At 34.4% G+C, this 72089-nt stretch overlaps 1 protein-coding gene, 1 long non-coding RNA gene and 1 pseudogene across 3 annotated transcripts; all 3 read left to right on the top strand.

The window, feature by feature from the left end:
• Window positions 1-37463: 37463 nt before the first annotated feature.
• LOC146954228 (uncharacterized) lies at window positions 37464-39391 on the top strand. 2 transcript variants are annotated; one of them, XR_015012437.1, is made up of 4 exons: window positions 37464-37576; window positions 37849-38376; window positions 38550-38911; window positions 39130-39391. It is a non-coding gene; the product is annotated as an uncharacterized LOC146954228 (long non-coding RNA). The 2 variants fall into 2 exon arrangements; XR_015012436.1 differs by having other exon boundaries at window positions 37494-37616.
• A 3718-nt stretch (window positions 39392-43109) lies between these two features.
• Window positions 43110-45025, top strand: LOC146954227 (uncharacterized; annotated as a pseudogene).
• Window positions 45026-55175: 10150 nt separating this feature from the next.
• LOC146954226 (uncharacterized) lies at window positions 55176-55826 on the top strand. The gene has a single exon (XM_085743987.1). It carries the CDS (start codon window positions 55176-55178, stop codon window positions 55824-55826), a length of 651 nt encoding a protein of 216 aa, XP_085600113.1.
• The last annotated feature ends 16263 nt before the right edge of the window (window positions 55827-72089 follow it).

Below are 72089 nucleotides of genomic sequence, written 5' to 3'. Positions count from 1 at the left end.
ACGGTTATGATGACACCTCGGGAACACAAGCCGAGAACACTCTACGGACTATATGTACTCAAGTACTACAATAGCCTTTACACGTGTCATACAGAAACCAAAGGTCATGTCCCTTCAATTTTTCCCTCGAAACGAAAGCATTAATTGCGGAATGACATTCGACCAAACTCTCTAGCGAGGGAATCTTTCCATCCGATCCTCCGTTCCGAACATCAGGATGCCGAGCACGACTCATCAAAACTGGCAAACTACTTCAAGCACAATGTGAACAAGGCTAGGGAAGAACGAATCTACTGGTCTCGCCCTACTAACGCTCTGGACCGCCCGCACAAACTACATTCTGAATCAAAAGACTCCAGGTCTGGTGAGCAAGACTCTCTTTACCCTTCAACGGGAAAGATGCTCGACAAGATAATATCCTCTACTGGTCGGTCACCAATGATTAAACGTCCGCACTTAAGTCACACTCTTAGTCAAGAGCGACGACTTGGGGGGCTACTGTTCTGGACCGACCCAAAAGATCTTTGGCCCATTAACTTAGGCCCAATACAATCCAAAGCCCAAACTTCACGTTTGGCAGCATTGTTTGCAACATACCCCCTCTCCATGAGGGGGGTGCACGAAGCAAACGAGATCGGTTCAAACAATCCTCAACGTCCTTTTGCACATTCTGCACGTTCCCGCAATAAACTCTCTGGCGGTTACACTTCCTACGATTTCGTAACCACCAGAGCCAGGTGTGCCTCCTCAACGGCTCTGCAGCCCTTCCGCCTCTATAAGTAGGGGACTCAACGCAGTCCCCAAGGTAGAACTCTTTCTTCCTCTCAAACCCTGACTCTCTGAATCTCTACTGACTTGAGCATCGGAGTGCCTGCATGTACACACCCCCCATCCGCTCCAACAAGCATTCCAACACATTCTACCACCGTAGCAACCACCACATCCAGAGCACCGGCAGTCACCTTCTGGTCAGGCACGATCAATATGTATGTATGTATGTATGTGTGTATGTATGTATGTGTGTATGTATGTGTGTATGTATGTATGTATGTATGTATGTATGTATGTATGTATGTATGTATGTATGTATGTATGTATGTATGTATGTATGTATGTATGTAATAGATTTTTTAACAAAAACAAAACGATATTCATTATTCAAACTGATAGACATCAAATACAAACATCACTAAAAAGGTGAATCTGCGAACAAACTCACAACACCCAAGTTAATAGCATACAACGACAAAATGCCTACAAATAATAAGATAAAATCTAAGTCATCGAAATACACATGCTTCTGGATCTGCAACGTTGACGCCCAAATCATTGATTGAATTTGTAATTAAGTGATGTCGATCTTTAAATAGGAACTAAACGAACAACAGGACAAGACACAAAATCAAACGCCGCACATGACGACGAACAACACAACACCGCACTTAAACGACGAAATTACAAAAAACATAAAAGGAAAACTTGATATATGTGAAAACCACTTATTTATATTGAAAGAAAAGGGAAAAAGATGTAGATGTGTGATTTTATGTCAAAAAATGACGTAAAACCACCCTTTCTCGATGAATGAAGGAGAAAGAAACCTAAAACCACCATTCCTTGATGAATGAAGGATAAAGAAAGTTTAGAGAGAAGTTGAAATTTCTCTCACTAGAAAACTATGGCCGGCTGTTTCCACAATTTTTTATATTTGGGAAATGTTTTTTTTTTTTTTTTTTTAAGAATATTTGGGAAATGTTTTTTTTTTTTTTTTGAAGGAATATTTGGGAAATGTTAGACACCTCTGTATTGTTAATAGATTGCTAATGTGTTAATACCGCTCAAGTTATTTGTGGAAGTTTCTTATAAAAGAAAAAAAAGTTAATTGTCGAAGCAAAGCCCACAAATTTTGGTTCACCTGGTCTTCCAGTCTAGTCAAGTCTAGTCAATATTCCCTTCCAACTCGTTAGGGTTCCAATGGCAGTGAATCTGACGAAAGGAGCGATAGAAAGAATATTGAGCGAGAATGGCATTGAAAGTGATAAAGAGTTTAAGCCTGTGCTGCAAGTGACTTACCTGGAAACTCGTTCTCTTTGGCTTTCTGATGGTACGAATCATTGTGTTGGAGTGCTCACATTGTCTCCTAAATTTGAAGCTTTTGTTCGTTCCAGAATGCTGCAGAAAGGTTCTGTTGTTAAACTCACTCACTTCCTCGTATTCGAATTTCAAGAGAATCAAAACCACACGTGAGTTTCCTTTGTTTTATTTATTTATTTATTTCACAAACTAGTTGAATTGCTCATATCATTTGTTATTTATAACACAGGTTAATTGCTATCCTTGACCTTGATATTCTGCTAGAGACATGTGATATAATCGGACAACCTGTTCCACTACTCGAAAACAACACTCCTTCGCCACAAAACGTCCAGTTTTCTTACTCGTTTCCTGATTGTAAGATTTTGTGTGCTTTATTTCTCATCCTTGGTTGCACCGACACTTTTGATTGAAGGCTTGTGCCGACACTTATAATTATGTGTTTTCTTACTTGCTCTCTATCTGCAGTGTTGAAAGAGAGAATGCATGCGAATCAGACTCAGTGGAGGAAACAGAGAATGCCTATGCATCTGAGTGTTCTGACTCAAGGGGCCATAATGAGAATGTGCAGTCCCGATTTCTCTTGTGATCAAGAGTTTAAGCCGGTGCTGCAAGTCATCCACGCGATAAACAGCCGTATTTATCTGTCTGATGGCACCCATTATACTGTTGGAATCCTATTCAATGATTTCAAATCCCGCATGACATACCCCTATGTTAAACCCACTCACCTCGCCATTTGTGTACTTAAAAACAATTTAAAGTGAGTTTGTTTTTTCTCCTCTCAGTATGTTTATTTATTTTTGTTATTATTGAAATGAAAGATTCAATGATCGTTAGTCTTCAACTATGTTTTTTTGAAAAAGGCAAACTAGCTCACCGAAATTGGCAACGGGGTTAATCGAATCTGAGATCTTGATAGACTCTAGAACTATGTTAAGGTGTTGGTTTCTGGATTTTTTTCTTTCACAAAACAAAATTGCGTCTTTTTCTTAATTTTTTAATTAAAATTATGAACAAACTAGTTGAATTGTTCATTTGATTGTCTTATTTGTTACTGCAAACAGGATTATTGTCATCATTGGCCTTGAATTTCTACGGGAACATTGTAATCCGCTTGGAGAACCTGTCCCACTACTCGAAAATGCTCCTACGCCACCAAAGCTGTCTGACCTCCGGTTTGCTTACTGGCTTCCTGACTGTAAGATTTAGTGTGCTTTATTCCCTCCCTATCCTTTTATTTTCTTTCTTTCTTTCCATTCTTCAAGTTTTAGGTTCAAATCTTTGCTCTCTATCTGCAGTGCCTGAAGATAGAATGCCTGTGAATCTGACTCAAGGGGCGATAGAGAGAATGAGCACCCAAGATTTCTCTTGTGATAAGGGGGAGTTTCACCCCGAGCTGCAGGTTATAGGCTTGGAAAACTCCCGTATTTGGCTGTCTGATAGCACCCATTATAATGTTGGACTCCTATTCAAGAATTTGGATGAGATGGGCTGTTCCGACAGGTTGCAGATAGGCTCTACTGTTAAACTCACTCACTTCGGCGTTTGTGCAGCTGAAAACTACAAGTGAGATTGTTTTGTCTTTCTGTCTGTATGTTTGTTTTAGTCAATGAAAAGTAAGATGAAATGATTACTAGTTTTCAACCATGTTAAGGTTGAGATTTCTTGATTTTATTGATATTTTAACATTCTGAACAAACTAGTTGAATTGCTCATTTGATTATCTGATTTGTTCTTATAAACAGGATTATTATCATCATCGACCTTGATGTTCTGCGGAACAAATGTGACCTCATCGGAGAACCTGTCCCACTACACAAAAATGCTCCTTCACCGCCAAATGTGGCTGACATCTAGTTTTCTGACAGTAAGATTTAGTATGCTTTATTCCCCCTTCTATCCTATCCTATTTTTTCCTTTTTTCATTCACCGAATGAGTGTAAGGAAATCAAATACAAATTACTTTAGCTCCTCAGTTGAGAGAAAACTATTCTCTCTACACAATGGTTCTAACAGAATGGTCACTGCACGAATGTGCCAAATCTCATGCTCACTATCTTTATTGGAAAATTCGAATGAATGTTATATAAAAACCTGCAGCACTTGTTTTCTCTTCTTTTTGGAAAGTTGTCAAATAGAGATTATTACTCTTTAATGGACTAGATGTCCTACTGCTTTACACTATAGCTGATACCACATACACGCGTGGAGATCCTCTCTATTTTACAAGTGAATGTTGCATTATATTTACGCTGTATGTGTATGTCTGACTTTGTTCTGGTCTATGTTATTGGCCGGTACTATAACTGACAAGTATTTTTGCCAAGAATATGAGCCTTTGTTATCTATTCTTTTGATATATGGTTTTATAGATGGATATGTTAGTTTAATAGTTAATTCAAGTTAATTTAGTGATAATCACACTTAGTGGTTAATCACATTTTTGTTTTTAGTTTGTTATGAATTTTGTTACAAGTTTGTTAGAGATTAGCAAATAGAGTTAGGGTTTGTTACATAGCTTGTGCTTCAAGCAACCTAACTAGATAGTGTATATAAGCTAAACTCTTGTACATTTGTTCATATCTCAATAATACAATTTCACATTCTCGATTTCTTATCATCTATTCTTTCTTCTCATTCTCTCTAATCCACAAACTTCGCAAAACCAGAAAACCCTAGAACATTGCTTGTGTAACAAGCTTCTAAGCTGCGCTATTAGGATATGCCATGATTTTATGTACACTATTTTAATTTTGCAACATTTGATTGGTTAATTCTTACTGCAGATATGCAGTAAAAAACTTTGTAGTGGCCAATAGCTCTGTATATCAAGAGACAGATTCAGAAGCAACAATCGTGCAACTTAGCTTTGGGGATCGATCGCTTTGGAGCTGGTTCTTGACATGGTGATGTGGTTATTGGGAATTTGATTATGCTCAATCTATATTTCATTTCATTCCAATTGAATCTATTGGTCTATTTTTTTTGTCACATGCTTGGATGATAATTTTTTTATTTGTTGAAGAATTGGGGAATCATTTTGATATTAAGCGATGTCATATTTTTTCTTGTCAATTGGTACATAGAGGTTGTTCCAAGTCCTTATAAAATGGCTTTGTGTTTTAGTTGTTGGCCGCAAAAAAAGAAAAAGAAAAAACAACTTAAAATTTTTGACACTGGATGAGTGTTTGGTAAAAAATAACAGATAGTAGATCAGCTTATAACCGATGATGATTTATAAGCTAACTTGCAGTGGATGACTTATAATTAGTTTATAACTACTAGTCGATAAGCTAATTGATTGAATTTATAATATATGGTAAAATTAACAGTTGAGTTAGATTATAATATGAAATTACATAAAAAATGTGTATTTAATTAATTTTTTTTTTTCAATTAAGATTGCAAGGGTAAAATTGAGATAAAGTGATAAGTTATAAGCTGCTTTAATAATCTTGTAAAAAAGAAGTCATAAGTTATAAGTTTAAAACTTCTATAATCATCTTATCAAAAAAAAAGTTGTAAGCTCATAAAAATAAGGTATTAGCATTCGAGAACATGCCAGTTATCGAACACGTCTTTTTTAGTTATATATATATATATATATATATATATATATATATATATATATATATATATATGACATACCAAATGAGAGGACTCTTTATTATTGGAGGATGAGAGGGTTAAATATCAACCGTTCGATTTAATCAAACGGTTATAGTTATATGTCTTTTCTGTACTTATCTTTTTCTACATTCTCTCCCTTTCTTGTATCCCATGGTGCTTCTATCTTTATGCTTCGTCCAATTCTTTAAAATTCCATCCCTCTTCACATATGAATCACCCAACCTTATATTTAGGGCAATTAATTCACCATAGAATCCAACTAATTTTCTTGTACGAATCTACCCTTTTACTTTTTATTTTGCAATTGTTTCATTTTATCCCAAATTAATTCATCATTAAAGGAATTATGGCGAGATTCAAAAGTTTGCTGAGTTTCATAGTTAAAAGATTCTATAAGAGTCCTATTGAACTCTCACCCTCCTCCTCAGGGTTCGAACTACCTGGAGCATTCCCCGGCTCCGTGAACTCTTGGCTTGGACGACCCTCGTCAATGGTGGAGTCAGGAATTTTATCGAGTCTGGGCAAAACTTTGACCGCAAATTCACATGTGACATAATATATAAATAGTCATAGGTCGAAATAAAATAGGCTCGTTATTTTGTCGATAAAAGTACAATTTGAAATAAGAGAGATGAAACATAATCTGTCAATAGTGTGCTAAATAAAATTAGGAGGTAAATGTCCTTTCCGAGACTTCTTTGCGGCGAATGTTCGAATAATATCAATATCAAGTGACTTGAATATCTCCCGCTCGGTGTAACATATCATCAAGTAACTTGATATTATGTCTTTTTGTCTAATAAGCTATTTTGAATAGTGATTCAAATTTTGTTACCATAAATTAAATGAGCAATGCGTATATATAAATTTTAATTTCTGTGAGTATTGAATATTGGTTTAGGTAAATGGTATAATAGTTCATAGTTAGGGAGAATTATTCTAGTTAAGTCACTTTAAAAATTTATTCTAAAAATTGATTATAGTAATCAATTTCAAATTCCAATGATATTGATTATATTATTTTATTATATTGATTAAACTAATTTTAGTGGTAATTTTATGAATTATTCATTTTTAGAATTTATAGTAGAATAGAAACTATAAAAAATAAAATAAAATAATGATAACTTTTAGTGACAGGCACAACCGTAGGTAGAGGTCCATAATGTTTTTAAAATAGTCTCCTTATAGAATTACCTACGTTTTGTCCGTAGGTAAAGGTGGAAAGTGTAACGCCCGTCTTAATTATTTACTTAATTTAATGAGGATTTATATATTTATATATATATATATATATATATATATATATATATATATTTATATGATTTAAGAATTTAAATAGTTTGCATGATTTATAGATAAATTATGTGATTTTATAGATTGATGTGAAGTATATTGATGTTGTGAAGTTGTTATGTTGGTGTGACTTATTTTATTATTAAATAAAATAAGATATGATAAATAAAATAAAAATATTAAAAAAAAATTGGGCTGTGTTGTGAGATGAGCAATTAGAGGTGAGAAGAGTAATACGAAAAGATAAATAGGGCAAACATAAGTTAGAAACGTTTTTACGTGAAACGCTTTTGGAGAAAAGGGAGAAAAGTTAGAAAAGAGGAGAACTAGAGGGAGAGCTGCGATTTCATCATAACCAGGTAAGGGTGAGACTAATTTTCAATATTATTAAGAGTATGATTCTATAGGATGAATTTAGCATGATTAGCTTAAGTTTTGGTGAGAATTGGGAATTAGGTTTAAGACCGAATTTGATGATTGAATCATGAAAAGATGTTAGGTTGATGCTAAATTAGTGTACAGAACTTAGATATACCATAAGATGATAATTAGATGTTGAATTGAGGTTAGAATTAGGAGATTAAGTGAAAAGTTGGAATTTTTAGGTTTCTGGCCATACTGACATTCATCGCTCGCACCTGCGAGCAAGAACACTCGCAACTGCGAGCTACCCCAAGACACTCGCAACTGCGAGTAACATCGCTCGCAACTGCGAGCCAGACCTTTGAGCTCGCCACTGCGAGTAGAATCACTCGCCACTGCGAGTTAGGCTGTCAGTTGCCCAAAATTGTCCCGATGCGATCCTTTCGCACGTATAGTCTTGAGCTGACCTTAGAAGTAAGAATGAGGGAGGTTTAGGATGTTTCCAGAAGTTACAGAAGTCTGTTTATATGACTGATATGATTAGTAATGTTGCATGAATAATGTTATGATGTTTTATGATATTTATGTTGATGTAATCCATTCCTTAAATGATGTTGCGATATTCCAACACTGTTATATGTTGCAATTCTGTTGCTGTTCATTGCTGCTGACCTTTAAAGTCTTGAAATTGCATGAGTCGGTCTATGTTGCAACAGTTTAAGATTTTTCATGATGTTGAATTTGAAGGATAATTATTATTATCTGTTTTGAGATGTTAAAGTAGTGTGTGGCATTCCGTTATGAATTAAATACTCTGATTTTAAATGAAATTTTTATGTTGGGAAAACGGGGTGTTACAATTGGTATCAGAGCAGGTCGGTCCGTCCGGCCAAGTAGCGAGTCGAGTTGTGTCTTTAGCAGTTGGGATACCATTATTATGTTATTCTAATTGTTGTGTGTTGTGCAGAGAAGAGACCTGGAGGCTTCGAATTTTATCTGCTATAAGAGGACAAGAATGGCTGGAAGAAATGATGCTGCGATTGCTGCTGCTTTGGAAGCTGTAGCCCAAGCTGTGGGACAACATCCAAATGCTGGTGCTGGTGCGAATGCGGATGTGAGAATGTTAGAGACCTTTCTGAGAAATCATCCTCCTACTTTCAAAGGAAGGTACGACCCTGATGGAGCACAGACGTGGCTCAAGGAGGTTGAAAGAATTTTTAGAGTTATGCAATGTACTGAGGATCAAAAGGTGCGTTTTGGAACGCATATGCTGGCTGAGGAAGCTGATGACTGGTGGGTGAGCCTCCAACCTACCCTAGAGCAGGATGATGCAGTTATTACTTGGGCTGTGTTTAAGAGAGAGTTCCTAAACAGATATTTTCCTGAGGATGTTAGCGGAAGAAAAGAGATCGAGTTCCTTGAGCTGAAGCAAGGAAACATGTCAGTGACAGAGTATGCAACAAAGTTTGTGGAGCTGGCTCAGTTCTATCCACACTACACTGGGGACAATGCTGAGTTCTCTAAGTGTATCAAGTTTGAGAATGGTTTGCGTGCTGATATTAAGCGAGCCATTGGTTACCAACAGATCCGTGACTTTTCTGCTTTGGTGAGCAGATGCAGAATCTATGAAGATGACAGCAAAGCTCATTATAAGATTATGAGTGAGAAGAGGGGTAAGGGCCAACAAAGTCGCCCAAAGCCTTACAGTGCTCCTGCTGACAAAGGAAAAGGAAGAGCTAATGATGAGAGGAGGTCAAATAAGAAGGATGCTGGTGCTGAGATTGTTTGTTACGCTTGTGGCGAGAAAGGCCATAAGAGTAATGCTTGTACTAAGGATATTAAACGGTGCTTTCGTTGTGGCAGTAAAGGACATACACTTGCAGAGTGTAAGCATGGGGACATTGTGTGTTTTAACTGCAAAGAAGAGGGTCATATTGGGTCTCAGTGTACGAATCCGAAGAAGACTCAGACTAGAGGGAAGGTGTTTGCTTTGACTGGTACTCAGACTGAAAATGAGGATCGATTGATCAGAGGTACTTGTTATATTAACAATACTCCTTTAATTGCTATTATTGATACTGGTGCTACACATTGTTTTGTTGCTTTTGATTGTGCTTCTAAGTTGGGTCTTGCTGTGTCTGATATGAGTGGAGAAATGGTCGTCGAAACTCCAGCTAAGGGTTCGGTGACTACTTCTCTTGTTTGTTTACGATGTCCTTTGTCTATGTTTAATCGTGATTTTGAGATTGATTTAGTTTGTCTGCCTCTGAGTGGAATGGATGTAATTCTTGGTATGAACTGGTTAGAGTACAACCATGTTCTCATTAATTGTTTTAGTAAGTCAGTGCGTTTCTCTTCTGCTGAAGAGGAAAGTGGAGCATAATTTTTGCCTACTAAGCAGCTGAAACAATTAGAACGCGATGGGATCTTGATGTTTTCCCTGATGGCATCCTTATCTTTGGAGAATCAAGCAGTGATTGATAAGTTGCAAGTGGTGTGTGATTTTCCTGAAGTTTTCCCTGATGAAATTCCTGATGTACCACCGGAGAGAGAAGTTGAATTTTCTATTGATCTTGTTCCGGGAACGAAGCCTGTGTCTATGACATCTTATCGTATGTCAGCTTCTGAGTTGGCTGAGTTGAAGAAACAGTTGGAAGGTTTGCTAGATAAGAAGTTCATAAGACCGAGTGTTTCACCTTGGGGAGCGCCGGTATTGTTGGTTAAGAAGAAAGATGGAAGTATGAGGTTGTGCATTGATTATCGACAACTGAATAAAGTAACTATAAAGAATAGATATCCACTTCCTAGAATTGATGATTTGATGGACCAGCTGGTGGGTGCACGTGTGTTCAGCAAGATTGATTTAAGGTCGGGTTATCATCAGATTAAAGTAAAAGATGAGGATATGCAGAAGACGGCCTTTAGGACGCGATATGGTCATTATGAATATAAGGTGATGCCTTTCGGTGTGAGTAATGCGCCTGGCGTGTTTATGGAGTATATGAATCGCATTTTCCATGCATTTTTGGATCGCTTTGTGGTTGTGTTCATCAATGATATTTTGATTTACTCTAAGACAGAAGAAGAACATGCGGAACATTTGAAAATCGTTTTGCAAGTGCTGAAAGAGAAGAAGTTGTATGCTAAATTGTCTAAGTGTGAATTCTGGTTGAACGAGGTAAGTTTTCTGGGCCATGTTATTTCTGGTAGTGGTATTGCAGTCGATCCATCTAAAGTTGAAGCAGTATCACAATGGGAGACTCCTAAGTCAGTTACAGAGATTAGAAGCTTTTTGGGTTTGGCAGGATACTACCGAAGATTTATAGAAGGATTTTCTAAGTTAGCACTTCCGTTAACACAGCTGACGTGTAAAGGTAAAACCTTTGTGTGGGATGTTCATTGTGAGAACAGTTTTAATGAATTGAAGAAGCGTTTAACGACGGCTCCAGTTTTGATTTTGCCAAAACCTGATGAACCTTTTGCGGTGTATTGTGATGCGTCCAAATTGGGCTTAGGCGGTGTGCTTATGCAAGATGGTAAAGTTGTTGCTTATGCATCAAGACAGTTGAGAACTCATGAACGAAACTATCCTACTCATGACCTTGAATTAGCTGCAGTCGTATTTGTCCTTAAGATTTGGAGACATTACTTGTATGGTTCGAGATTTGAGGTGTTTAGTGATCACAAGAGCTTGAAGTATTTGTTTGATCAGAAAGAATTGAATATGCGACAGCGGCGGTGGCTCGAACTGTTGAAGGATTATGACTTTAGTTTGAATTACCATCCGGGTAAAGCTAATGTTGTTGCGGATGCCTTAAGTAGGAAGAGTTTACATATGTCTGCTATGATGGTGAAGGAATTTGAATTGCTTGAACAGTTTAGAGATATGAGCTTAGTTTGTGAATTGTCGTCTCAGAGCGTTAAGTTAGGAATGCTGAAAATTGATAATGACTTCTTAAAAGATATTAAGGATGCGCAGAAAGCTGATGTTAAGTTTGTGGACTTGTTGGTTGCTAGTAATCAAACTGAAGATAGTGACTTTAAGGTCGATGATCAGGGTGTGTTGAGGTTTCGAGGTAGGATTTGTATTCCAGACAATGACGAGATAAAGAAGATGATTCTTGAAGAGAGTCATAGGAGTAGCTTAAGTATTCATCCCGGAGCTACAAAGATGTATCATGACTTAAAGAAGTTGTTTTGGTGGTCTGGATTGAAACGTGATGTAGCGCAATTTGTGTACTCTTGTCTGATTTGTCAGAAGTCGAAGGTAGAGCATCAGAAACCTGCTGGATTGATGACACCGTTAGATGTACCAGAATGGAAATGGGATAGTATATCCATGGATTTTGTGACGAGTTTGCCGAATACTCCTAAGGGAAATGACGATATTTGGGTGATTGTTGATAGATTGACGAAGTCGGCACATTTCCTTCCGATTAATATTAGTTTTCCTGTGGCTCAGTTAGCAGAGATTTATATTCGAGACATAGTGAAATTGCATGGTGTTCCTTCAAGCATCGTGTCAGATAGAGATCCAAGATTTACTTCTAGATTTTGGAAGAGTTTGCAAGAGGCTTTAGGCTCTAAGTTGAGATTGAGTTCGGCTTATCATCCTCAGACAGATGGTCAGTCGGAAAGAACGATTCAGTCACTTGAGGACTTGCAGAGAGTTTGTGTACTTGAGCAAGGTGGGACTTGGGATAGACATCTCCCGTTAATAGAATTCACTTATAATAACAGCTATCATTCAAGTATTGGGATGGCACCTTTCGATGCTTTGTATGGTCGGAGGTGTAGGACTCCGTTATGTTGGTTTGAGACAGGTGAAAGTGTGGTTCTAGGACCAGAAATTGTTCAACAGACTACTGAGAAGGTGAAAATGATTCAAGAGAAGATGAAAGCGTCGCAGAGTCGACAGAAGAGTTACCATGATAAGCGTAAGAAAGACCTTGAGTTTCAAGAGGGAGACCATGTGTTCTTGAGAGTTACTCCAACGACCGGTGTTGGTCGTGCATTGAAGTCAAAGAAGTTGACTCCAAAGTTTATTGGTCCTTATCAGATATCTGAGAGAATTGGCACGGTGACTTATAGAGTTGGCTTACCACCGCATTTATCGAATTTGCATGATGTGTTCCATGTGTCGCAGTTGAGGAAGTATGTCCCAGACCCGTCCCACGTGATTCAGAGTGATGATGTGCAAGTTAGAGATAACCTTACGGTGGAGACCTTACCCTTGAGGATTGATGATCGCAAGATGAAGACGTTGAGAGGCAAGGAGATACCTCTAGTGAGAGTTGTTTGGAGTGGAACGACTGGTGAAAGCTTGACATGGGAGCTGGAGAGTAAGATGATGGAGTCTTACCCAGAATTGTTTGCTTGAGGTAAATTTTCGAGGACGAAAATTCTATAAGTTGGGGAGAGTTGTAACGCCCGTCTTAATTATTTACTTAATTTAATGAGGATTTATATATTTATATATGGGTTATGATAGAAGACACCTTTTGTGAAGGTGTCTTTTATCAAGTTACTCTATGAGCATTTGTTAAAAGACACCAACTACTTTTTATGAAGGTGTCTTTTATCAAAGTTATAACTAAAAAAGTGAAAATCACACCTTGAGGTATATATATTACAAAATTCATGTAGGGTTTCGTTAATCCAAAGGATGCTAGAAAGGTATATATATTACAAAATTCATGTATGAATTGGAGCAAGCTTCTTGAAGTTGAATTATTTGTTTTATTAGTGAAGTTTTATGAAAAACTTTGATTAATAAAAATCTTGTGCACACAAGGAGAATAGTGGGAGCATTGATATTAGTTTGGTGGAGTATGTGGATGACATACTAGTCACCAAAACAATTTATCTACACATGTGAGACATGGTTAGAAAATTATTTTCAATATGTACCAAAATTGATTGTAGTGTTCGACACTAGAATACTTTCAAGAATATCCATGGATGTCTTAAAGGACTAAGGATTGTTTCTTGAACACGGATTAAAGGAACATTGTAAAGAAGTTACAATGATGCTGACTTTAATATCGGTGTACAGTATATCCAAATCGCAATTTGGAATAAATGCTATGCTTGGATATCAACTATGAAATTTGTAAAAGTACAAGCTTCAAATAGTTGTTGTTTCTATTACAGATGTCAAATATATATGATTTGGATTGTTTAGCTCATAACTGAGCGAAACCATGTGTCTCTTGCGTTGCGGATTCCATTGATCCCGTCTGAGGTGAAATTGGTTTAATCTTGCGAGCAATGAATACTTGATCTCACCAATAATCCAAATGTATACTTTGACACTTCAATTTCTTTTCGATGGAAGATCGAAAGTGGAAATTGAAAGAAGTGTAACATACCAACATAGGAAAAAGTTCCTTATCTACTAGAATAGTATCATGCCCAGGGTGTGCTTGATGCTAACACTTGATCAATATATATTGAGTTAATATTTGATTGGCTTTTAGTGCTAGTGGGAGATTGTTGGAGTAAGCCCTAATATCCAATCAATATTGATTGGGTTTGGCTTTGTATCATGATATTGATATAAATATATATTGTGAATATATATAATAATAAGGCATTTCTTTATTGAATATTGTGAATATATATAATAATAAGGCATTTCTTTATTGATTTTGTTATGTTTCAAAATAATAAAGTCCCTAGAATAGATAGTTCATGTAATGGAATATTAAGTGTGACTTAATCATGAGATTACATTACGTAAAGAACGCTATTCTTAAACATATCCATAGTCAAGCTTTAATATGAATTGGGATAATAATAAAGCATAAAGACTATTATGTATGTAGACTGATGACCGCATCTCATGGGTCATTGATATTGAGATATTAAGTCTATACATAGGTATAAATATTAGGAGTAATATTTATACTGGATTGACCCACAGTGAGAATACTACATAGTATGTTATGAAAATGTCATAAGATATTCTCACAATGATAATAATGTATATCGCTCTTAGACCTGAAACCACTATGATCCCTAGATGTGGACTCAAGTGCTTTGTTGTCATTCTAACGTTGTCTGTAAAAGGATAACCATAACGTTGGTTGATGGGTACTTGATGAATCATGCTGAGGGACATGAGTGTCCTAGATGGGATTTGTCCCTCCTCATAAACAGGAGATATATCTTTAGGCCTCTTGATGAAATATGACTGTAAAATTGCATGGCCATGCCGAACTAAGTCAATATAAGATATTGGACTTATTCGTTATTCAGTATATTTCGGAATCAAGGAATATAAACATTGATCTATACAAGGGTGACAATATCTATGCCTTGGGATCAATAAAGATATCGAGACAAAGGAGTAAGTGTACACATGAGTATTATCATGGAAAGGTTTCGTCAGATCACTTGACATTCTTGTCACTTGGGTAGCAATGATGTGTTGCTAGATACCGCTCATTGTTTATAATATTAAATATTAGATTTAATATTATTGCCAACGTGACTAGAACCTATAGGGTCACACACAAAGAACAGTCAAAAGAGAAATATATAAGTATGACTTATATAAGGGGTGTGTTTAGTAAATAACGCTAATTAGTTAGCAAAATTACTAAACTCGTTGTTGGGCTTACTGAAGCCCAATAGTGACTTATGACTTGCAGAGCACACGAGAAGTTCTATAAATAGAACTCTGGTGCTGAAGTTTTTGGTTACACGTTTTGAAGCAACCCCTTTCTTCTCTGCACTTCCAATTCATTGGCTAGCACCAAGTTTTGGAGGAGCACTGTTCGTGTGGACTTGCTAGAGGCTTTGCTGCTTGCTGCTTGCTTGGCTGTGATCGAGATTCCAGTTTCCAGTTCCAGCTTTCAGATTCCACAGTTCAAGGTAACAATCGAATCACTGATTCATGTTTGAATTTCGTAATGATCCAAGGAATGAAAATCGAAATTCTTCTTCTTCTTCTTCTTCCGCTGTGTATGATATCTTTCGATTTTCCTTCAGTGGTATCAGAGCCAATTACGAAACCATGAATCGGATTGCTTTGTTACTGCTTTATGTTTTAATATGATTAAACATTTTGAATCGGAATTAAATAATAAAGAGAATTAAAATTGGCATCGTATCATGTTTTCTGTGCATGGCTTTTCGATTTGTTTGATGTTTCAGAAACCGTTTCTGGTGAAGTATCGACATATCGATTATACATATCGACGGGAACATGATTGGAAACAAATCAAATTAGATTATCTTTTAAAATTGTTTTAAGAGATAATAATATTTTCGCAAATATTTGATTTGCTAATATTTTGATATTCTATAAGGAATTAATTTGGAATGCAAATCCGTTAATAAAATAGAATATTAAGTGTTAATATTTTATTATTTAAATTTAAATATTAATTAAAATTGATTTATCAATATCATATATGTGATATATGATTTTAATACAACATCATTATATGTGATATATTGATGATATCATTCGTTCAATAGGTTTTATATAATTGATTGTGAATTTGTAGTCAACTCGTGAGATTGAGCTTCGAATACCGATTCTGGTGAAGCATCAAAGATCCGGTTGTCCATACTGAACAAACAATTGTTAAAACTATTGATGTTTGATTGTTGTATTAGGATACCTAACTATACAAGCGTTGTATTATTATGGTTGTATCATTCGATCAATTGTTTTCAAAGAGATTGTTGTGAATTTGAACAATTCGTGAGAGTGAGCTTCAATATCCGAATCTGGTGAAGCATCATAGATCCGGTTGTTCATGCTAAACAAACAATCCTTGAAAATATTTATGTTTAATTAATTTATTTAATTGGAGAAATGTAATAAATTTAAAAGATCATGATTTTGAAAGAGTTTCAATATCAGATATGATTTTTGAATTTGGTAATAAAATATTTGCTTAATTTTAGCCCTGTAATTTGTTTTGGAAACAAATTGATTGCCTAAATAAAGCAGATTTAATTATAATAATTATTGAGTGTCAATATTACTATAATTAAGTAAATAAAAAAATTCTACCTTTTGGATTGTTTTTCAAAAGTTGTTTGAAAGGTAATAAACGATCCTAAATTGATAGTTAATTTAAAAGATCATGATTTGAAATAGTTTCAATGTCATATATGATCTTTTGAAATTATTTAATCGATTTGCATGACTTTAACTTGATTTGTTTATAATTTAAAAGAATCATGATTTGAAAGAGTTTCAATATCATATATGATCTTTTGGATTTGATCATAATATTTGCCGAAACGATTTGGGTGTTCATAAACGTGTCAAGTGTTGATGCGAAATACGCAATCTAGAATATTTTGGAACACAATCTGAGATATTTTGGTATGCAATCTAATATATTTTGGTACTCAATAAAATATATTTTGGTACATAATATGAGATATTTTTGTACTTAATATAATATATTTTTGTACTCAATATAATATATTTTGGTACTCAATTAAACCCCCAACTAATCTGTGTAGTGTGATCATATGTCAAATTTTAATTTAATTTATTTTAATTATAAGACCTTAATAATAATAAAAGTGTGTTTGTTATTATTATCATGTGAATGATTATGGCCTTAGTCCTTTTATTTTATTTCTTTTGGATATTAAAATACGGCCTGCGTGTCGTGCCTCTCTCTTATATCTCTATTGTACATTCTCTTCTCATCCACTCCCTCGTATGTAAAACGAGTTTCTTTCATATGTAATGTAAATAGAATGCAAAGAAGTAATAGGGCTCATGACGTTAGGATAGTCCTGGAGGTCAAGCTTGGAGAAGCAAGGTCGTTTCTAGGATTAGTTTAGATTCTCTCATTGGCTTGAGAGAGTCATAGCGTTAGGATGGCCATAATCATGTCACTTTTATTATTGTATAATCGTTATGCATGTTATGATTGGAGTGCGAATATATATGATATATAAGCCGTGGTGAGGTGAGATCAAACTTAATAAAAATCCTTCAATTCAAAATATTAAGTTTAATGCTTTCCAAAAGTTTAACACCCTTCAAGACTAATATCGAAATGTGTAGGTTTCGCCTCCGCGAGGTGCACTTTCTATACTAGTAAGTTGCGGTGCGGTAATCCAATTTACCCAAGTGTTATTCTTTTGGGTTTAACTTAACTAAATTAATTTTAATAAGATTAAAATAAATTTAGAAGCAATGTTTGGGAACATCTATATGATAGATTAGAGTAAGGAGTTATTCACTCAAATGATTTGAAAGTTGTATGAGATACAATTGGAAGGAGTTCCTACCTAAATAACTGAGTTTTGAGTACAGCCCCCGTTGACTTAAAGCAAGGTGAAATATGGATTTCAACCCACTAGAAAATCTTCCAACGGGATTTTCCGAATCAAGTGTTTTGAAGGTCATTTGATTTGAGTAAAATAGTGGGAGCGTATTTAATTAAAGACCTATTTAAATATGTTTTAAATCATGATACATTTATTTTATTTATTTTCTGTATTTAGAATTTCTTTAGCATATAAATTTTATTATACTGTTAAAAGTTCTTATGAAGAACAAAATTTTCAGAAAAGAGTTTCTGAATTGGTACAAAATTTAAGAATTGTTCTTAAGAATGAGAAAAACTGTATATTCTCGAGCAGTTATTTTCTAGCAACTTTCTATGTCTATATTTGAAAAACAACGCTTATTAGAAGCATTGGGTCAAATGAGTAGATATAGGATATCTCATAGTGGTAACGACGATGGAGAATGATATGATCATTCAACCTCAATGTTATAAGATGAATAGTTTAAGCCTATCAAGTAGATGTACATGGATAAGAATAAAATTCAAATTCTGTTTTTCTACCTTTGAAAGGTTAAACACGGTTGCAAAAAGGGGAAGCAATTATTTCAAAAGTTGAAAAACAAAAATTGCTCGTAGTTTTGAAAGGGTCAAAATATAAGAAAGAAGTAAGACTTCTTATTTACCCATATAGTTATAGAAAGTTAAATTTCTACTTCTTCATCATAAGTATTTGATACTTGATGATTAATCTCATATTTGTTGAAATATAGAGAGTTTTAAAGAAGCAGAACATTAACTATAAGTGAAGTTCACCTACGTCTGGAATGGAACAAATTGTTTCATTGACTATAAGAGCTTATGCTTGGACTTAAACTTAACTTGATATGGAACCAAATAATTGTTATTAAATTCCATATAAAATAGAAACATTAAATCATAAATCTTGTATTGACAAGAGAAGGATTATGTAGTTGAATGATAGACAAATTTTGTCCTATTGTCCTAATAATGTTTTCTATACAATGTGCTGATCAAGTAATGGATTTGAGTTCCATGATCTTGATAAGCTAGTCTATAACATATGAGAAAAGGATCAAATGAGATTTGAACCTTTTGTATATCATTGGCATCACTGTTTAGTACAAACAAGTGTGATTCACATTTCCAAAATCCATGGATATGGACTATTGGACTCATTTGGTTTTATATCATTTGAAGGATGTGAGTTCCACCTTTCAAAATAGATTAGTATACCGGTAAAGGTGAAAAGGACACATAATCTATTTGAGTTGATATACATATGAGATGTATATGGAACACTAAACATATTTGTTGGATATTTTATTTCTCTTACTTCATCTAACATTACTAATTAATAGTATATGAGAAAAGTGTATTTGACACAATTCAAGGAATCTTTGAAATTGTTCAAAGAGTTTAACAATGAAGTAAAAGAAATAGGTTTGAAAAGTATAAAGACCATATGAGTAAGTCGTGATGGTAAATGCTTGATTAATGAGTATAATTATTATTTATATCGCTTCATGTTTGACATGAATCGATCTAAAATACTTTGGTTATAACTCATTGACTCTTGATGTTAAATTAAATTACAGTTATTCTTCACCCACTACAAGTTCCAATAGAGTAATCATAAAGACACCATATTAGATATGGAGGTAAGAGTACCTAGTTTTTGACTTTATGATAATTTGAGGTTATATGGTTTATTAGATAAACTAAACTACAAATTAAATGAATGTACATTTGTGGAGGTACCCTAAGGAAACTAAGGGATACTGATTATACATCACCTTCCATGACAATAGTCGTTTGTCTCTAGATCTGGAGTATTCCTATTAAAGGAGTATGTCTTTGCAGGAGCCAGTGGGAGTGTTGTAGAACTTGAATTAAGTCAAGTACCACAAAATACATGTATCTTTAAGAATGGAACATGAACTAATTCAACAAAGGGTTGTTGTTAAATCACCAGTTTGAGTAGCACAAGATCTAGATGAGTTTGATATGTCATATCACTACAATGAGTAACATGATTTTGTCATGGCTCAACAAGGTGTTATGATTTTCATGGTAGATGAGCCCCAAACTTACTAGAAGGTCGTAAATGGCCTGAACTTTGAGAAATGGCTAAATGCCATGGGATCTTATAAAGAATCCATGTACACAAACCATATATGGATATTGGTTAAATCATCCAAATGAGTATGACTCATGAGATGAATGTGAGTTTTCTTGTAGAAAGCTGACATGGATGGTATTATGAATACATTTAAGATGTGATTGATTGTAGAAGGTTTCATACAACTCGTGATGCAAATCATGACGAAACTATTACATCATCATAATGCTTAAATCTAACGATCCCACTTGTCATTATTGTATAATGCAAATTCTAGGAGATGGACAACGATGTTGCATTCTTTAATTAGAATGACCTTGTATATGTATTTGACATATATGTAGGGTTTCGTTAATCCAAAGGATGCTAGAAAGGTATATATATTACAAAATTCATGTATGAATTGGAGCAAGCTTCTTGAAGTTGAATTATTTGTTTTATTAGTGAAGTTTTATGAAAAACTTTGATTAATAAAAATCTTGTGCACACAAGGAGAATAGTGGGAGCATTGATATTAGTTTGGTGGAGTATGTGGATGACATACTAGTCACCAAAACAATTTATCTACACATGTGAGACATGGTTAGAAAATTATTTTCAATATGTACCAAAATTGATTGTAGTGTTCGACACTAGAATACTTTCAAGAATATCCATGGATGTCTTAAAGGACTAAGGATTGTTTCTTGAACACGGATTAAAGGAACATTGTAAAGAAGTTACAATGATGCTGACTTTAATATCGGTGTACAGTATATCCAAATCGCAATTTGGAATAAATGCTATGCTTGGATATCAACTATGAAATTTGTAAAAGTACAAGCTTCAAATAGTTGTTGTTTCTATTACAGATGTCAAATATATATGATTTGGATTGTTTAGCTCATAACTGAGCGAAACCATGTGTCTCTTGCGTTGCGGATTCCATTGATCCCGTCTGAGGTGAAATTGGTTTAATCTTGCGAGCAATGAATACTTGATCTCACCAATAATCCAAATGTATACTTTGACACTTCAATTTCTTTTCGATGGAAGATCGAAAGTGGAAATTGAAAGAAGTGTAACCTACCAACATAGGAAAGAGTTCCTTATCTACTAGAATAGTATCATGCCCAGGGTGTGCTTGATGCTAACACTTGATCAATATATATTGAGTTAATATTTGATTGGCTTTTAGTGCTAGTGGGAGATTGTTGGAGTAAGCCCTAATATCCAATCAATATTGATTGGGGTTTGGCTTTGTATCATGATATTGATATAAATATATATTGTGAATATATATAATAATAAGACATTTCTTTATTGAATATTGTGAATATATATAATAATAAGGCATTTCTTTATTGATTTTGTTATGTTTCAAAATAATAAAGTCCCTAGAATAGATAGTTCATGTAATGGAATATTAAGTGTGACTTAATCATGAGATTACATTACGTAAAGAACGCTATTCTTAAACATATCCATAGTCAAGCTTTAATATGAATTGGGATAATAATAAAGCATAAAGACTATTATGTATGTAGACTGATGACCGCATCTCATGGGTCATTGATATTGAGATATTAAGTCTATACATAGGTATAAATATTAGGAGTAATATTTATACTGGATTGACCCACCGTGAGAATACTACATAGTATGTTATGAAAATGTCATAAGATATTCTCACAATGATAATAATGTATATCGCTCTTAGACCTGAAACCACTATGATCCCTAGATGTGGACTCAAGTGCTTTGTTGCCATTCTAACGTTGTCTGTAAAAGGATAACCATAACGTTGGTTGATGGGTACTTGATGAATCATGCTGAGGGACATGAGTGTCCTAGATGGGATTTGTCCCTCCTCATAAACAGGAGATATATCTTTAGGCCTCTTGATGAAATATGACTGTAAAATTGCATGGCCATGCCGAACTAAGTCAATATAAGATATTGGACTTATTCGTTATTCAGTATATTTCGGAATCAAGGAATATAAACATTGATCTATACAAGGGTGACAATATCTATGCCTTGGGATCAATAAAGATATCGAGACAAAGGAGTAAGTGTACACATGAGTATTATCATGGAAAGGTTTCGTCAGATCACTTGACATTCTTGTCACTTGGGTAGCAATGATGTGTTGCTAGATACCGCTCATTGTTTATAATATTAAATATTAGATTTAATATTATTGCCAACGTGACTAGAACCTATAGGGTCACACACAAAGAACAGTCAAAAGAGAAATATATAAGTATGACTTATATAAGGGGTGTGTTTAGTAAATAACGCTAATTTGTTAGCAAAATTACTAAACTCGTTGTTGGGCTTACTGAAGCCCAATAGTGACTTATGACTTGCAGAGCACACGAGAAGTTCTATAAATAGAACTCTGGTGCTGAAGTTTTTGGTTACACGTTTTGAAGCAACCCCTTTCTTCTCTGCACTTCCAATTCATTGGCTAGCACCGAGTTTTGGAGGAGCACTGTTCGTGTGGACTTGCTAGAGGCTTTGCTGCTTGCTGCTTGCTTGGCTGTGATCGAGATTCCAGTTTCCAGTTCCAGCTTTCAGATTCCACAGTTCAAGGTAACAATCGAATCACTGATTCATGTTTGAATTTCGTAATGATCCAAGGAATGAAAATCGAAATTCTTCTTCTTCTTCTTCTTCCGCTGTGTATGATATCTTTCGATTTTCCTTCAGTGGTATCAGAGCCAATTACGAAACCATGAATCGGATTGCTTTGTTACTGCTTTATGTTTTAATATGATTAAACATTTTGAATCGGAATTAAATAATAAAGAGAATTAAAATTGGCATCGTATCATGTTTTCTGTGCATGGCTTTTCGATTTGTTTGATGTTTCAGAAACCGTTTCTGGTGAAGTATCGACATATCGATTATACATATCGACGGGAACATGATTGGAAACAAATCAAATTAGATTATCTTTTAAAATTGTTTTAAGAGATAATAATATTTTCGCAAATATTTGATTTGCTAATATTTTGATATTCTATAAGGAATTAATTTGGAATGCAAATCCGTTAATAAAATAGAATATTAAGTGTTAATATTTTATTATTTAAATTTAAATATTAATTAAAATTGATTGATCAATATCATATATGTGATATATGATTTTAATACAACATCATTATATGTGATATATTGATGATATCATTCGTTCAATAGGTTTTATATAATTGATTGTGAATTTGTAGTCAACTCGTAAGATTGAGCTTCGAATACCGATTCTGGTGAAGCATCAAAGATCCGGTTGTCCATACTGAACAAACAATTGTTAAAACTATTGATGTTTGATTGTTGTATTAGGATACCTAACTATATAAGCGTTGTATTATTATGGTTGTATCATTCGATCAATTGTTTTCAAAGAGATTGTTGTGAATTTGAACAATTCGTGAGAGTGAGCTTCAATATCCGAATCTGGTGAAGCATCATAGATCCGGTTGTTCATGCTAAACAAACAATCCTTGAAAATATTTATGTTTAATTAATTTATTTAATTGGAGAAATGTAATAAATTTAAAAGATCATGATTTTGAAAGAGTTTCAATATCAGATATGATTTTTGAATTTGGTAATAAAATATTTGCTTAATTTTAGCCCTGTAATTTGTTTTGGAAACAAATTGATTGCCTAAATAAAGCAGATTTAATTATAATAATTATTGAGTGTCAATATTACTATAATTAAGTAAATAAAAAAATTCTACCTTTTGGATTGTTTTTCAAAAGTTGTTTGAAAGGTAATAAACGATCCTAAATTGATAGTTAATTTAAAAGATCATGATTTGAAATAGTTTCAATGTCATATATGATCTTTTGAAATTATTTAATCAATTTGCATGACTTTAACTTGATTTGTTTATAATTTAAAAGAATCATGATTTGAAAGAGTTTCAATATCATATATGATCTTTTGGATTTGATCATAATATTTGCCGAAACGATTTGGGTGTTCATAAACGTGTCAAGTGTTGATGCGAAATACGCAATCTAGAATATTTTGGAACACAATCTGAGATATTTTGGTATGCAATCTAATATATTTTGGTACTCAATGAGATATTTTTGTACTTAATATAATATATTTTTGTACTCAATATAATATATTTTGGTACTCAATTAAACCCCCAGCTAATCTGTGAAGTGTGATCATATGTCAAATTTTAATTTAATTTATTTTAATTATAAGACCTTAATAATAATAAAAGTGTGTTTGTTATTATTATCATGTGAATGATTATGGCCTTAGTCCTTTTATTTTATTTCTTTTGGATATTAAAATACGGCCTGCGTGTCGTGCCTCTCTCTTATATCTCTATTGTACATTCTCTTCTCATCCACTCCCTCGTATGTAAAACGAGTTTCTTTCATATGTAATGTAAATAGAATGCAAAGAAGTAATAGGGCTCATGACGTTAGGATAGTCCTGGAGGTCAAGCTTGGAGAAGCAAGGTCGTTTCTAGGATTAGTTTAGATTCTCTCATTGGCTTGAGAGAGTCATAGCGTTAGGATGGCCATAATCATGTCACTTTTATTATTGTATAATCGTTATGCATGTTATGATTGGAGTGCGAATATATATGATATATAAGCCGTGGTGAGGTGAGATCAAACTTAATAAAAATCCTTCAATTCAAAATATTAAGTTTAATGCTTTCCAAAAGTTTAACACCCTTCAAGACTAATATCGAAATGTGTAGGTTTCGCCTCTGCGAGGTGCACTTTCTATACTAGTAAGTTGCGGTGCGGTAATCCAATTTACCCAAGTGTTATTCTTTTGGGTTTAACTTAACTAAATTAATTTTAATAAGATTAAAATAAATTTAGAAGCAATGTTTGGGAACATCTATATGATAGATTAGAGTAAGGAGTTATTCACTCAAATGATTTGAAAGTTGTATGAGATACAATTGGAAGGAGTTCCTACCTAAATATGGATTTCAACCCCCTAGAAAATCTTCTATATGATCTGAGTTTTGAGTACAGCCCCCGTTGACTTAAAGCAAGGTGAAATATGGATTTCAACCCACTAGAAAATCTTCCAACGGGATTTTCCGAATCAAGTGTTTTGAAGGTCATTTGATTTGAGTAAAATAGTGGGAGCGTATTTAATTAAAGACCTATTTAAATATGTTTTAAATCATGATACATTTATTTTATTTATTTTCTGTATTTAGGATTTCTTTAGCATATAAATTTTATTATACTGTTAAAAGTTCTTATGAAGAACAAAATTTTCAGAAAAGAGTTTCTGAATTGGTACAAAATTTAAGAATTGTTCTTAAGAATGAGAAAAACTGTATATTCTCGAGCAGTTATTTCCTAGCAACTTTCTATGTCTATATTTGAAAAACAACGCTTATTAGAAGCATTGGGTCAAATGAGTAGATATAGGATATCTCATAGTGGTAACGACGATGGAGAATGATATGATCATTCAACCTCAATGTTATAAGATGAATAGTTTAAGCCTATCAAGTAGATGTACATGGATAAGAATAAAATTCAAATTCTGTTTTTCTACCTTTGAAAGGTTAAACACGGTTGCAAAAAGGGGAAGCAATTATTTCAAAAGTTGAAAAACAAAAATTGCTCGTAGTTTTGAAAGGGTCAAAATATAAGAAAGAAGTAAGACTTCTTATTTACCCATATAGTTATAGAAAGTTAAATTTCTACTTCTTCATCATAAGTATTTGATACTTGATGATTAATCTCATATTTGTTGAAATATAGAGAGTTTTAAAGAAGCAGAACATTAACTATAAGTGAAGTTCACCTACGTCTGGAATGGAACAAATTGTTTCATTGACTATAAGAGCTTATGCTTGGACTTAAACTTAACTTGATATGGAACCAAATAATTGTTATTAAATTCCATATAAAATAGAAACATTAAATCATAAATCTTGTATTGACAAGAGAAGGATTATGTAGTTGAATGATAGACAAATTTTGTCCTATTGTCCTAATAATGTTTTCTATACAATGTGCTGATCAAGTAATGGATTTGAGTTCCATGATCTTGATAAGCTAGTCTATAACATATGAGAAAAGGATCAAATGAGATTTGAACCTTTTGTATATCATTGGCATCACTGTTTAGTACAAACAAGTGTGATTCACATTTCCAAAATCCATGGATATGGACTATTGGACTCATTTGGTTTTATATCATTTGAAGGATGTGAGTTCCACCTTTCAAAATAGATTAGTATACCGGTAAAGGTGAAAAGGACACATAATCTATTTGAGTTGATATACATATGAGATGTATATGGAACACTAAACATATTTGTTGGATATTTTATTTCTCTTACTTCATCTAACATTACTAATTAATAGTATATGAGAAAAGTGTATTTGACACAATTCAAGGAATCTTTGAAATTGTTCAAAGAGTTTAACAATGAAGTAAAAGAAATAGGTTTGAAAAGTATAAAGACCATATGAGTAAGTCGTGATGGTAAATGCTTGATTAATGAGTATAATTATTATTTATATCGCTTCATGTTTGACATGAATCGATCTAAAATACTTTGGTTATAACTCATTGACTCTTGATGTTAAATTAAATTACAGTTATTCTTCACCCACTACAAGTTCCAATAGAGTAATCATAAAGACACCATATTAGATATGGAGGTAAGAGTACCTAGTTTTTGACTTTATGATAATTTGAGGTTATATGGTTTATTAGATAAACTAAACTACAAATTAAATGAATGTACATTTGTGGAGGTACCCTAAGGAAACTAAGGGATACTGATTATACATCACCTTCCATGACAATAGTCGTTTGTCTCTAGATCTGGAGTATTCCTATTAAAGGAGTATGTCTTTGCAGGAGCCAGTGGGAGTGTTGTAGAACTTGAATTAAGTCAAGTACCACAAAATACATGTATCTTTAAGAATGGAACATGAACTAATTCAACAAAGGGTTGTTGTTAAATCACCAGTTTGAGTAGCACAAGATCTAGATGAGTTTGATATGTCATATCACTACAATGAGTAACATGATTTTGTCATGGCTCAACAAGGTGTTATGATTTTCATGGTAGATGAGCCCCAAACTTACTAGAAGGTCGTAAATGGCCTGAACTTTGAGAAATGGCTAAATGCCATGGGATCTTATAAAGAATCCATGTACACAAACCATATATGGATATTGGTTAAATCATCCAAATGAGTATGACTCATGAGATGAATGTGAGTTTTCTTGTAGAAAGCTGACATGGATGGTATTATGAATACATTTAAGATGTGATTGATTGTAGAAGGTTTCATACAACTCGTGATGCAAATCATGACGAAACTATTACATCATCATAATGCTTAAATCTAACGATCCCACTTGTCATTATTGTATAATGCAAATTCTAGGAGATGGACAACGATGTTGCATTCTTTAATTAGAATGACCTTGTATATGTATTTGACATATATGTAGGGTTTCGTTAATCCAAAGGATGCTAGAAAGGTATATATATTACAAAATTCATGTATGAATTGGAGCAAGCTTCTTGAAGTTGAATTATTTGTTTTATTAGTGAAGTTTTATGAAAAACTTTGATTAATAAAAATCTTGTGCACACAAGGAGAATAGTGGGAGCATTGATATTAGTTTGGTGGAGTATGTGGATGACATACTAGTCACCAAAACAATTTATCTACACATGTGAGACATGGTTAGAAAATTATTTTCAATATGTACCAAAATTGATTGTAGTGTTCGACACTAGAATACTTTCAAGAATATCCATGGATGTCTTAAAGGACTAAGGATTGTTTCTTGAACACGGATTAAAGGAACATTGTAAAGAAGTTACAATGATGCTGACTTTAATATCGGTGTACAGTATATCCAAATCGCAATTTGGAATAAATGCTATGCTTGGATATCAACTATGAAATTTGTAAAAGTACAAGCTTCAAATAGTTGTTGTTTCTATTACAGATGTCAAATATATATGATTTGGATTGTTTAGCTCATAACTGAGCGAAACCATGTGTCTCTTGCGTTGCGGATTCCATTGATCCCGTCTGAGGTGAAATTGGTTTAATCTTGCGAGCAATGAATACTTGATCTCACCAATAATCCAAATGTATACTTTGACACTTCAATTTCTTTTCGATGGAAGATCGAAAGTGGAAATTGAAAGAAGTGTAACCTACCAACATAGGAAAGAGTTCCTTATCTACTAGAATAGTATCATGCCCAGGGTGTGCTTGATGCTAACACTTGATCAATATATATTGAGTTAATATTTGATTGGCTTTTAGTGCTAGTGGGAGATTGTTGGAGTAAGCCCTAATATCCAATCAATATTGATTGGGGTTTGGCTTTGTATCATGATATTGATATAAATATATATTGTGAATATATATAATAATAAGGCATTTCTTTATTGAATATTGTGAATATATATAATAATAAGGCATTTCTTTATTGATTTTGTTATGTTTCAAAATAATAAAGTCCCTAGAATAGATAGTTCATGTAATGGAATATTAAGTGTGACTTAATCATGAGATTACATTACGTAAAGAACGCTATTCTTAAACATATCCATAGTCAAGCTTTAATATGAATTGGGATAATAATAAAGCATAAAGACTATTATGTATGTAGACTGATGACCGCATCTCATGGGTCATTGATATTGAGATATTAAGTCTATACATAGGTATAAATATTAGGAGTAATATTTATACTGGATTGACCCACCGTGAGAATACTACATAGTATGTTATGAAAATGTCATAAGATATTCTCACAATGATAATAATGTATATCGCTCTTAGACCTGAAACCACTATGATCCCTAGATGTGGACTCAAGTGCTTTGTTGCCATTCTAACGTTGTCTGTAAAAGGATAACCATAACGTTGGTTGATGGGTACTTGATGAATCATGCTGAGGGACATGAGTGTCCTAGATGGGATTTGTCCCTCCTCATAAACAGGAGATATATCTTTAGGCCTCTTGATGAAATATGACTGTAAAATTGCATGGCCATGCCGAACTAAGTCAATATAAGATATTGGACTTATTCGTTATTCAGTATATTTCGGAATCAAGGAATATAAACATTGATCTATACAAGGGTGACAATATCTATGCCTTGGGATCAATAAAGATATCGAGACAAAGGAGTAAGTGTACACATGAGTATTATCATGGAAAGGTTTCGTCAGATCACTTGACATTCTTGTCACTTGGGTAGCAATGATGTGTTGCTAGATACCGCTCATTGTTTATAATATTAAATATTAGATTTAATATTATTGCCAACGTGACTAGAACCTATAGGGTCACACACAAAGAACAGTCAAAAGAGAAATATATAAGTATGACTTATATAAGGGGTGTGTTTAGTAAATAACGCTAATTTGTTAGCAAAATTACTAAACTCGTTGTTGGGCTTACTGAAGCCCAATAGTGACTTATGACTTGCAGAGCACACGAGAAGTTCTATAAATAGAACTCTGGTGCTGAAGTTTTTGGTTACACGTTTTGAAGCAACCCCTTTCTTCTCTGCACTTCCAATTCATTGGCTAGCACCGAGTTTTGGAGGAGCACTGTTCGTGTGGACTTGCTAGAGGCTTTGCTGCTTGCTGCTTGCTTGGCTGTGATCGAGATTCCAGTTTCCAGTTCCAGCTTTCAGATTCCACAGTTCAAGGTAACAATCGAATCACTGATTCATGTTTGAATTTCGTAATGATCCAAGGAATGAAAATCAAAATTCTTCTTCTTCTTCTTCTTCCGCTGTGTATGATATCTTTCGATTTTCCTTCAGTGGTATCAGAGCCAATTACGAAACCATGAATCGGATTGCTTTGTTACTGCTTTATGTTTTAATATGATTAAACATTTTGAATCGGAATTAAATAATAAAGAGAATTAAAATTGGCATCGTATCATGTTTTCTGTGCATGGCTTTTCGATTTGTTTGATGTTTCAGAAACCGTTTCTGGTGAAGTATCGACATATCGATTATACATATCGACGGGAACATGATTGGAAACAAATCAAATTAGATTATCTTTTAAAATTGTTTTAAGAGATAATAATATTTTCGCAAATATTTGATTTGCTAATATTTTGATATTCTATAAGGAATTAATTTGGAATGCAAATCCGTTAATAAAATAGAATATTAAGTGTTAATATTTTATTATTTAAATTTAAATATTAATTAAAATTGATTGATCAATATCATATATGTGATATATGATTTTAATACAACATCATTATATGTGATATATTGATGATATCATTCGTTCAATAGGTTTTATATAATTGATTGTGAATTTGTAGTCAACTCGTAAGATTGAGCTTCGAATACCGATTCTGGTGAAGCATCAAAGATCCGGTTGTCCATACTGAACAAACAATTGTTAAAACTATTGATGTTTGATTGTTGTATTAGGATACCTAACTATATAAGCGTTGTATTATTATGGTTGTATCATTCGATCAATTGTTTTCAAAGAGATTGTTGTGAATTTGAACAATTCGTGAGAGTGAGCTTCAATATCCGAATCTGGTGAAGCATCATAGATCCGGTTGTTCATGCTAAACAAACAATCCTTGAAAATATTTATGTTTAATTAATTTATTTAATTGGAGAAATGTAATAAATTTAAAAGATCATGATTTTGAAAGAGTTTCAATATCAGATATGATTTTTGAATTTGGTAATAAAATATTTGCTTAATTTTAGCCCTGTAATTTGTTTTGGAAACAAATTGATTGCCTAAATAAAGCAGATTTAATTATAATAATTATTGAGTGTCAATATTACTATAATTAAGTAAATAAAAAAATTCTACCTTTTGGATTGTTTTTCAAAAGTTGTTTGAAAGGTAATAAACGATCCTAAATTGATAGTTAATTTAAAAGATCATGATTTGAAATAGTTTCAATGTCATATATGATCTTTTGAAATTATTTAATCAATTTGCATGACTTTAACTTGATTTGTTTATAATTTAAAAGAATCATGATTTGAAAGAGTTTCAATATCATATATGATCTTTTGGATTTGATCATAATATTTGCCGAAACGATTTGGGTGTTCATAAACGTGTCAAGTGTTGATGCGAAATACGCAATCTAGAATATTTTGGAACACAATCTGAGATATTTTGGTATGCAATCTAATATATTTTGGTACTCAATGAGATATTTTTGTACTTAATATAATATATTTTTGTACTCAATATAATATATTTTGGTACTCAATTAAACCCCCAGCTAATCTGTGAAGTGTGATCATATGTCAAATTTTAATTTAATTTATTTTAATTATAAGACCTTAATAATAATAAAAGTGTGTTTGTTATTATTATCATGTGAATGATTATGGCCTTAGTCCTTTTATTTTATTTCTTTTGGATATTAAAATACGGCCTGCGTGTCGTGCCTCTCTCTTATATCTCTATTGTACATTCTCTTCTCATCCACTCCCTCGTATGTAAAACGAGTTTCTTTCATATGTAATGTAAATAGAATGCAAAGAAGTAATAGGGCTCATGACGTTAGGATAGTCCTGGAGGTCAAGCTTGGAGAAGCAAGGTCGTTTCTAGGATTAGTTTAGATTCTCTCATTGGCTTGAGAGAGTCATAGCGTTAGGATGGCCATAATCATGTCACTTTTATTATTGTATAATCGTTATGCATGTTATGATTGGAGTGCGAATATATATGATATATAAGCCGTGGTGAGGTGAGATCAAACTTAATAAAAATCCTTCAATTCAAAATATTAAGTTTAATGCTTTCCAAAAGTTTAACACCCTTCAAGACTAATATCGAAATGTGTAGGTTTCGCCTCTGCGAGGTGCACTTTCTATACTAGTAAGTTGCGGTGCGGTAATCCAATTTACCCAAGTGTTATTCTTTTGGGTTTAACTTAACTAAATTAATTTTAATAAGATTAAAATAAATTTAGAAGCAATGTTTGGGAACATCTATATGATAGATTAGAGTAAGGAGTTATTCACTCAAATGATTTGAAAGTTGTATGAGATACAATTGGAAGGAGTTCCTACCTAAATATGGATTTCAACCCCCTAGAAAATCTTCTATATGATCTGAGTTTTGAGTACAGCCCCCGTTGACTTAAAGCAAGGTGAAATATGGATTTCAACCCACTAGAAAATCTTCCAACGGGATTTTCCGAATCAAGTGTTTTGAAGGTCATTTGATTTGAGTAAAATAGTGGGAGCGTATTTAATTAAAGACCTATTTAAATATGTTTTAAATCATGATACATTTATTTTATTTATTTTCTGTATTTAGGATTTCTTTAGCATATAAATTTTATTATACTGTTAAAAGTTCTTATGAAGAACAAAATTTTCAGAAAAGAGTTTCTGAATTGGTACAAAATTTAAGAATTGTTCTTAAGAATGAGAAAAACTGTATATTCTCGAGCAGTTATTTCCTAGCAACTTTCTATGTCTATATTTGAAAAACAACGCTTATTAGAAGCATTGGGTCAAATGAGTAGATATAGGATATCTCATAGTGGTAACGACGATGGAGAATGATATGATCATTCAACCTCAATGTTATAAGATGAATAGTTTAAGCCTATCAAGTAGATGTACATGGATAAGAATAAAATTCAAATTCTGTTTTTCTACCTTTGAAAGGTTAAACACGGTTGCAAAAAGTGGAAGCAATTATTTCAAAAGTTGAAAAACAAAAATTGCTCGTAGTTTTGAAAGGGTCAAAATATAAGAAAGAAGTAAGACTTCTTATTTACCCATATAGTTATAGAAAGTTAAATTTCTACTTCTTCATCATAAGTATTTGATACTTGATGATTAATCTCATATTTGTTGAAATATAGAGAGTTTTAAAGAAGCAGAACATTAACTATAAGTGAAGTTCACCTACGTCTGGAATGGAACAAATTGTTTCATTGACTATAAGAGCTTATGCTTGGACTTAAACTTAACTTGATATGGAACCAAATAATTGTTATTAAATTCTATATAAAATAGAAACATTAAATCATAAATCTTGTATTGACAAGAGAAGGATTATGTAGTTGAATGATAGACAAATTTTGTCCTATTGTCCTAATAATGTTTTCTATACAATGTGCTGATCAAGTAATGGATTTGAGTTCCATGATCTTGATAAGCTAGTCTATAACATATGAGAAAAGGATCAAATGAGATTTGAACCTTTTGTATATCATTGGCATCACTGTTTAGTACAAACAAGTGTGATTCACATTTCCAAAATCCATGGATATGGACTATTGGACTCATTTGGTTTTATATCATTTGAAGGATGTGAGTTCCACCTTTCAAAATAGATTAGTATACCGGTAAAGGTGAAAAGGACACATAATCTATTTGAGTTGATATACATATGACATGTGTTTTCTATAAGACCTTTGAGCTCGCCACTGCGAGTAGAATCACTCGCCACTGCGAGTTAGGCTGTCAGTTGCCCAAAATTGTCCCGATGCGATCCTTTCGCACGTATAGTCTTGAGCTGACCTTAGAAGTAAGAATGAGGGAGGTTTAGGATGTTTCCAGAAGTTACAGAAGTCTGTTTATATGACTGATATGATTAGTAATGTTGCATGAATAATGTTATGATGTTTTATGATATTTATGTTGATGTAATCCATTCCTTAAATGATGTTGCGATATTCCAACACTGTTATATGTTGCAATTCTGTTGCTGTTCATTGCTGCTAACCTTTAAAGTCTTGAAATTGCATGAGTCGGTCTATGTTGCAACAGTTTAAGATTTTTCATGATGTTGAATTTGAAGGATAATTATTATTATCTGTTTTGAGATGTTAAAGTAGTGTGTGGCATTCCGTTATGAATTAAATACTCTGATTTTAAATGAAATTTTTATGTTGGGAAAACAGGGTGTTACAGAAAGCATGCAGTGACAACCATTTGGCAATGATAGACAAATTTAGCTACATAAATTTGCCCTATAGTGATGGATTTTGGTTGTCACTACAAATCAAATTTCTTGTAAGCGATACAAAGAAAGTATGGGCAGTGGCCAGTGGCGGATCTTGAAATTTTTTGATGGGGGTGCCAAATATAGTTTAAAAAAATCACAAGTTTATGGACTGATGTAGTGGTTTACTTTCTTTAATCTATCACTGAGAACAACGATTTTTGAATAAAATGTCATTTATATAATTGAAAATATAAAAAAAATGAGGGTACCAAGGATCAAACTCACACCCTTTTTGCCCTATAGTGATGGATTTTGGTTGTCACTACAAATCAAATTTCTTGTAAGCGATACAAAGAAAGTATGGGCAGTGGCCAGTGGCGGATCTTGAAATTTTTTGATGGGGGTGCCAAATATAGTTTTAAAAAAATAACAAGTTTATGGACTGGTGCAGTGGTTTACTTTCTTTAATCTATCACTGAGAACAGCGGTTTTTGAATAAAATGTCATTTATATAATTGAAAATATAAAAAAAATGAGGGTACCAAGGATCAAACTCATACCCTTTGAGAGTTTGGGAGCGCATCAATCCACTGCGACACCAATGTTACATCTTATTTACTAAAGCTTAACCCGTAAAGCTAACCCTAAACCTAATTTTTTTCCCCCATTTTTTCCTCCACTTTTCTATGCCATTGGATCTTGCGCATTTAGGCGCCATTCAATTTTAGCCATTGATCATATTATATTTATCTCTTCTATTTTCCGAAACAACTATTTCGTATTTATCTCTTCTATTTTCCGAAACAACTATTTCATATTTATCTCTTCTATTTTCCAAAACAAATATTTCATATTTATCTCTACTTCCGAAACAAATTGGCCCTACAACTATTTCATATTTATCTATAGCCCTATTTTTCCGAAACAACTATTTCATATTTATCTCTTCTGTTTTCCGAAACTACTATTTCATATTTATTTATCTTTTATCTTATCTTATTTACTAAAGCTTAACCCCTGAAGCTAACCCTAACCCTAATATTCCCTCCCCCGCCCCCCCCATTTTTCGCTCCACTTTTCTGAGCCATTGGATCTTGCACATTTAGGCGCCATTCAATTTTAGCCATTGATCATATTTCATATTCATCTCTTCTATTTTCCGAAACAACTATTTCGTATTTATCTCTTCTATTTTCCTAAACAAATATTTCATATTTATCTCTACTTCCGAAATAAATTGGCCCTACAACTATTTCATATTTATCTATAACCCTATTTTTCCGAAACAACTATTTCATATTTATCTCTTCTGTTTTCCGAAACAACTATTTCATATTTATTTATGTTTTATCTTATCTTATTTACTAAAGCTTAACCCCTGAAGCTAACCCTAACCCTAATATTCCCCCCCCCCCCATTTTTTCCTCCACTTTTCTAAGCCATTAGATCTTGCGCATTTAGGCGCCATTCAATTTTAGCCATTGATCATATTATATTTATCTCTTCTATTTTCCGAAACAACTATTTCGTATTTATCTCATCTATTTTCCGAAACAACTATTTCATATTTATCTCTTCTATTTTCCGAAACAAATATTTCATATTTATCTCTACTTCCGAAACAAATTGGCCCTACAACTATTTCATATTTATCTATAGCCCTATTTTCCGAAACAACTATTTCATATTTATCTCTTCTGTTTTCCGAAACAACTATTTCATATTTATTTATCTTATCTTATTTACTAAAGCTTAACCCCTGAAGCTAACCCTAACCCTAATATTCCCCCCCCCCCCCCCCCCCCCCCCCCCCCCATTTTTCCCTCCACTTTTCTGAGCCATTGGATCATGCACACTTAGGCGCCGTTCAATTTTAGCCATTGATCATATTTCATATTCATCTCTTCTATTTTCCGAAACACCTATTTCCTATTTATCTCTTCTATTTTCCGAAACAAATATTTCATATTTATCTCTACTTCCGAAACAAATTGGCCCTACAACTATTTCATATTTATCTATAACCCTATTTTTCAGAAACAACTATTTCATATTTATCTCTTCTGTTTTCCGAAACAACTATTTCATATTTATTTATCTTTTATCTTATCTTATTTACTAAAGCTTAACCCCTGAAGCTAACCCTAACCCTAATATCCCCCCCCCCCCCCATTTTTCCCTCCACTTTTCTGAGCCATTGGATCTTGCACATTTAAGCGCCATTCAATTTTAGCCATTGATCATATTTCATATTTATCTCTTCTATTTTCCGAAACAACTATTTCGTATTTATCTCTTCTATTTTCCGAAACAACTATTTCCTATTTATCTCTTCTATTTTCCGAAACAAATATTTCATATTTATCTCTACTTCCGAAACAAATTGGCCCTACAACTATTTCATATTTATCTATAGCCCTATTTTTCTGAAACAACTATTTCATATTTATCTCTTCTGTTTTTCGAAACAACTATTTCATATTTATTTATCTTTTATCTTATCTTCTTTACTAAAGCTTAACCCCTGAAGCTAACCCTAACCCTAATATTCCCCCCCCCCCCCCCATTTTTCCCTCCACTTTTCTGAGCCATTGGATCTTGCACATTTAGGCGCCATTCAATTTTAGCCATTGATCATATTTCATATTTATTTCTTCTATTTTTCGAAACAACTATTTCATATTTATCTCTTCTATTTTCCGAAACAACTATTTCATATTTATCTCTTCTATTTTCCGAAACAACTATTTCAAATTTATCTCTACTTCCGAAACAAATTGGCCCTACAACTATTTCATATTTATCTATAGCCTTATTTTTCCGAAACAACTATTTCATATTTATCTCATCTGTTTTCAGAAACAACTATTTCATATTTATCTATCTATATCTATATATAAAAGTTAACCAATAAGCTAATGTTAGCCCTAATTTTAACCTAAAAACGTATGCTAACTTTACTGTATTACCCCTGACCTATTTAATTAATTAACAGATAAACTTCAAAATCCTATTACTATTTTGTTGCTCATGAAGCTGATAACAAAACAACACAACACACGCGTTTTCTCTTTCCCAAAACAAACACGTGTTTCTTCTTCTTCTATATATAAAAGTTTACCAATAAGCTAATGTTAGCCCTAATTTTAACCTAAAAACGTATGCTAACTTTACTGTATTACCCTTGACCTATTTAATTAATTAACCGATAAACTTCAAAATCCTATTACTATTTTGTTGCTCATGAAGCTGATAACAAAACAACACAACACACGTGTTTTCTCATTCCCAAAACAAACACGTGTTTCTTCTTCTTCCTTTTATCATCATCACCACCGCCAACCCTCTCCCTCTCTCTCTCTTTCCTTTGTTTCTTTTTTTTTTTTCATTATCTTTTCAAGAGTTGCTTTAAAAACCAATTGTGGTTGTGATTTTTTTGTAGCGGCTCACGGTGACGGTTTTGGTGGTGGTGATTTCCTATAATCAAATATCGAAATATCGCCGCCGTTCAACCTCATCAAGGCAATAAGCCTCTTCAAGTTTTCGTCAAAGAGAATGCTTCCATGCAACATCATTTTCAAGACCTTCGATCCCTCGGTATGCGTTTTTAGTTTCGTTACGTTTTGATCGATTTTGGTATCGCGATTAGGGTTTTTGTATCGCCGGTGTTGTTTTGATTGATTTTTTCGATTTGATAGGAAATGAGCTTGAAGAAGCTAGAATTCTTAGTGAAACGGCACGTTCGCGGAAGGATTTTTGGGGGAAATTGGAATTCGGCGAAATTGGAATTCTTAGTGAAACATGTTCTCTTTCTCTCAATTGAATCTTGAATTCCTCTTTTAGGTCATAATTTAGGGAATTAGTTCTATCAATTGAATCTGGATTTTTATCAATTTCAACTCTGTGTTTTTAGCTTACCCATTTGATAAAAAAAAAAGTTGTTGGGATATATATGTGGTGCTCATCGGATAACAAAAAAAATTTGCGTTTTGAATGTTATTGCCACTGTGTTTGTTGTTATGTTATTTTATTTTATTAGATTCTTTGGTTAATTGTTTCCTTCTATTTTTTATAGTTGGAAACTGCAATCTCTATTGGAGGGGTGGAACTGCACCATTACTGCTCACCTTGGATGTGTACGTTTTATTCTGGTCTAGGCTCCTTCAATTTGTGTTGGTTTTTCTGCTATCAATGTTGGTGATTATTTGCAACAAGTATCATGCAAGTGGTAAGTATTGATAGTGGTGAATGGATGTAGAATTTAGGTGTCTCATAATTTCTCAGTTTGTAGCAGCTGAGAAAGAATAAGACATGATGTTGGGATTAATTCATGCTTCAATACCAAGTAGAAGTTTGGCTCTTTTTTTCTACTGTGTGGCAGGCATATATGTGTATTGAAGTGCGTGGGATTGCGTGTTTAAATTATCATCATCTTTGTACAAGCGCTACAGACATTTTACTCTTGGATTTTTGTTGTTGTTGTTTATGGCATAAGTTTTAATATATGGTGTGGGGATTAAAGAGTTAAGTTGCCCTGTTGCCTTTGTTGTTATAACACTCTTAAGGAGGTAACCTCTTCCTTTTGCGAGATAAAGAACATGAGGTAACTTTATTTCCGATATTAGTTTTAACATTTGGTCTTTCAATTTGATTGTTATTATTTGTACCTTCTTTCAATTTGGTGTATAATTACTTTCATCAATAAGTAACAATATCATGTAAGAGATGAAGAACACCAATTTCTGTCATGAATTGATCTTTTTTTTTTTAATTCAGCATATATTCATAACAGCCCCGGCACAAGTGCCTAAGAGGGCAAGGAAGCATACAAAAAAGCTACAGGCAGCGCCAGCAGAAAATAGAAAACCCTAAAACAGAAGAAATGCCATAACAGCAGGACTTAGACCACTCCAAAGCTAGCCCATGCCAACACAAACTGCAGCAGCTACTGTCACAACCAGTAAGTGGCACCAGCCACAACCTCAGTTAGCAGCAGAAGAAGCAAGACAGCAGCCGAAAGCGCCCGAGCCAACCTGATCCAAAATTACCTCCTTAAACAATCTTGCGGGTTCCAACACTATCTAAAAAAGGCTTGCTGCAATTATGGACTTGATGACATTTACATCGATTGATTATTGGTAAATTGATCTTCCGTAGTTGTTTAGGTTTTAAATTTTATTTTATATCCTCCTTGCAGTTATTGTATTGGTGACATATAGTGTACCTTTTGTTTCATATTTCAACCACGAGTAACACTCAATCTTTTACAAGTGTTAATGGGACCCAAATAATTCTTTTGTGTGGTAGTGGATTTGTTTTATTTCTATTTGGCTGATGAGATTTTGTTGTTTGCAAGGACTGCTCTGCTCTTTTGCTGAGTTTTCTACATCTGTTTATTGGGGGTAGCAGAGTTTTAGATCAGTATTGGGGCTGTTTGGTGGTGTTACAAGGTTGGATAATTTGCAATTTGTCCAAATTTTTCCAGCAGCTGGCTTAGCTTTGGTTTTGGTTGTGAAGTTGAACATGTTCTTTAATGATAACCTCAAGGATATTGCTTTATAGTGTAATGTATCTGTTTGTGTAATTCTCGATATATATAATGCATTATTACTTTCTAATTCTTACTGTTCTAATGCATATGTTGCCTTAATTCTATTTTTTTAATTGAAAGGATTTTATTTTTATAGCATAAATCATTTGACTCTCAAATAGTTTATATCAAATGGTGTTTTCTCTCAAATAGTTTGATTAATTGAAGTTGCTTGCTGAATATGACAACTATATATCAAAACGAGAAAGATATCTATCGACTGGGAGATTATTTGGAGCAAGTTCTCAACCGGTTTAGTTGTTTGAGCAGCAGGTTTTGCTTCTGCCGTAATAGGTACTTACCGAGCAAGATCCTCTTATTGCGGATGGTCTAAATACACTTTTTCAGTGTAAAAAACGCTACTCAACTACTTACAAATTGAACCATGGATCTCTTTTTTAAATTATTTAACGTCTCAACCCTTTAAATATTGGAATACATCTTATATGATAGAAAGTTAATTTAATATAGGTTGATTTATAAATAATTATTTACTCAAATGTTAAATAGCACGTTAGACCCGTGCGGCGCACGGGTCATAGTCTAGTTTATAATAATATGCATAATATGATAATTATAGACCCCCGCGGTGCCCTTTCTTTATTCGGGAAGACTCCTAAATAAGTCCACTTTGCTTTCTTTTTCCTATGACCTGTTGTAATGTAATGAACTAATGTATGTGGTTGTTTAGTTGTATTAAACAATCTTTTAAATTAAAAAATTATATATATATATATATATATATATATATATATATATATATATATATATATATATATATAGTTAGGATCCGTTGACACCAGGTGTCAACGGATTCGTTGACACCAAATCTCAACCATTCATTTAAGTTTGATCAAAGGCTCATAATTCTCATTAAAAGGTTTCCATAAATTTCCAATTTTCTTGGTGTAGAGAATCACGCTCTTTATTTTCATTTTAGGTAAACAATCTGCTCTTTATCAATTTAGTGCTTGAAAGACCAGCAATGTAATCAACCTTCAAGAATGTTTCTTCTCACCGATCTCAAATTATACAACCACCAATTATTCACACCAGTAAAGTAATTGGATTTAAATTATATGAGAATCGTTCCTTCAACCAATTTTTTTCACGTGAAAACTCAATTGGCCGATCCCATTTGACTTAGGTTTCTTTAACCAAATTTTTACACCTAATAATGATTCTAAGGCGGAAAAAAGGATATCAAGAAAAGGTACTATGATCGTCTCTCCCCTTGAATTAATTAATTTAATTTTTTATTGATGGTGATTGGAATTAAGTTATGAAAAAAGGGGGATTAAAAGTGTGCAGGTTTTTGTGAATGATCATTCATACTTGTCCATCATTGTAATTGATTTGTAGTAAATTTGCTTGATTCTAAACATTAAGATAAGAAGGGGAAAACTAATCTTATAAAATTGAAAGGGGGAAGCTGGATAGAGAAAATTGATAATAACAAAGTGATGTTTGAAATTATGAGAAACATAATCAAAAGTTATTCCCTTTTTCTGGACAAATCGGAAATAAGAGAGCAATCTAATCTTATGATGGAATTTTTTCTGCAAAAATAAAAGCCGTGAGTGTGAGTTCAGGAAAAGGAAGAAGAAGAGGTGTGATTTCTTTTATCCACTAAGGAGTCTTGACGTGAACAACTAAAGTGAATAAATCTATGCCGTTAAGATGAAAAAAAGGACGGATAGGATTTGGTGTCAACGGATTCCTTTGACACCTGGTGTCAACGGATCCTGACTCACATATATATATATATATATATATATATATATATATATATATATATATATATATATATATATATATATTAAAGTTAATATTTGTTAATCTTAAAATAAATGATGTAATATATATGTTAAATATTCAATTTTTTAATTTAAAAAAATTAAATTAATGTATATCGTAGAAGTGGGAGGATCAATGAGACTCCTCTCCAAAGTACAAGGCTCTTGAAATCTAATTTGGAAGCTCGAAATTTCCTTAGAGGTAAAAAAAACTTTGTGACGAATATGTAGGAATTTTTTACCAACTCGTGTACGCCTAAAAGATAAAGGATTCATATGTCTTATGAATTGTACACTACGTACGGTGGACAATGAGGGGACACTTTATTTATTTTTTCAATGTCCAAGTAGCTTAAATGTTTGGAGCATGCTTCCTTTCTTTTCTTCCATGTCTATTTTGCTACAAGATATGGAAAACACAAATATTATCTTTAAAAAGATTTATCTAAGGAAGGTGCGACTTTATTTTGTTGTGCGTCGTGGAGTATCTAGAAAGAAAGAAACAACAAAGTGTAAAACAAGTTAATTGATGCTCAATATTTTGTTATTGAGAGAGCAAAAGCCATGCTTCATGGTTGGCAAGATGCTTGTAGGATTTGTAATACAATTTGTGCACAGCGTAACGAATGAAATGTGAAATGGATCAAACCATATGAAGGAAGATTTAAGTGCAATATTGATGTTTCTTTCTCCGCATTCTAATAGAGTGGGAATACCAGTTTTTATAACGGTTGATACTTACATTTTTGTTTTGACAAAAACTGAATGGTTTATTCTAGTCTGTTAGGTACATGTTGGCAAAACTCTTGGATTATTATCAACTTTAGAATGGGTTCATCAATGACATTTGAGATCTATCGATTTTTAGCTTGATGCCTAAAAAAGTGGTGGATAGTTTTTTATCAGCACGTCAACATGTTACAGAGTTTGGAATGATTATTCATAATTGTAAAACTATCTTTGATCAATATTATGTCAACTCTAGTGTTGAGTTTATGAGGAGACAATCAAATTCAAATGAAGCAGCCCATAGATTAGCTAAGGATGTCACATTCTCGGCTGGTTTTTAGATTTTTGTAAAAATATAGATTGTATTGAACACATTTTAAGTAAGAAATACTAAACTCCTCTCTTTATAGAAAAAATGAGACCCCTCTCCTCTAAAAAACACAAAATGAGACCTTACTCTTGTGACAATTCCGGCATATCTGATGTGGCGTTCTTGATCGAATTTCTCTCACGTTCAATTTCAACTCTCCAAAGAATGAAGCAACAACAATTCCTTCAAAAAAAAGTCTTTTTTTTTTTTTGTGATCATTTATTTTTGGTGAATATCAACAACGGTTCTTGTGATTAAATTTGATTAAGATTTCAGAACTAGATTATATTTGATTTTAAAATATAAATTAGAGTTATGATTTGATTAAATTTCATTTTATTGCTGTTAAAAAAAATTGATTTTATTCAAACTTGTAATTAAGATTTAATTTTTTTTATTCTTGTCATAGCAAAAAATATATATTTTTCATATCTTTACGGAAATCTTTTGGGTCAATGAAAAATGAGATATCTCTATATATATTACATACCCTTACTTCTAAATTAGGGTTATGATTAGATATAATTTTATTTTAAGGCCATTCAAAAAAGTATATATGATACAAACTCTTTTTTTGACGAAAAAATTATACAAACTTGAAATAAAGATTTAATTTTTTATTAGTATCAGAACAAAAAATATTTAATTTTCGTATCTTTAAGGAAATCTTTTGGGCCAGTGTAAATTGATTAATCAAGATATCTCTATATCTCTATATATATTGCATACTATTACTTCTAAAGATCACAATATAGATTTTCCATGAACTGTTCAGTATAATTTGAAGCGAGAATACTCTTCTTCAAGCTTATCGACTTTACGATTCCAAAATTTCTTATTTTGTAACATTAATGGCCCTCAACTCTTCTTCCAATAAGGTTATCGCACCCACTGATAATGAACTTCTACAACAATTCCTCTACAACAAAATTCACAACAAACCTTTGCCCAATCATATCACCATTCTTGAATACGATTTGTTCAGCACCGTAAAGAATCCATGGGAGATTTGGGAAGAGTTTGGAGCTTCCAACTCATATCGTGGAAAAGACCTATACTTCTTTGCAACCTTAAAGAAGAAATCTGCCACTAGCTCACGCGTAGTTCGCACCATTGGACTTGGTAGATGGGAAGGTGAAGATGCTGGGAAAAATATATTGAGCAAAGACAAGAACCAAATCCTCGGCATGAAGAAACGTTTTCGCTTTGAGAAGAGTGACACTTCCCAAGATGGTGGATGGATCTTGCATGAATATAGCCTCCACAATTCTTTGATGAGCAATCCTTTGGTAAGCCCTAGGTTCCAATATCTGTAGCGTTTAGAAAGAATTGCACTCACTTACCTGCAAGCAAAAATATTGTTGCACAAGATAAACCAAGAAAGACAGTCGTTCCTGAACCTGCGGCAATCACCATACCTGTAAGTTACTACTTTTATTAAATCTATAATTACCAAAAGATTTGATGGTTTTATTATTGTTTTCCTCCTTTGGTTTTAGTTGATTCTTTATGATATTGATATTGTTGTTTTTCCGGTAAAAAGATTAGATTTTATGTCTTCTTTCTAACTTCTTTCCATCCAAAAGGATTAGATAATGTGCGGATTATGAACTGTGCTAGGGTTTGTTTTACTTTTAACCTTTATCCATTCTATCCATTCAAAATATTTCTTTGGAAAATTTTCACATAAGCTTTGATTGATTTGATCATAAACGAAATCAATTTCCTATTTTAATGATTTGCTAATCATTGAAGTATTTTTTTAAGGGAATCATTTAACTACTTAACATTGTTCTTTTTCATTCTGGATTTGTAGGGCAAGAGAAAATATATAATTTATGAAGAACCAAGAAACGAATCAAACGGTACTGGGGTTAATACCAAGTCTCAACGTAAGGAAAAAGAAAAATATGTGGAATGGCCAAAAGAGACTATTGTTCTTGCACTCGAAGCACCCACCAAATCTGTAAGTGCTACATTTACATTTTTTAATTATTGTTGACACAGATTTTAGTTTGTTGTGTTTTTAAGTATTTTTATTTTGTTGTTATATATTATTTATTAACAATTGATCGTATGTAATACATTTTTATAGAGATACCCTATTTGTCTATAAGACAATGATTTTTATAAATTACTAGAGTCAAGACTTGAAAAGGAACAGTAAAACAGTTACAAATAGGTTATTTGAACGGTAAAATTTGAAGAATAAATAGGAACCAAAAATAAAATTCGCCAATTTTATTGAGATAAAAACATATGATTCCTTTTGTAAGAAAAACATATGAATCCTTTCTATAAAAAAAAAGCATATGAATCCTTAACATTTTCCATAATCAAGAGGAAAAAAAAAACAAATACAGTCGACCTTCACATTTTATTTAGGGTCTAATATTATATTGAGTTAGAATAAATCAGACTAAATCACTTTACATTTTAATTGTGTTGATCTTTCAATCCCTTATTATTGATCTTTCAATCCTCTTTCATTCTCATATTGTAGCAGAACAATAATGGTTGGTTGGGGGAAGATATTGACCAAAATCCAAGTAATCAACTTAACAATGGAAAAAACAAGAATGAAGATGATGGTGATGCCATTACAAGGAAAGAAGAAGATGGTGATGATATTATGTCTTGGCCTGAGTTGTTTTCCTTGCAGCTGAGAGAGATGAATGAAGGATGCTTGATCGAAGAGGAAGATGTTCCAATGATTTCCAATCAGTTTTATAAGGACTTATTGTCGGAAAATATTAATATAAATTAAATAATAGCAAATATTGCTAATTAGCTCTAGTAGTATATGGTTGATCAATTGTTTCTTTCTAAATTTTACATTTTTCATTTATTTTTCCTCTGGTTGTGAATAGTCTAAATTGCAAAAAATGGAAACTATTGTTTCTAGGAAAAATTCCTATACAAATTGAGAGTTTCACAAACTGTATATCAACCATTAATTAATCCATATCCTGCAAAAGGGTAGATCATTTTTTACCTTTGCTTAAAGATCATACTATCACCGAGCAGATTTGTAATTAGAGACGACTCCGGACTCAAGCACAGATAAATCGCTTAGCTTCATTGGTTAAAACGAGACTTTGTGTCTTCCACGACCAAGTTCAAACTTATTTTATTTTAAAAGGCCTAACTATAAAATTTGTTGGCAAATTTCTCTTTAGGCACCTAGGATTACTCACAAGCACCTTGAACATCCAAAAGTACCTCTAACGGTAGTTAATTATTGTTTGTTGCTGAACGGCAATTAACTTCCATTCTCTTGTAAAGAGAGATTTAGTTACTTCACCCCAACGCAAAGAGGGATTAAGTTCAGAAACGATAATGATCATATCTAGTTTTGATCATAGTTGAACAAGATGTTGAACTGCACATATCCAACCAATCTTGATTGCAAATAGATCTGTCTAGTCTTCTTTCACTGTGTCTGCTCCACTTTCCCACATTTGTCTAAGTGAATTTTGCACCTCTTGTTTTCAAATAAAGCAAATCAAAGTTGTCTATCCATGTCTGAAAGTTAATCATAGGTGGCCTAGCTAGAGAGTGTCTACCTTGGTGCTCTTAAGCCACCAAGATAGTATTGAAGTCACCAATAAAGTTCCAAGGGGAAAGAATACTGAGTTTGAAGATTACCTAAAACATGCCAAAGTTGCTTTATGTAGTTGCTCTTTTAATTTCTTAGTTGGGATTAATAGGTTTTACCCCCCGTAATATAGGTCACTTTTGGTTTTCCCGCCTGTAAATTTTTTTTGTCAGATTTCGTCCTTGTAAATTTTTTTGTTTTGGAATACTCCCCTAGGCCAGCTGACTGTGCATTTTCGCTGATGTGGCACGCTGACTCACCTTTTTCTGATGATGTGGCGCGCTGACCGTATTATTATTTTTATTTTTTATTTTTTTATTGTGAACACGTGGCATTTGTGATTTTTTTAAAAAAATTCTTAGAAAATTTTAAAAAATACGAAAAAAATTAATAAAAAACCGAAAAAGAACTGGAAAAATTAATAAAAAATTAAAAAAAATCACGAAAAATGAAAAATAATGAAAAAATTCTAGAAAAATTAATAAAAAAATCTGGAAAAATTTAAAAAAATTCTAGAAAAAATTAATATATATCGAAATTTTTGAAAAAATTATAAAAAAAAAATTCTGAATTAAGTTCCTGAAACATTCTGGAAAAGATTAAGTTCCTGAAAAATATCGAAACTTTTATTTTTTGTATAAAAAATAAAAAAAACAAACTTTTCAATTTCGAAAGAAAATTTTGAACTTTTTTTAAAAAATTACGAAATATATTTTCTTTTTATTTTAAAAAATTTCGAAATATTTTAAATTCCTAAATTTATCTTTTTTTTTTTAGAAAAATTCATAAAAAAAATAACACTTCTTATAAAAAATTTAGGAACTTAAACTATTTCAAAATTCTTTAAACTAGTAAGAAAATATATTTTGAAATTTTTTAAAAAAAGTTTAAATTTTTTTCAGGAACTTAATCTTTTTTAGAATTTTTCAGGAACTTAATTAATATTTTTTTATAATGTTTTCGAAATTTTCGATATATATTAATCTTTTCCAGAATTTTTTTAAATTTTTCCAGATTTTTTATTAATTTTTCTAGAATTGTTTCATTATTTTTCATTTTACCTGATTTTTAAATTTTTTTTAACCATTTTTATTAATTTTTCCAGATTTTTTTAATTTTTCCGGTATTTTTTTTCATTTATTTTTAATTTTCTAAGAATTTTTTTATTTTTTTAAAAAAAATCACAAATGCCACGTGTACACAATAAAAATAATAATACAGTCAGCGCGCCACGTCATCATAAAAAGGTGAGTCAGCGTGCCACATCAGCGAAAATGCATAGTCAGCTGGCCTCGGGGGTATTCCAAAACAAAAAAAATTACAAGGACGAAATCTGACAAAAAAATTTTACAGGGGGAAAACCAAAAGTGATCTATATGACAGGGGATAAAGGCCTATTAGCCCTTCTTAGTTTAAGTTTTGATGACTTTTGTTAGGTTGATGTTTTGTGTTGTTTGTTCATAAGTAATTGCTTAGTTATGTTAAAGCACCCTAGTTAATCTCATTCTCGAAATCGTCTACAATAATGTCTTATGTGTTCTTGCATTGATATTAAGTTTAGGTGATCCTTACTATCCAAGTTTTCTCCAGATTTTACATTTTAAATTTTTTGATTCGATTCAAAAAAATTCCTTGCAACATTTGAATCAATTCATTGTTTGCCTCGTTTGTTTGGTTAAAATGTTTTAAATCGATTCAATTTGCTTTTGAATAAATTCATTCAGTCTCTCAGTTATCTGCATCTTGGTTATTGAATTGTATCAATGTTCTTTAGATGGTATCATATATTCATCTTCTGGAAACCTTGAATCGATTCAAATCTATGTCTATGAAATTTGAATTGATTTAAATATATGTCTATGTAACTTTCAATCGATTCAAAATTCTTGACATTCGTGTCAATCTTCATATCAGTCAGATTTCCATTTTTACACTATAGGATCGATTCACATATATCATGATACGATTCAAGTTTGTTTTTCTAGTGTTATTTTGAGGCAAGCTTGTTCATTTCTCTCACACCTATATATACCATCACCCACTCATTTTCTCACTTATAGAATCAATTTCCAAAAACAACCTCTCTCTTTCTACAAACTTCTTCAGATTAAACACTTTTTCTAAGAACTCTTGTAGACTTTGAGATCTAGATTGCTAGGGTGTTTAACAATTATAAGTTGTTGGAACAAAATGTGTTTAACAATGAACCTTAAAGAGTTTTGATGATAACAAGGTATTAAAAATTGTAAAATTGGACTAGCTAATATTTGTTCAAGTGTACAGGACCATAGTTAAAAATTTACATCATATAAAGGTTCTGAAGAACAAAAAGAGAGCTAAGGAATCAAGAAAAAGAAGCTTGAAAGCATCTGAAGAAGTGCATCTGAAGAATGATGACGTCATCAGAAGCTGATAGTCATCATAAGCTGAAAGTCATCAGAAGCTGATAGTCATCAGAAGCGGATAGTTCAGAAGCAACTTCATCAGAAGCTGAAGCTCATCAGAAGCTGATTATCACCACAAGTTGAAGATTCAAGGATCAACACTTCAAAAGCTGTCTATTGGACTCGAAAACATTGCAGAAGGCTAGTGGAACCTTGCAACGGTCACTTTGGTGAAGATTTCAAGGATTTGGAAGCTTATTTTCAAAAAGCGTTGACATTGTACTTTGTACGAACTGTACAACCACCTTCTCCACTACTCTGTTTTGTGTCCACGCTACAAGACAAGAAAACAGCTCCAGAATAACAGCTATGCCTGCAAAGATGTTCCTTCACAATGGGAATGGATTTCAAATTGGTTCTTCATAGAACAACAACCAAATCAGGCAAAAGATCATTGGTGAAAGATCAAGCTTCAACAACGACACCTTGATGTGCTGGTAATTTCACAACATCTCTTTCACACCTCTATATAAAGGAGTGAAGACTTAGAATTTTGGCAATGTTGAACGAAAGACTCTCAACATTTTTACAAGTGCCAAACCTCTGCTGAAATTGTTCTGCATTCACTTAGAATTTCTGTTTCTCAAAGTTCTAGTCTTAGAAATTCTTAAGTCTTAGAGTCTGTATCTGATTGTATTGTGAGCACCTTTGATTGTATATCAAGTGTTCAACCTCAAACATTATTCTTTGTAATCTTGTTTGTTTAGAAGTCTCTTGCAGTTATGCTTGAGCATAAAAGTCTCTTGATTGTGTTCTTGAGCATAGGAAGACTCTTGCAAAGTGTGCTTGAGCAAAGGAAGTCTCTTGCTGTGTGGTTGAGCAATTGTAATCATATATTACATTCTAGTGAAATCTGCTTGGAAGTGCAAGGGGGACTGGACTACTTCCGGATTGTGGAAGGAACCAGTATAATTGCTTTGTGTCTTTCTTCTTCTTCTTCTTCTTCTCTCTCTCTCTCTCTCTCTCTCTCTCTCTCTCTCTCTCTCTCTCTCTCTCTCTCTATGTTTTATTCCGCTGCGTTCAGATTCTGTTTATCACTTCAGAAACTGTATCACTTAGCTTCTGATCAGTGTGTTCAGTTTTTAGGAGAAACGAAGAATTTTTAAAAAACACAATTCAACCCCCCTTCTTGTGTTTTTCTCACCTTCAATTGGTATCTAGAGCCTTGGTTCTGTTGATAACATCTAACAGTGTAACAGTCCAAGATCTGAGGAAAACATGTCTGGTGAATCTCCTATTCCTACTGGTCAAACTAGCTATAATAATGTCGTACATGATTATAGTGATAGTAAGAAATCCAGTGTTGGAAAGATTCCAAAGTTCAACGGAGACCCTGAAGAATTCTCTTGGTGGAAAACCAACTTTTATAGTTATGTCATAAGTTTAGACGAAGAACTCTGGGACATACTAGAAGAAGGTGTTGGTAATGACTTGGTTCTTGATGAAGAAGGAGCTGTTGTTGATAGAAAGAAACATACTCCTGCTCAGAAGAAGATCTACAAGAAGCATCACATCATCAGAGGAGCACTTGTCACTGCTATTCCTAAAGTAGAGTACATGAAGATGAGTGACAAGTCTACTGCTAAAGCAATGTTTGCTTCTCTTTGTGCTAACTATGAAGGCAGCAAGAAGGTCAGAGAAGCAAAGGCTCTTATGCTTGTACATCAGTATGAGTTGTTCAAGATGAAGGATGATGAAACTATTGAGGAGATGTACTCAAGGTTTCAAACCTTAGTCTCTAGACTGCAAATATTGAAAAAGAGCTATGTTGCTTCTGATCATGTGAGCAAGATACTCAGGAGTTTGCCTGCTAGATGGAGACCAAAGGTGACTGCCATTGAGGAAGCTAAAGATTTAAACACTTTAAATGTCGAAGATCTTGTTAGTTCTCTCAAAGTTCATGAGTTAAGTCTTAATGAACATGAGTCTGCTAAGAAGAGTAAATCAATAGCCCTTCCATCCAAATTCAAGTCATCAAAAGCTCTCAAAGTGGTTGAATCTGAAGAAGAAGAACCATCATGTTCAGATTCTGAACCAGATGCTGCTGAGATGGCTATGCTCTCCAACAGACTTCAATATCTGGCTAAGAAGAATAGGAAGTTTCTGACCAGAAGGAGTAACTCCAGAAGCTCAAGGAAAGAAGATCAGAAGGGATGCTTCAACTATAAGAAGCCTGGACATTTTATTGCTGATTGCCCTGATCTTCAGAAGGAAAAGTCAAAGGACAAGTCAAAGAAGTCAACATTCAAACCAAGCAAATTCAAGAAGCAGATTAAGCAGAGTTTAATGGCAACCTGGGATGATTTGGGAAGTGAATCTGGATCTCATAAAGAGGAAGCTGATGAAGATGCAAAGATAGCTGTTGGGCTGGTAGCAACAGCAACTTCAGAAGCTGGATCAGATTCAGACTCAGAAGATGAAAACGAGGTATATTCCAAAATTCCCAGAAATGAACTTGTTGAGTCTCTTAAAGAACTTCTTACACATTTTGAAGTAAGAACCAATGAGTTGAAGGATTTAAAAGAAAAATATGTTGATTTAATGAAACAACAAAAATCAAATCTATTGGATCTGGAAGCTTCTGAAGAAGGACTTAGGGGCTTTGACTTCATTTGTAAAACATATGAAGACAAGCTCAGGTTCTTATGTCAGAAGCTACAAGAAAAGTGTAATGAAAAACCTTTAAGCAACCATGAAATTGCTCTTGAGGATTTTATCATGTCTGGTATTGACAGAAGCAGAGTGGCTTCAATGATATACAGCATTTACAGAAACAATGGCAAAGGGATTGGCTTTTCAGGAGGGAAACCTAATGAAATCAGTCTCAAAGCATGTTGTGAATGCATCAAGGAAGGATTGAAAACCTTCTTTGTACCTGAAGGTGTTGAGTTGGAAACTGTTGTTCAATCAGGACCTGACGCTTCTGGCTCTAAGGCTAAGATTACTTCAAAGCCAAAGAACTCTAAGCCAAAGGCTATGATCAAATCTGATTCCAAGACTTCAAAGATCAGGATTCTAAAGAGATCAGAACCTGTTCCTCAGAGTCTGGTGAAACCAAAATCTGAGGTTCTGAAGTCTAAGTTTCAGAAGAAGACAGTTACTGCTTCTGAAGTACCAAAACCAAAGGTTGGAAAACTTAAGGTGATGGTTAATCAGAAGCAACCCAACTTACAACACAAGGTACAAGAAGTGAAGAGTAAAACTTCTAGTACTAACCTGAGAGGACCCATAAGACAATGGGTACCTAAATCTGAAAATGTCAATGTTGCAGATATGTCTAAGAGCAAAGGTGAAACAAAAATCATGGTACCTGGACAGCGGTTGCTCAAGACACATGACAGGAGGGAAGTCTAGTTTGCTCAGCCTAACAATTGGTAATTCCTCTACCTCAATTAATAATGTATGGTTGGTAGATGGTCTTGAACATAACCTTTTGAGCATTAGTCAATTTTGTGACAATGGTTATGATGTGTTATTTGAGAAAGCCAACTGTACTGTAATCAACAAGGAAGACAAATCCATTGTATTCAAGGGAAAGAGGGTAGAAAATGTCTATAAAATCAATTTTTCTGAACTGGCTGACCAGAAGGTGATTTGCCTTCTGTCAGTGAATGATAAGAAATGGATGTGGCACAGAAGGTTGGGACATGCTAACTGGAGATTAATCTCTAAGCTTAGTAAGTTACAACTTGTCAAAGGCCTACCAGACATTGACTATCATTCAGATGCACTCTGTGGTGCATGTCAGAGAGGGAAAATTGTGAAATCATCTTTTAAAACCAAAGACATTGTTTCAACCTCCAGACCCTTGGAACTACTTCACATTGATTTATTTGGACCAGTCAGTACTGCATCCTTATATGGAAGTAAATATGGATTAGTCAATGTTGATGATTACAGCAGATGGACTTGGGTGAAATTCCTGATGAGTAAAGATGTTGCTTGTGATGTACTCAGTAGTTTCTGCACTCAAATTCAATCTGAAAAAGAATCAAAGATTTTGAAAATCAGAAGTGATCATGGTGGAGAATTTGAAAATGAGCCATTTTAAGCTTTTTGTGAAAACATGGAATTGTCCATGAATTCTCTTCTCCTAGAACTCCACAACAAAATGGGGTTGTAGAGAGAAAGAATAGAACTTTACAAGAAATGGCCAGAACAATGATCCATGAAAACAATTTACCAAAACATTTTTGGGCAGAAGCAGTGAATACAACATGTTATGTCCAGAATAGGATCTATATCAGACCTATCTTGGAGAAAACTGCATATGAACTCTTTAAAGGAAGGAAAACCAATATCTCTTACTTTAATCAATTTGGATGTACATGTTACATTATGAATAACAAGCTCAACCTAAATAAATTTGATGCCAAGGCCCAAAGAGGAATCTTCTTAGGTTACTCTGAAAGGTCAAAGGCATACAGAGTGTATAATTCAGAAACACTTTGTGTTGAAGAATCTATGCACGTTAAATTTGATGACAAATAGCTTGAAGATAAAACTTCAAAGCAAGGTGAAAGTTATGCAGAGATACAGGTTCCTGAAGATACTCTAGAACCTGATCAGATCGCTGAATCTGAAGAAAGTCCAGAAGCTGAACCCACATTAGAAGCACAAGATGAAGCTGCTTCTGATGAAGCTGCTTCTGATGAAGCACAAGACGGCTCACATCAAGCAGATCCTCCCAGAAACACATTCAAGCACAAGTCTTCACATCCAGAGGAGTTAATCATTGGAAATAAAGATAGTCCAAGAAGAACAAGATCATACTTCAGACAAGAAGGTTCAATGATTGGACTGATCTCAATGATTGAACCTACAACAGTTGATGAAGCACTTTCAGATGATGGATGGATCTTAGCTATGCAAGAAGAGTTGAATCAATTTCAAAGAAATGATGTGTGGGATTTGGTACCCAAACCTCAGCACAAGAACATTATTGGAACAAAATGGGTATTCAGAAACAAGTTGAATGAGCAAGGAGAAGTAACATGAAACAAAGCAAGGCTTGTTGCACAAGGTTATAGTCAACAAGAAGGCATTGACAACACTGAAACATTTGCTCCAGTTGCAAGATTGGAAGCAATCAGGTTACTTCTTTCCTATGCAGTTAATCATGGCATAATATTATATCAAATGGATGTCAAGATTGCATTTCTTAATGGTGTCATAGAAGAAGAAGTGTATGTCAAGCAACCTCCAGGTTATGTGGATATTAAATATCCTGATCATGTTTTTAAACTGAATAAATTACTATATGGCTTGAAACAAGCTCCCAGAGCTTGGTATGATAGACTAAGTAATTTCTTAATCAAAAATGATTTTAAAAGAGGACAGGTTGACACAACACTCTTCAGAAGGACCCTTGGGAAAGATATTCTTGTTGTGCAAATATATGTTGATGATATAATATTTGGTTCTACTAATGCATCTCTTTGCAAGGAATTCTCTAAGTTAATGCAGGATGAATTTGTAATGAGCATGATGGGAGAGCTGAAGTTCTTCCTAGGCATTCAAATCAATCAATGTAAAGATGGAGTCTATGTTCATCAATCAAAGTATACAAAGGAGCTTCTGAAGAAATTAAAGCTTGAATATTGTAAAGTGATGAACACTCCAATGCATCCTACGTGCACATTAAGCAAAGAAGATGAAGGAGCTAAAGTAGATCAGAAGCTATACAGAGGTATGATTGGTTCTTTGTTATACCTCACTGCATCTAGGCCAGATATTTTATTCAGTGTATGCATGTGTGCAAGATTCCAATTAGATCCTAGAGAATCTCATATGACTGCTGTCAAGAGAATCTTTAGGTATTTGAAGGGAACAACTAATCTTGGACTCCTTTACAGGAAATCCTTAGATTATAAGCTAATTGGATTTTGTGATGCTGATTATGCTGGTGATAGGATTGAAAGAAAGTCAACCAGCGGCAATTGTCAATTTCTGGGTGATAATCTTATATCCTGGGCTAGCAAAAGACAAACAACTATTGCTATGTCTACAGCAGAAGCAGAATACATTTCAGCTGCAAGTTGTTGTACACAACTACTTTGGATGAAACATCAGTTGGAAGACTATCAGATAATTACTAACAGTATTCCCATTTATTGTGATAATACTGCTGCTATTTGTTTGTCTAAAAATCCAATTTTGCATTCAAGAGCTAAGCATATTGAAATCAAACACCATTTTATCAGAGATTATGTTCAAAAAGGAATTTTAGATATACAATTTATTGATACTGAGAATCAATGGGCTGATATATTTACTAAGCCTTAAACTGTTGAAAGATTTGATTTTATAAAGAAAAATTTGAACATGCACTTTGTGTCTGATTAAAGCTTGCTTGCTCCTGAATAGGATTTTAGGTTCTGAAGTCAGTTCAGAAGCAGTGGTCCATCAAAAGCTCTTTATTGAGGTTCTGAGGAAAACATGCTTCTGATGATGACGTCAGCATCTGAAGTTCAGAAGCTGGATTTTATGCTCCTGAATAGTTGAGATAGTGGAAACGTTGGGAGTTACTTTATTTGGTAACTCCTGGCCCACTAACTTGGCAGTTACTCTGAGAACTTCTGACATGGCTTATCTGTATTGGTGTATAACTTAAAAGGGCAATGATGATTTTAAAAGCTTTGAAAGTACTTTCACGCGCCCCCAATGTCATTAATGTTATGTTTGTTTGTCTCTTTTGAATTGCAATCGTTTTTACTCTTAACACATTGTCAATTCACACACTACTCACTTCACAACAAACACCTTGCTTTCAAACCTCTTGCGAAGTAAGCACAATTCTCATAACCCTAGAACCCTAAATCCTCTTCATCTTCTTCATCATTATTCAATGGCATCCTCAAGTTCGAATCAACAAAATGTCCAAGAATCTACTTCAAACATGCAACGACAAGGTGCTCCAGAATCTGGGTCAGCTATCAAACCAAAGACCAAGCATGTCCATTCCAGCAGAATCTTTGATCGTCCAAAAGGAAACACCTTTTAACTTCGCTTCTCTGAAGAAATACGATGTGGACATGGAAGCTTACATCAAACCTCAAAAGTTACATGGTTATTTCCATATGTTGAATGGACCAACATATGAGGTGGAAGAGAAACAAGTTGTAGAGAGAGATTCTAGTCTGAAAGGAAAGACTAGAGAAGAAATGGGTCTGAAACCTTTTGAAGGGTTGGAGATTAGGTCAGCAGTAATGGGTGTTCTAGTAACCATCACGGAAAGAGCCATTGTTAAAGCCTGCAGGGTATCTTCAAAAGGGTATTTCAAGTGGGATGTCAAGGATGATGTCCTGTTAGAAAGCTATGTAAGATTATTCTGCAAAGGAAATCCAAAGGCTAAGACTACTGAAATGGAGATTTGTCACAGACTGCTCCTGAAGTTTAGTGCTAATTGCTTCTTTCAAAGAGGAGGAGGAGTTGATCAACCCAACAAGGATCATCAACTAGCCTTATACTCCATGGCTACTTTTAAGAGGATTGACCTTCCAAAATACCTCTTGCACCATATGTGATGGGCTATCAAAGAAGGTATCAGCAGGGAAAGAAAGCAAGTACCTTGTGGAAGGCTTCTGTCAGAAATCTTTCACCAAGGTAAGCTGTTAGAGACTCTGAGAAGATACAAAGAAGTATCTGATAGCTGTTTCACAGTTATCACTTCTGACCGTATCTTAAATAGCAAGTCCCTGTATGCTATGAAGATCATCAACAAACCCCTTATTGATGAGAAGTGGATAGAATTAACAACAGCTGAGTCAGAACCTCTTAAGAACTTTCCCTCAATCATTCAAGAAAACAATCCTGTAGTCCTGGCCAGTCTGGTAGCTGCTCATGCCAGAGAATCAGGAGTCAACACTGAAGCTGTTGCTGCTGCTCCTGATGTAACAAAAGGAAAAAGGGTCAGAACTCAAGCTGAGTCTGATGCCTCTGATGTTAATCCAAAGAAGAAGAAGAAAGTTGCTGCTGCTTCTATTCCAAAGAAAAGAAGAGGAAAAACAGAGCGCGTTATCACCAAAGAACAACTGGATGAAGTTTTTGAAGCAATAGATAAAGAAGAGCATGAGCCCAAGAAGAAGAAGGCTCCTCTTCAAATTGTGAGTTCTATGGTTTAGGTAACTCCAGCTATGAAAAGGATGGCTAAGGAGTGTGCTGATGATTTCAAAGCAAATAAGCAAGATTTGAAAGCTCAGTATGAACTAGAAAGAGATGAGAAACTCAAATCTCTTGGCTTAGAAGACTGTGATAGATACTACAAGGAGAAACTGGCTGAAGTCAGGGAAATTGCTGGTATGGCTGCTGAAGATGATGCAGACGAAGAAATGATGATTTTTGTGGAGAAAGCTCCAGAAGCAGAAGCATCAGAAGCAGTTCAAGTAGCTCAGGGAGAGAATCAAAGAACAGCAGAAGCTGATGCTTTAGGATCTGCTTCAGCAGAAGCTGATAACTCTATCAAGGTACTTCAGATTCCAAACCCCTCTAGACCTGTCTCACCCTCTTCATCTCAACCACCCTCTTCATCACAAACACCTGCACCTAAACAAGTAGAAGACAACTCTGTCTTAGATAATCTGGTCAGTCACTGCTCAGGTGAACTACCTGATACTAACCTTAACTCAGAACAAGCCCCTGAAACAGCTTCTGAAGCAGTTACTTTTGATTAAGTTATTTCAGATAGCCCCCAACAACATACATCAGAACCACAAATGACTTCATCACCCCAACAACAACCAACCAACACTCACATTGACCCACAACCTGACCCTCAACCTGAACAAACATCACCTCAACCTACAGATGTCTTCAAACCATCATCCCCTATCAACTCCCCTACTGTCACTTCAATGGATGTTGACACTGATAATCAAGTTAACTTCCAAGCTTCAACTTCAACCATTCAAATTAACCCTGACCAACCATCCTCATCTACCCAATCTAAACCTGTTCAATACCTTTCTCTTAGTGCTTCTGGCCAACCCCCAGAACTAGAAATTCTTGAACAACCACCCCAAGACATCCTGGAATCTAAATACATTGTAACTGAGCTACTCAAAATAAGTTCAGAGATGCAAGATATGATCCAGCTCGGAGAATTGATTGACCTGCCTGTTGCTTATTAGGAACAATGGTCATCTTTGAAGAAGAAAGCTACTGATCTGATAGATGTTGTAAGCAGAAAGTGTGTCAGGACCAAAACTACTACTGTTAGAAGATTTCTGGAGAATCTGATATCAATTGAGTAAGTTAGAACTCCAAAGCTGTGCCTGACAAATGAACCTTTCTACTCAGAAGCAGACTATGTGACAAGGGAAGCTAGAATCTTCAAGATACTGAAACAGAAGCTGGCCAAGCAACAGGAGGAATCAAAGGCATGGGAAGAAGCTCTTCTTCAGAGGCAACTGGCACTTGAAGAAATAGTGAAGAAGCAAGCTGAGCAAATGGAGAGGATGATGAACATGATGCAACAACAACAACAACAACAACAACAACAAACCAAACCTTAGTTGCATACCTTAGCTGATTGTTTTTGTTGTTTTTCTTCTGAACATCTTTTGTCTTGCATTTTTTTTACTGTTTCTGAATATTATTGAAATGAATGAGTATGCTCTGGTACATATTGCTTTGATTTACTTTGCTCTGATTTACTTCATTTTATTTCTGCTCTGATTATACTGTGGTAAGATTATAGGTTCTGATTATAATTATACTCTCTTCATATTTAAGTTTTTCTCAATATTTTTTTGTCTTTTCTGCTTGATTTCTTTTTGCTAATGACAAAAGGGGGAGTATATGTGATAGTATTTAAAGGCTATGAGCCCCATTAATGATATTTGAAAAATACTTTGAAAAACTACTATCATTTTTACCTGAAAGGTATAAGCTATGAACGAAAGAAGGAGTATCAAATTTCAAATAAAATTAAATGGACCATTCTTCTTATCTATAATCTACTTCTTTTCATTTTTTAAGCTCTGATATTATTATTGTGCGCTCAATGAATTTAATTAACCTGGATAGAACTTAGGAGGAGCTTACAAACCTCACCTTAGAGGCTATCAGACTCAGGGGGAGTTAGAGCTTACAAACCTCAGACTCTGAGCTTACAAACCTCAGAACCCCAAAGTCAACTTGTTAATTAAATTAACAACAATTGATCAATTTTAAATACTATTGTTTGTCATCATCAAAAAGGGGGAGATTGTTGGAACAAAATGTGTTTAACAATGAACCTTAAAGAGTTTTGATGATAACAAGGTATTAAAAATTGTAAAATTGGACTAGCTAATATTTGTTCAAGTGTACAGGACCATAGTTAAAAATTTACATCATATAAAGGTTCTGAAGAACAAAAAGAGAGCTAAGCAATCAAGAAAAAGAAGCTTGAAAGCATCTGAAGAAGTGCATCTGAAGAATGATGACGTCATCAGAAGCTGATAGTCATCAGAAGCTGAAAGTCATCAGAAGCTGATAGTCATCAGAAGCGGATAGTTCAGAAGCGACTTCATCAGAAGCTGAAGCTCATCAGAAGCTGATTATCATCACACGCTGAAGATTCACGGATCAACACTTCAAAAGCTGTCTATTGGACTCGAAAACATTGCAGAAGGCTAGTGGAACCTTGCAACGGTCACTTTTGTGAAGATTTGAAGGATTTGGAAGCTTATTTTCAAAAAGTGTTGACATTGTACTTTGTACGAACTGTACAACCACCTTCTCCACTACACTATTTTGTGTCCACGCTACAAGACAAGAAAACAGCTCCAGAATAACAGCTATGCCTGCAAAGATGTTCCTTCACAATGGGAATGGATTTCAAATTGGTTCTTCATAGAACAACAACCAAATCAGGCAAAAGATCATTGGTGAAAGATCAAGCTTCAACAACGACTCTTTGATGTGCTGGCAATTTCACAACGTCTCTTTCACACCTCTATATAAAGGAGTGAAGACTTAGAATTTTGGCAATGTTGAACGAAAGACTCTCAACATTTTTACAAGTGCCAAACCTCTGTTGAAATTGTTCTGCATTCACTTAGAATTTCTGTTTCTCAAAGTTCTAGTCTTAGAAATTCTTAAGTCTTAGAGTCTGTATCTGATTGTATTGTGAGCACCTCTGATTGTATATCAAGTGTTCAACCTCAAACATTATTCTTTGTGATCTTGTTTGTTTAGAAGTCTCTTGCAGTTGTGCTTGAGTATATAAGTCTCTTGATTGTGTTTTTGAGCATAGGAAGACTCTTGCAAAGTGTGCTTGAGCAAAGGAAGTCTCTTGTTGTGTGCTTGAGCAATTGTAATCAGATATTACATTCTAGTGAAATCTCCTTGGAAGTGCAAGGGGGACTGGACTACTTCCAGATTGTGGAAGGAACCAGTATAATTGCTTTGTGTCTTTCTTCTTCTCTCTCTGTTTTATTCCGCTGCGTTCAGATTCTGTTTATCACTTCAGAAACTGTATCACTTAGCTTCTGATCAGTGTGTTCAGTTTTTAGGAGAAACGAAGAATTTTTAAAAAACACAATTCAACCCCCCTTCTTGTGTTTTTCTCACCTTTATAAGTTTGGTTTGTTTCAAGGATCTTGGCAGGGCATTAAGGATCTAAAGGAAGAGTGGATACTTTTCACCTACAAAGGCAATTATGGGGGTTGTTTCTCAAACATTCAAGGTTCATGGGATCAAAGCAAAGACATGGCAAAGAAGGTTTCTCGGAGTAGAAGATCGAAGGATTTCATGCAATTTTGAGATTCGAAGACCTTGTGGATTGTTTAATTTCAAGAGAACTTGAAGATTGAATTTTTTTTTTTGAAGAGACTGAAGATTGAATTCTTTGTCTGATTTCTTAGCATAGAAGATTATGAATGAAGGAACCTTTGTAATCATAATCTTGTAAACATTCTCAACATCATAGTGGAAGCCCGTAGAAGAGGAGTTGTCTTCTACGAAGAGAACATGTACCCCTAGCGAGGACGAAAAGAGGAAATATTTATAAATTCGGTGTTCTTCTTTCCTTTATCTATTTAATTTCTGCAATTTACTTTGATATATAATGTTTATTGATTAAATTAGTTACCATATGATTATGACTGATTATTTTGCATAAACTTAATCTCAATTGATCATTGATTAAGATCAATACACATTCAATTCAATCACATTACATCTTGTAAATTAACTTTTCAACAATCCTTTTCATATATCAAAGTTATCAATCTCTTGTGTAGTGATTTTCTGTTTAACATTAGGTTTGGTTTGAAATTGTGATTTTATCTTTGTGTGTGCTTAGCATATAAGATTAGGAATCGAAGGAATATTTATAATCATACCCTTGTAAACATTTTCAACATCATAGTGGAAGCCCATAGAAGAGGCGTTTTCTTCTACGAAGAGATAACGTACCCTTAACGAGGAGGAAAACGGGGAACATATATAAATATGATGTTCTTCTTTCCCTTATCCTTTTAATTTCAGCAATTTACTTATGATATACGATGTTTATTGATTAGATTAGTTACCATATGATTGTGATTGACTAGTTTGTATAAACCTATCTCACTTGATCATTGATTGAGATCAATACACATTCAATTTAATCATATTACATCTTGGAATATAACTTGTCAATAATCCTTTTAATATATCAAAGTTGTTAATCTTTTGTGTAGTGATTTTCTGTTTATCATTAGGTTTGGTTTGAAATAGTCATAGGTTTTGTGCAATGTAAAATGTATTCACTTTTGATTGATTATGCTACAATTCATATTTGAATATCTCATTCAAAATTGAATTGTTGTTCCCACGTTGTATACCTTTTATCATTAGTATTGTGGGCACGAATTCAATACGTTTTTCAAAAGAGAATTTCAAAATCACGTTTTCGTAAACCTTTTAATCGGAACAAGATATTCACCCCCCTCTAGCTTCCTCTTATTACCATCATATCGGCCCACACTTTCTTTTCAAGTAACTAGTAGAAGCATAAACAACAAAAATAGAAAAAAATTTCCCATTCTCACAAATGGAAAAAGAAACTTTCTGGTGATAGGATAACATGGTTAATATTATAATTACAAATGCATTATATGTCAGGTAAAATGGGATCTTTATTGTTCAGTGCAAACAATTTGATATTTAACCTAGACAACCAAGTCATTGGGAATGCATCAAAATCATCCAAGGTTCAGCTATAAGAATTATGTCAAGTTTATTTTGCAAAATTAGTCTCTTATATTCCAATCTTGAAGGGTTATTGGCTAAACCCCTAATATTCAAATAAAGACACTTCATTTGAAAGGTTAGGGATGTCTAACCTTTGATCTGCTTTGATAAAAAGCTCTTGGAAGGTGTTTTTTTGTTTCTTCTTAATAGCTTTACTTTAGATCTATGAGTTGATAGATCTCTGGCAAGTGCAACAAATACTATCGAAGTAGTAAAAATATCGATCCCACGAGGACTGTTTTTAACTTCAATAATTCAATTTCGTTATATAATTAGGATGTGTAAAGTTTATTTTTAGTTTGCCACTAGGCAGAAGATTTGGTTTGATTTTATGAAATCAAATAAAAGAAATTAGATTTGATTAAGAAAATATGGAGAGAAAGATGAGATCAGATCCGTCGAATCCTCTAAGTTCCCCTAATTGGTCTACTGCACCTATTTGTTATGAACCCTCTTCTAGTTTACGATGATTAACAAAATAGCCCTAATCAATCCCTTGAGTTAGGACCCTCTTCTTAAACTACAGCCCCTAATTCCTTAGGTGGTCTAATAATTCTTGAAGGTTTTACCGAACGTCAACCTATTATCACTAACAAACGATTATCTATTCCTAGACTAACCCTGTTTATTAGAACAATTCAATTAGGTCTAAGTTGAAAGCCATGGTCAGTGGTCATTCATTCTCACGAAATCAAGTTATATGTGATCAAGATATAAAAAGCATTAAGAACAATTGAATTGAATAAACTAGAATTGAATTCATAAACAAAATAGAGTTTCACAGCAACATGTGTCAATTAGGGTTACAAAGATTCATCTCGGATCTAATCTCTAAGAGATTTAGCTACTCATAATCGATTTTACAAATAGCATAATCAATGAAATAATTAAAACATACATGAATTGGTAAAAGGTTGAAGAAATCGCCCTTCTAGCCGTCTCCGATGTCTCAAAATCGCACTTTGCTCTCCAAAATCGTAACCCTTGTTCTTCAGGATTAGTGCAGTATTTATAGAAGTCATGGGCCTGACCCATCAAAATCGCGCCGCGCCTTGTATAATGGCGTGCCGCGATTTCCCTCAAACAGGGAGGATGTAATTTTGCTTCAAAAATCGCAGCATGGCTTGAAATTGGCGTGGCGCGATTTCCTTCGAACGGACTTCAATATTTAAGCTTTTTGCACTCCAGAACAGTATAAATTGCATGAGAACTCTATCAAAATGTCACAATAAGTCCCTAATATTACGTAATGACAGGATGTCATCACAACCCCAAACTTAAACCATTCCTTGTCCTCAAGGAATTTGCTTGCTACAGTGACAAACGACAGTAAAATAACAGTTACCTGACAAAATGATAGTACCCAAAAGTTCATTCTCCTTCTAGCTAAAGATGAGCTAGTTTGACTTGTTCGCATCCACCAATTCACAACTCCTCGCATCAAATTGAAACAGGGTTCTACCAGTCGACATGCAGGTCTACATATTACCATACGCTTGAAAAGTTTCTAAACATCAATCAAAGTCAATATCATTACACACTTTTGAGGTCTTTAGGGTTATAACGGGGCTTAGGTGAAGGTGGGATATATTTGGATAAGTAGGCTACACAAAATTTGAGTTAGGCATTCCTACGGAAGTTAAAGCACAAAATTCAATCCTTCATTCATTCACCTTGTGGAAATACAATCAATGCAAAGGTACTAGAGAATATTTTTAACATTTAGGGACAATCGAGTTTGAAGTTACTCGGATTTTCAATGTTTTGTCCCTTTTTCATCATTCAATTTCTCTTTTTTTTTTGATACACCATTTTTGTGTGTATTTTGCATGTCAATTTCATATTTTTGTTCTCTTATTCTCTAGTACCCCCACCCCAAACTTAGTTGGTTGCAAATTCCAATAGCAACCCCAAACTTAATCTTTAGCAACATTCTACAATGCCTTAACTCAGAAATTCATTAAGGGACAAGTCCTAAAGTCTCTAGGCTTGTAATGTAGTTTGTCACCGAACAAAAAGTTCTAATCCTACCGGCTCACAATTGGTTAAGAAAGGATAAATTCAACAAATTAAAACAGGGTAGGCTTCAAAAAGGCTCACAGGACCAAGCACTTTTGCCTCAGTGTGTAATTGACAAAGACCAATCAATAATAGAGAAACAATGCAAGTTCTAGAAATGTAGTTGCATGGAAACTAATCTAAATATAAGTAAATTGAAAAACAAATTTGGCAATGAACCTTATGGCTGAGATTTCTGGGAGTATGTGACTACCTAGCAACGCCGTACTCTTCGCCTTTGAATCAAGTCACCCCTCCTTTAGAACTTTTGGAATATCGTTTCATCAAACAACTGTTACTAAACTGGAATAGGTCACATGAAACAAAACAAATTCATTAATAATAAACAAGTGCAGGAGCAATTACAATAGGGAAATAAGTTCAATGGACTTCGACATAAAAAGAAAATAAAGAAAGTACATCAAAAGAAAAATGACTGAAAATAAAATACAAAGCAGAAAATGCTAATCCATCAGTAGATCAGCCCATGTTCACATCATCATCCGAGTGTCCAGCCCCCGGTGTCCTTAATCCATCAAAGATGCCATCCCCTTGATCTTGCTCGGTGACATTGAAATCATCAGTGATTTCCCTCCTCATGCGCAGACCATACTCTTCTTGATGTGTAAAATATTGCTCCATGCGCTCACGGGAGCCTCCAAACCTCTCATAAGATCCACTAATCGGACCCATATGCAATTGAGCCTCCGCAGCAAACGCAGCTGAGAACCTAGGACGGTTTACCCACAGCTGGTCCGAAGTCTCATTCATCCAATTAGCTTGCACATGCATGAATTCCTCAAGCTTTGGGTGAAGAGGAGCATAACCCCTTTGGCTACTACTCCCTCCTTGCTCCATTTGTTGTTGCCTTGCTGCCTCCCTCTCTCTCTCTCTCCTTCATATAGCCTTCATATTTCTTCATAAATCCATCCATTACCGAGTCCGTGATTGGCTTCATATTGCTGGTGTTGAGATCACTATCATAAGCCGGCACAAGCTCTTGCTCACACAACCAATTAATTAGACTTCCATGCCCTAATTGTGTGGTGTTTCCGGTTGCTAGATCATGAAGGCTATTGGCCAAGAGGCGGCCAATATCTATAGGGTGCTCCTTGATGATGGCGTAGGCAGCAAGCACCCTCTTGAGAGGAATTTCAGAAGTGCAGGATGCACTCTCAAGAGTCTGGACCAAATAGGACACCCACGCCTTGGGTACCGGCAACATCTCCGCATAGGTAAGCATCCGGGACCTTTTCCAAGTCGACCCAGGCCTACACATGGTGGTTATGATCTCATCAAAGGTATCCTCCGTAATGGCAAATCTCTCCCTCCTCAATTTTTCAACCCAACACTCCTCCGGTGCTTGAACATTCAGCCATGCATTGAGAGCATCCGGGCTGAAATCAATATACTTTCCTCGAACAAAAGATTGAAAGGGTGTATCGGACACCCTTGCATTTGCAAAGAATTCCACGATCACCGTTTTGTTGTTTGCTTCGTCGATCATATCATTCAACCTCGTCCACCCCCTCCTTCGTAATTCAGACTCAAAGAAAGGATATTTCACAAGCTTTGTGAAATCAAACTTCCTCTCCCCTATGACCTCGAAACTCTTCATGGATTGATGAAACTCTTGGGCTTGGTCATTGATGAAATGGATGGCGTTTTCGGGTGGTTCGGATGCGGCACGAGGGCGTTTGGATTTGCTTGTGGATGGTTTTGGGTTGGTGGTTTTTTTTGAGCGGGTGTTTCTTTGGTTGGAGGCCATTTGTGGTTTAGGAAGATGGTGAAAGGAAAATTTTGTGAAGTTTGGGAAGGTTTGGGATGATTGTGGTTTGATGGTGGTATGGATTGGTGAATTTGTGATTGGAATGTGGTTTGATGATGGTTTGGAAGTGAATAAGGAGATGAAAATGAGGAGAATTCGTGACTAGAAGTTTAGGAAAGTTTTGGTAGAGAATGGTGTGAAGAATGGAATGAAAATGATGATGAACAGTGAAGGATTTATAGGTCTGTTTGGTCAAAATCGCGGCACGCCAAAATGCAAGGCGCGGCTCGATTTTGTGTTTAACGGGCAATAACGGGCAAATTTGTAACGGCTAGTAACGGCTATAAGTCCAACGGCTAATTGTTTTTTTTTTCATATAACAGCCAAAATCGCACCGCGGTAATGACCAGGCGTGCCGCGATTTTGGTACAACAGGGAGTCATGCTTGGCTTTTGGAAAATCGCGCTGCGGCCATATATAGGCGCGGCGCGATTTTGAACAAACAGGGAATTTTCTTTGCTTCCTCAGGCCAAAAATTTTGTTTTCTTGAAAAATTGCCTGAGTTCCTTGAATTTTTGAAAAACTTTTGAGGAGAGAATCATGCAAGACATCAGTACCTTGCATGATTTTCTTGGCAAGAGGTATCCTTGAACAAATTTTTAAAACTTTCCTGCCTTGTATTAAAAGAAACGAAAAAAATATTTTTGTGTTTTTGTTTTCGAAAGCAATAAAATCATACCTGAAAAATAAATGGTGGGTTGCCTCCCACCCAGCGCTTCTTTACCGTCACTAGCTTGACTGATGACTATCCCTAAGGATCAGTTGATGTCTCTCCCTCTTCATTGTTTGGGAGTCCTCCTTTACGGTACCGTTTCAGCTTTTGTTCCTTACCCTTGAAAGTTCCTTGTGCACCAGACTTCCTTAGATCCAAAGCTTCATTAACAGGCTTGTTCCTTACCACCCCTTTGTCATAGTACCTCCTAACTCTTTCTATCGTGTCAGAGAGAATAGAAAGCATACACCATTGAAAAGTAGCCGGCTCATTACGCATTTCAAAGGGGATCTTCTTATAAGCAAATACACCACAAGGATTAGTAAAAGCCGTCTTAAGCATATTTTTCCAAGTTCCCAATCCCCCATACTTGTTGTCAAGGATGTCTCCTGATGATTGTTGTTGCATAAGTTCTGTGCTTGCTTCAAGTTGCTTGACACACTCTGTCACCCCCACGTCTTCAACCACTTCCTTACTTTCAATAGGCTGAATAGGTTGAGATTCAAGGGAGTTCTTTTCGACTGTTTCTTCAGCAACGTCAATCCGGTAACACTTGTGGTTCTCATCTTGGTGCTTCATTGCCTCAAAGATATTGAAAACTACCTGCTCCTTATGGAACCTCAACATTAGCTCTCCATGTTCAACATCAATCAAAGCACGACCAGTTGCAAGGAAAGGTCTTCCTAGAATCAGTGGCATGTCTTCATCTTCAGCCATATCTAAAACCACAAAATCTGCTGGGAACACCAAGTCATTAACCTTGACTAGCACATCTTCAAGTATACCGAAAGGATAAGAGATTGACCGATCAGCTAAAGTAATGGTCATTCTTGTTGGTTTTGGTTCCCCACACTTAAGCTTCTTCATCATTGAAAGAGGCATCAGGTTTATACTTGCTCCCAAGTCACATAAAGCTCTTCCAATGTCTACCGGTCCAATTGAACAAGGGATAGTGAAAGCACCAGGATCCTTCAACTTAGGTGGCAGCTTCTTTTGAAGAATAGCACTACAATTCTCAGAAAGTGCTATGTTCTCATCATCCTTAGGCTTCCTTCGTTTGGTTAACAAGTCTTTCATGAACTTAGCATATAACAGCATTTGATCAAGAGCTTCGCCGAAAGGAATATTCACCTGAAGTTGTGAAAAAAGTTGCATGAACTTCTTGAATTGACCTTCATCCTTTTCTTTCTTCTTTGAAAGGTGAGGGTATGGAAGCTTCACATATGATGGAATAACCTGTGGTTTTTCTCCATCCTTTAATATTTGACTCTTCGTCTTCCTCAAGATTGAATCTTCATCAATTAACTTCTCACTTTTTTCTCCCTCTATTTTTTTCTTCCTTTCGTTTTCAACTACTCCATGATCATTTTCTTTTTCAACTACACCCTCATCATTTTTTTCAACTACATCATCCTCCTCCACCTCAATTACATCATCAACCTTCTTTGGAGCTTTTGGAACTAAAGGTGTCAAAACCTTTTTGCTCCTCAATTCAATAGCATTACAAGACTCATTCTTAGGGTTGTCTTTAGTGTTACCTGAGAATCCGCCTTTGTTTTGTTCAGCCAATTGCTTAGCTAATTGCCCCAGTTGAGTTTCAAGCATCTTCCTAGAAGCTTCATTGTTCTTTCTTTCAGCTTCTTGACTCTTCTTCATCTCTTCAAAGTTGCCTTGAGTCATCTTCATGAAGTTCATCATAGTTTCCTCAAGAGCTGATGGCTTCCTTTGTTGTTGTTGAGGAGGAGTGAGCATCTGAGAGTTCAAAGCATTGTTATTTGAGTAGCTTAGATTTGGATGCTTATTGATGCCTGAATTGTAGTATTGATTCTGCCTTTGATAACCTCCCATGAAGTTAGCTTCTTCACTTGATCCTTCTGGAACACATTCACCGTTGGGATGTTCTTCACCACATAAGTCACACTTGACTGCAGCTACTTGTTGTTGCTTATGAGTCAAAGTGAAGCCTTGAAACTCCTTAGTTAGAGCTTCGATTTGTTTGTTCATAGCTGCTTGGTTAGCAAGGATAGCAGTTTGCTCACTTACCCCAAACACTCCTCTTTCTTTCTTCTTAGCTTGATCACGATACTCATTGCCAGCCATGTTTTCAATTAGAGCTTGAACTTCATGATCAGTTTTGCTCTTGAGACTACCTCCCGCGGAAGCATCTAAGAACATTCTAGTGCTTGGTGTTACCCCCTCAGTGAAGATTTGGAGGTATTGTTTCTCGATGAACTCATGATTAGGGCACCTCTTAAGAAGCAAATTGAATCGCTCCCAAGCATCATACAATGATTCACCTTCTCCTTGCTTGAAGTTAGAGATCTCCATCTTCTTTTCCCAATATTTAGACATAGGGAAATATTTCTCCAAGAACTTCAGCTCTAACTCTTCCCATGTTTGGACAGTCCCGTTTGGTATTGTTAGCAACCAATCTTTCGCTCTTCCCGTCAAAGTGAAAGGAAACAGCCTTAGCTTCTTTTGTGCTTCAGTCACGGTGGCTGGTTGTACACAAAACTCACAAGTTTCAGCAAAGCGGCTCAAGTGTTCATAAGGACTCATAGCTTCAGTCCCATCGAATTGCTTGTCCCTCAAACCGTTGAGGACAGTTGTCTTGATGTCGAAAGCTACGGGGTTAGCTGGTTGAAAAGTGTGGGTCAGTTGACCGCGATGAGTGGCTAACCCGTAGTCTCCTAGCTTAGGTCTTGGTGCAGGTTCTCCCATGATAACAGATTTAGGAGAAGCAGATGTTTCAGATTCAGTTGAGAGTGACTCCGGTATTTGTTCTCGAACACCCGGTGGAACAGACTGAGCTAACCTTTGCGATCGGACAGCTTTCCGAAGTGCTCTAGCAGTCCTTTCAATTTCCAGATCGTACTCTAAGTCGTCTGAGCTTTGTTTACCTCGCATAAACAGCAAAATACCTTAGTAGCACTGCACAACGCAAAGTAATCAAATGAATATGAAAGCAGAAAAATAAAAATTTAAAAACAGAAAATTAAATTACAAAAACCCTAAATTATAACGTAATTGCCTTGTTGAAATAATTCAACAGTCCCCGGCAACGGCGCCAAAAACTTGATAGATCTCTGGCAAGTGCACCAAATACTATAGAAGTAGTAAAAATATCGATCCCACGAGGACTGTTTTTAACTTCAATAATTCAATTTCGTTATATAATTAGGATGTGTAAAGTTTATTTTTAGTTTGCCACTAGGCAGAAGATTTGGTTTGATTTTATGAAATCAAATAAAAGAAATTAGATTTGATTAAGAAAATATGGAGAGAAAGATGAGATCAGATCCGTCGAATCCTCTAAGTTCCCCTAATTGGTCTACTGCACCTATTTGTTATGAACCCTCTTCTAGTTTACGATGATTAACAAAATAGCCCTAATCAATCCCTTGAGTTAGGACCCTCTTCTTAAACTACAGCCCCTAATTCCTTAGGTGGCCTAATAATTCTTGAAGGTTTTACCGAACGTTAACCTATTATCACTAACAAACGATTATCTATTCCTAGACTAACCCTGTTTATTAGAACAATTCAATTAGGTCTAAGTTGAAAGCCATGGTCAGTGGTCATTCATTCTCACGAAATCAAGTTATATGTGATCAAGATATAAAAAGCATTAAGAACAATTGAATTGAATAAACTAGAATTGAATTCATAAACAAAATAGAGTTTCACAGCAACATGTGTCAATTAGGGTTACAAAGATTCATCTCGGATCTAATCTCTAAGAGATTTAGCTACTCATAATCGAGTTTACAAATAGCATAATCAATGAAATAATTAAAACATACATGAATTGGTAAAAGGTTGAAGAAATCGCCCTTCTAGCCGTCTCCGATGTCTCAAAATCGCACTTTGCTCTCCAAAATCGTAACCCTTGTTCTTCAGGATTAGTGCAGTATTTATAGAAGTCATGGGCCTGACCCATCAAAATCGCGCCGCGCCTTGTATAATGGCGTGCCGCGATTTCCCTCAAACAGGGAGGATGTAATTTTGCTTCAAAAATTGCAGCACGGCTTGAAATTGGCGTGGCGCAATTTCCTTCGAACAGACTTCAATATTTAAGCTTTTTGCACTCCAGAACAGTATAAATTGCATGAGAACTCTATCAAAATGTCACAATAAGTCCCTAATATTACGTAATGACAGGATGTCATCATGAGTAACCATCTACAATGGTTAATTTTCATGATCATGAGTCTTCTGAACCTCTTCATCCTTTAATTCATGCAATAATATCCTCTCAACATCTCCATCTTCATCCATGTTAGCCCAAACTTGTTCAAAAAATTTAGCGTTGTTTTGATTTTTGATTTGACATGTTACATGATTCAAATCATCATCACTATTGATTCTTACCTCATAAATATTCAATTGTTAGGATACCAAAACTATGAATTTTGGGAACTTTCATCATCATCCACTTCTTCACTTTCCTCATTCGCACCAAGAGTAGTGAATCTACTGCTCCACATTCTCAACAACATGTTTAATTTATGTCTTGTTATTCAATTCTTTTCTTCCTTTAGGGCCTACTTCGACTAGATAAGATTGATGCAAAGGCTATTTTCCATTATTATTGAGTGCAATCTCTGCAACCCTAATAGTATCCTTATTATCTTTGTCTTTGTGCTATCAACAAGTTTGTCCCCATAATCCTCCACCAACATAGGATCTTTGGATTTCCCTTGTTAATTTCTTCTATCATTCTTTTGCTCAAAAACTTTCTTAGCCTTTTTTGTTGCTTTATTTATATGGTTAGTCTCCTTCCATTTCTTATTCACTTCAGTTTGAAGGTGAGAAAAACACAAGAATGAGGTTAAATTGAGTTTGCTTTTTCTGAAAATCTTTTTAAGAGTTTTAACAAAAATAGAACAAGAGATAAACAGAGAATAAGGGAAGAAAGACAACAGAATCAGATTATCCTGGTTCACCTCACAATCCGAGGTTAGTTGCACTTCAAAGGGATTATTCACTATAATCACACAAGATTACAATTTTTCCAAAACACAAGTCAGAGACTTCCTTGCCTCACAGAAGAGGACTTACACAGTCAAATTTTAACAAAAAAGTTTGAATGTGTTTACACTTTAGAACTCATAGAGTGGTAAACTAGCTTTAGGTACAAGAAACTTCTGACACTTAGGCTTTGTTTGGGAGTTTGGAGGGGAGGGGAGGGGAGGGTTTTGGAAAAAAGGAAGGAACAAGTGGAAGAAATAGAAGACATTGGGAGGAGAGGGCTTTGGAGGTTAATTTTTTACTCATAATAAAAAATCCCCCTCATTTGGGGACACTCAAAAATTGCATTGGGGGAGGGTTTTGGGGGGTTATGGAGGGTTTATATGAATTTTTCAAATTCAATCTATGTTGTTATAATATTCTTAAAATTAAAAGTATATTAATCATAAGTATTAGTTTATCATTCTCTAAAAAATTGTTCTTTCAAGAAATGTGAATTTTTTATCCATTTTACTATATATTTCCAACCCCCCAAAGCCCTCGCCTCCATTCCCCTTAAAACTCCCAAACAAAACCTTAATAAATCCGAAGATACTAAGTTTGTAAGAATTGTTTAAGTGTTTGTGTGCTTTTGAAATTTGACAGAGTTTTGACACTTGTAAAATATTTAAAATCTTTTTTTTTCTTTAAACTGCTTAGGTCCTTATATATGAGAGAAATGAGAAAGTCATTGTTTGAAGGATCAACACATCAAAATTATCCTTGAGAAGATTTGATTCAGATTTGAAAACTTTGCCTTTAATTGATAATGTCGTTAAATAGTACTTGAGGAGTCCTTTGTTTCTTAGAGAATGATCCGTTACATTCTCTTTGCCATTGAATATCTATGTTTGTTTCTACACGTGGTCAGAAGAAGACAAACAATACTATCAGAGGTTGAAAGCGAAGTTCATTCAGAAGAAGACAAATTTGGTTAGAGTCACCTAGTCCTGCACACTT

The sequence above is a fragment of the Medicago sativa genome, chromosome 1 (genome assembly GCF_051527215.1).
Source record: "Medicago sativa cultivar Bolivia chromosome 1, Bolivia_mono, whole genome shotgun sequence".
NCBI lineage: Eukaryota > Viridiplantae > Streptophyta > Magnoliopsida > Fabales > Fabaceae > Medicago > Medicago sativa.
The sequence above is the reverse complement of the archived record's forward strand: the minus strand, read 5'-3'. Positions and strand labels throughout refer to the sequence as shown.

Coding starts and splice junctions, on each gene's coding strand:
- LOC146954226 (XM_085743987.1), top strand. CDS start 55,176: ATGTCCAAGAATCTACTTCAAACATGCAACGACAAGGTGCTCCAGAAT.